Here is a 72,089-nt window from a genome sequence, read left to right on the forward strand (position 1 = left end):
ATTGCACAATAGGATTGTATCATTTAGTGCTGAGCTGGGGTTCTAGTGCTGGTGCATGGTATGTGTTGAAGTTGATGGAGTATATCTGCATTTCCCCAGAGCTACACTGAAATGCATGGCTGCCTGGCCACTGAAGTTGCCTGTTTGCCTCAGGTTATGCCCCGGGTTATGGCAGTTCATGGAGCAGTAGTCTACTCTTCTCCTGACTATGCAGAGACACAAAAAAGGTCCTCATGTTGAGATATGTCTGCTCCATCACACTAGAGCTTAAGATTTCCCACTGGTTTACTGAGGTGGCTTGCTGCTGGCTTACTGGGACACCTTCTGTCCTGGATGGCACTGCCCTTTGCCAGAGTGAGACAGACCTTTCTTGATGATCTCCCAAGTTTCTTAGGCTAAAATATTATTTCACCCATATTTTTTGCTGTTTTTGCTGTTCTAGGATTTGCTTCAGGATGCTATTTTATGGTTTGAGGTGAATATGGGAGGTAAATATGGGAGAGTGACTGTGATTTACTACTTATTCTGCCATGTTGGATCTTGGAAATCATCTTGTATTTTTAGAAAGGAATCGAGAAATGTAGAATTCTTTCCCTATCCAGGAATGGTAGAGAAGGAGGCTTTGTCTTATTATTCTAAATTCATCCACAATACTCAGGAGCCGAATTAACAATAAATTTAACTCCTTAGGAGGGATATTGAAATCATTACCTAAAAATTAGATGCATCAGCATATTCATATTCCCTCAACTGAGCACATGGAGTCAGGCAATTGACCTAACCATAACAGGAAAACACACACACACACACACACACACACACACACACACACACACACACGTGCCACAGCGATTTATGGAGCACAGTGATGGAAGGTGGAGCAGGAATTGACACGTTCCAACTGGTATCAAAACAAATCAACTCCTGAGCATCTCTGGCTCAGCTTGAAATATCCCCCAATTCTCAAGGCAAGACTGTGGGGCTGTTCCTCCCCACAACCCAAACTGAAGTTTGCACCTCTTCAAGATGACCCCTAATGCTCATTGTAACCTGATTCCAATGGAAGAGGGAAAGGAGTCCAGAGTGTGATTCATCCCAACCAGTACTCCACCCAGAAATGGTCTTTGACCCTATGCTGTCACCCTTATAAATACTCCCACATTTGACCCTCCATCTTACCCACTCACACCCCACAGGTGGCTGTTACATAAACATAACAAAAAAAGATACTGCATGTTGATTCAGCTAGTGTGGGTTCAAATACTGGTCCTGCAACTCCATGGGATTGGTTCATTCTTTCTGGATTCTAATATGCTGAAGAAGGCATTTGTGTAGATTAGAATAGACTAATCCTAGGGTTGAGTGTTTCAGGAAAATATTTTGTTCCTAACTGATCTTGAAGTTCTCAGGGAGAACCTAAAGATTGGCAGGCCCAACACCAATTACAGGCATAGGGACTGAGCCAGGAGGGACATTTGGTCTGGGATTCACATTCCAAAGAAACTTAAAATTTAATAGAAAAAGAACTAGTATTATTTAACTATAAGAGAAAAGCAACTAAGGCAACTAGGTAGTACAGAGGATAGACTACTGGCCTGGAGTCAAGAAGACTCATCTTCCTGATCCAATGTGTGACCCTAGGCAACTCACTTAATCCTGTCTACCTCAGTTTCTACATCTGTAGAACAAGCTGGAAAAGGAAAACCAGTCCAGTCTCTTTGCCAAGAAATCAAAAAATGGAGCCATTTATCTATTCATATTCCTATGGAGATTTACAAAATTCTTCCTCCACTACATTACTAAATTTTGTCCCCTGACAAAATAGCCTTCCTGAAAGAAAGGACTGTTTCTTTTCTGTAGCCAGTGCCTAACAGAGTGTCAGGAACATAGTAGGTACTCAATAAATACCTATTAATTTATTGATACTTATTGATCTTCCTGTATACCCAATTAGGGTTTATCTGATTCTTGTCTATTGTTTGAGACTTCCTCACTCTTTGCTTTTATTATTTAAGGCAGTTTCCCTAGCTACCCTTTCTAGCTCTGATCACCCTGATCACCTTCAGTGGTCAGATGGGCATTAAATTATTCTTGGCTCCTAATGCCACTTCCAGGCCTTAGGAACCTTTCTTATTATCAGTCAGTAACCTTTTCCTCCTTTACAATTAATTACAATTACATTTAATTAAAATTAATTTAATCTGTATTTATCATCCATTCAGGATTCTGGTGACTCTTGTCTACAGACTATATGACAGTCTTCTACCTTCTTCAGAGTTCCCTGGTTTCCTTCAATATTCAGTTAAAGTCTTTCTGTAAGAAGCCTTTCCCAGTCCTAGTAAATCTTAAATCTCAGGATAACCTAATTTATCCTGTATATATCATGTGTGTATATGTATATGTGCATATACATATGTGTATATGTATGTACATATATATGTATATAGATTTTTTTTTGCATTTTGTAATGTAGTCCCCATTAGACTGTGAGCTCCTTTTGAGTAGGGATTGTTTTTCTTTGTATCCCCAAAGCTTGGCCCGTAATAGGAGCCTAATAAATATTTGCTAGTGGCATAACATGACCAAACCAGGATTCCCAAGCAAGACTCTTCCCTACCTTGAGCCTATGTAGTTTGTATAATTTTACTGAGAAAAGTCCCCTGAATCACCCCAGACCTGCTTCATCCTTTGGGATTTGGCTAATTAGGTGACAGTTCTCACGTGTGTTAGAGAGCAAGCTTGAAATTGATTGTCACTGTTTTCTTTATGAAAGTATACTGGGGATGCAGGAAAGGGGAAAGGGTGGGAAGAAGATGCAGAAAGAGAATGGCAGGGCTGAGGTAGGCACCTTGCCAAGGCTTGTCACATTGCATTCACAAAGAAAACACTCAAATGCAATTGCAGAGAGATTATCTTCCAGACACCCACAGGGCCAGGAATCTTGCACTGTTTTTTGGCATCCAGATTGCAGGTTCAGGGGAACTGGGGGGAGGGACTTGAAAGCTTCCTGGCTGAATTTGTCACGAAAATTCTGGGAATCTGGTTAGTTCCTTCCACCACAAGACCTTATTGGAATTGTGGACAGGAACTATTTCTTGCACATTTGTCTACGAATCCCCAAGGTTTAACACAGTACCTGACACAGTAAGCATTTAACTTATTACGTGACTGAAAGATTAGTAAATCCTTTTTATGTACCAAATACTATGCTAATTAAACCCTGGGGAAACAAACAAACAAAAAAAAAGTGTGTGGTGAGGGAGAAGGGACAAAAAGTAGTCTATATTCTCTAGGAGTTCAGTGTAATTAGGGAGAAAATAGCAACCAACTACCAAAAAAACCTCATACAGAATAAATTGGAAATAATCCATAAAGGGAAGGCTGGGAATTAAGGAGTATTGGGAAGACTTCCTGTAGAAGGTGAGATTTTTAGCTGCAACTTGAAGGTAGCTAGAGAAGTCAGGAGGTGGAGTTGAAGAGGGAGAACATTCTAGGCATGGCAAACAGCCAATTGAAATTGCTGGGAGTCAGGAGATAAGAGTATCTTGTTCCAGGAACTAGAAGACTAGAGGCCCAGGTTATGACTGGCTTTGAATGTCAAACAGATTTTATACTTGATCCTGGAAGTGATAAGAAGCAACTGGAATTTATTGGGGGAGGGAAGGAAAACGAGAGGGGGAGGAGAGGAGGAGGGAGAAAGAGCAGAAGAAGGAGAGGGGGGAAGAGGAGGGGAGAAACGAGGAAAAGAGAAGGAAGAGAGAGAAGAAAGAGGGTGTATGGAGAGAAATGAGGAAAAGAGAAGGAAGAGAGAGAGAAAGAGTGTAGGAGAGGAATGTCAGAGGAGGAGGAGGAAGAAAGAGAGAGACAAAGACAGAGAGGTAGGAGGAGGAGGAGAAGGAGGAAGGAGAGAGAGAGAGAGAGACAGAGACAGAGACAGAGACAGAGAGAGAGAAACAGAGAGAGACAGAGAGAGAGAGAGAGAGACAGAGAGAGAGACAGAGACAGAGAGACAGAGAGAGACAGAGAGACAGAGACAGAGACAGAGACAGAGACAGAGACAGAGAGAGAGAAAGAGAGAGAGAGACAGAGACAGAGACAGAGAGACAGAGAGAGAGAGAGAGAGAAAGAGAGAGACAGAGACAGAGAGAGAGAGACAGAGACAGAGAGACAGAGAGAGAGAGAAAGAGAGAGACAGAGACAGAGACAGAGAGAGAGACAGACAGAGAGAGAGAGAAAGAGAGAGAGAGAGAGAGAGAGAGAGAGAGAGAGAGAGAGAGAGAGAGAGAGAGAGAGAGAGAGAGAGAGAGAGAGAGATCTGTTCTTTGGAAACATTGCTGTCAGTTGAATGGAGGATAGACCAGAGTGGGGAAAGACAAACTGATTCTTGGGTAAATCAAGTCATCACTCTATCTTATACTCATCATCTATACAATAAAGGGTTAAATTACTGAATTCAAAACTCCCCTCTAGTTCTAATATTCTATATTCCTAGAATCAATAAAGACTATTGAAGATTGGGATTTAGTCCTCTTATGGTGAGAATAAAATGGATTTTATATCAGATTTAATCTAATTGCTATTTTACAGATAAGGAAAATGCAGCCCAGATAGTGAGAAGTGACCTGCCTAAGGTCACTGAGGTAGGAAATGTCAGAGTTAAGTAGTATTCACACACTCAGAACTCAAGTAAAAGTCCTCCCTAAGAAGGATTATAAAGAAATTAATCACAACTATCAGAAGTGACATGTTATTATATTTTAAGTCTTGGTCAAGACTAAATCACAGGATAATAGGATGGTAGATATCAGTCTGGGAAGGATCATTTTAGAGATCTAATTTGTGTGTCATGTATCCCTTTGACAATCTGGTGAAGTTACGGACTTTCTCAGAATCATATTTTTAAATGAATAAAATAAAATAATGATATGATTACAAATAAAATAATTATGATACAATTATCATATTTTTTTAAAAACAGTTTGCAGACTCCAAGTTAAAATATCCTGTTCTAATCCAACTCCTGTCATTTTGCAGAGAAGTAAATTGAGGTCCAGAGAGATGAAGCTACTTATCTAAAATCACACAGGCTAAATAGAGAGAAGTAAGGATCTGCACTCAGCTTTCCATTTTCCACTAAATCATACTGCAGCTCCTTAGCCCATTTCACAGAAAGAGTAGTCCTTTTAATACCAAGAAAAGGCTGGGTTCTAGCCCCACAGATCTAAAAAAAAAAAAAAAAAAAGAAAAGTAGCTAGGTGTGGAAATTAACATAAATTCTCCAACCTAAGGCAGAAAGTAAGGCCAGAAAACAAAAGGGATAGAAGCCACACTTTCTTTTAAGAAAATTTGCCAGCCATTAAGACCTATAGTTTGCAGTTAATGGTAAGAAAGCACTTCAAAAGTTAGGCCTCTGATTTAGGTCTTTTTAGGTATACCAGATGAAAAACTCTCCTGGGATTCTGCTAAATAAGCAAGAAAGGAACTTAAGTTCTTAATAATGACAATAATAATAATACCCATAGCTCTTGGCTCAATGGAAAATTTCTTTTGCTTCTTCCTGGTTGGAGTCTACAATAGTTTTATGAGTAAGAAGTAGCAAGTGGTAAATTTTTGAATGATTGATTCAAGAGAAAAATCTCTTTTTCTCAAATTCTCCTCCTTACATGCTCTCCCCCACCAAACTAATTGAATTTTATTATTAGCAGCTGGCACTGGAAAGAGCCCTAGATTTCTGCTTTTGTCACTTACCACCTTTGAGACCTTGGGCCAGTCAGTTAAATGCTGTAACTACTATTGTCTCACCTGTAAAATAGAGTTCCTTCTGACTTTAAGTATATGATCTTAAGATCTCTAATTAACTCTTGAGTGAGGTAACTTGACTTTGACTACCCAAAAAACCCACTAGAAAGTGTCAGTCTTCTTTTGGTGATGGAGGAATCAATTCCATCTACATACAATACAAGATTTAATCAAAAGTCCTTATTAATTAAGGTATGTTGAATGAGCACCTGTGAACTTATTATTTTAGGGAGATATCTGCAGCAGGCCACTGCAAAATAGTCAAAACATGCTCTGGTGCATACTAGGAATTCAGAGTTTGGATGAAAGATAAGATAAATTTCAAGCAAGATTGACAGGGAAGAATTATATCCAAAATATATTGGGGGAGGGGAGAAGAAGTCCACATTGGAGAAGACCATACACATTTCATGGAAGAAAAAAGCCAAGATTTAGAGTCTGCTTATTTGTAGGAAGTCTCCAAAAGGCAATATCTCACAGATAAAGCTGAGGCCCCCATGTTTCCTTAGCCTTTGTGATTTTTCAGGGCAGAGTTGAGGAGTAGTACTTGCCACTGGATGAGTTTCCATTCTTTCATTCACATAGTATCGATCAATATACAGTTATGATCCATATATAATATGCTGGGCTTTGTACTAGGTACCTGGAATTTTAAAAAAGGCAAAAGACAGACCTTGCTTTTTAAGGAGCTTACAACCAAATGGAAGAGATAGCATGAAATCAAATGTATACAAAGCGAGTTTTATATAAGATAAATAGCATATAATTGAGGAAAGCACTGGAATTAAAAATTATTAGGAAGGGCTTCCTATAGAAGGTGGGGTTTTAGTTGGGACTTAAAGGAAGCCTGGGAAATAGATAGTCAGAATAGAGGAGAGAAAGTGTTCTAGTGTGGGGGACAGCCAGAGAAAATGTCCAGATTGAGAGACAGTGTCTTGTCATGAAATACCCTGGAGGAGGCTAGTGTTACTACATCAAATAGTCATAAGAAGACTAGAAAGATAGGAGGGGGTCAGGTTATGAATGGCTTTGAACACCAAATAGAGAATTTTGTGTTTGCTCCTGGAAGCAATAGGAAGCCACTGGAGTTTACTGAAGTGTGTGAGTGTGTGTATGTGTGTGTGTGATGATGATGATGATCAGATCTTTGTTTTAGAAGAATTGATCTAGTGGCTGAATAGACAACATATTAGAGTGAGGAGAAATTTCAGGCAAAAATGAAGTTGGAAGGGCTTGATAATATCTTGGCTATTGAAGGTGAGAGAGGGTGATAGTGAGGAATTCTGAATAACTAAGTTTTGAATCTTAGCAACTGGGAGGTTGGTGATTGATCTATTGATTAGTGGTGGGTATGAGAAGCCTATCACCATTAACTTCCTTTATATGATTAAAAAATCATAGAAACTACAAATCATGGAGGACTTTTCTCAGAAGAGAGTGTGTCAATAATATTGGAAGAATGAGAAACAACAATGGTCAACTCACTCAATAAACGGGTCATGTTCCCAATTTATAAGATCTTGCTTCCCCTTCATCCCCTTTTAGAGTGTGTTGTTCCAAGCCTCCTGTCCTTTTTAGTCTACAAATTCCCACTGTTACACAATCATATATAATAACATAGTGTATATCTTTGAGTAAGGACTTCAAAAAGTCATCTGGTCTAATCTCTTGCCTTCTATTTTGGGTAAGAGAAAAAAGATAGGGACATGGTTTTCAGGCCACTGCTAAAATGTGAACATATAGGCTCATAGAATTCCAATTAAAGACAGCATATAATGTATAATTTATGATAGAAGAAATAGTTCCAGGAAGAAAATTGTAAGTTGCCTAAAGTCACACAGCTAGTAAATTGCAGAGTCAAAACTTGAACCCAAGACTTTATGCTTTTCACTTTCAAGAAAGTGTTCTGAATGCTTCTTCAGACCTTAATCCATCAACAGAGATCAATTCAATAGATTAGATAGTTATCATAGAAAGTGAGTTTCAGATCCTGAGGAGATGAGATATAAGAAAGGTAAATTTTAATGGCAGATAACAGTTAGAGGAGAACCTTACACAGACTAAACTACTTGAGTAGTTGGGACTAGGAGGGAATGCTCACCTATTAGATATGTTAGGTTTAGGTGAGTTGCTTCATGTTACCTTGAGTCTCAAGGTCTTTGTACAGGATCAGTGTACCCATGTACAGAGGGATATATGTGCTAATTTTAAGAATTTTTGTAACATAAGTATATATATTGAATTTAAGACATGTTGTCAGAAATCTCATCAGTCACTAAGTTCAGTGACTACCCAAATCATGAATTCTATCCAAATACTCCAATAAAAGGTTATCCAGCCTCTACTTGAAGACCTTCAGTAACTTGTTCCCAAGTTGGGTTATTCCACTTTGGGACAACTAATTGTTAACAGGATTTCCCTTTTGATGAGTTAAAAATCTAGCTCCTTGTAATTTCAGCTCATGGCTTCCCATGTGCCCTTTGGAACCCAAGAAGAACATGTATAATTCCCCTTCTATAGGGGATTCCTATATTTCAAAACTGCTAACATGATGTCCCTGAGTTTTCTTACAGAAGAATCCAGAATCACTCTGAAGTCCCTTCTAAATACTACAATGTTCTGTTACTTCTTGGAATAAAAAGATCTTCTCAACTTTACAATTGTATGTGTGAGAGTCTGTATGCAGGCAAAACCTTTTTATTTTCCAGGGAGAGGATAAGTGAGGGATCCTTGCAGGGGAGATAAGTTAAAGAATAACAAGGCATAGTAGAGGGTAGAAGCAAAGCAGTTAGCCGGGAGAGGAAATAACAGATACACACACATAATATCGATCAGGTATAGAATTTGTTAGAAAAAAAGCAAGAAAGGGGGATTGATCTCAGACAAAGCTAAGCTAAAATAGATTTAATTAAAAGAGAAAAATAGGAAAACTACTATATGCCAGCCATATTAATCAATATTGTTTTAGACTATTTAAAATAGCCAGATACCATAAAGTTGGAATGCTGCTGTGGTATGGGAAAAGATGAATTAGTGGATCTAGAAAAATATGGAAAGAATTAGACTTATAAAGGATGATGTTATCCATCTTTGGAGAAACAAAGGAAAAACAAGCATAGATGTTTATTAATGTATATATGTATTTGATTATAAATATCTATGTATAGGTATGTATATGTAGGTGCATATATGTATGTGCATGTATATGTATATCTAAATATAGCAACACTTCATTGTAGTTTTCTGGGAGAACACAGGGATGGATGGTAAGGGGGGAAATGGAAAAAGAATAAATAAAGAGTGCACAGAAGGTTTTCTTTAGTTTTCCTCTGTGCACTCTTTATGTCTAAACTGGACTCCCAGGCTCAGTATATATGTTTATAAGAGTGGGAGCTGCCAAGACAGTTTCCAATTTGTGCTAATTGTGAATCTTTGAGCAGGTCATTTATTCTCTCTGTTGACTTACCTATAAATGGGGATAATGATACTTATACTACCTACCTCTTAGGAGTGTAGAGAAATATTTCACAAGCCTTAAAGGGCTATCTAAATTTGTTATTCTGATTATTACATATCATTAGTACATTTATGTCTTTAATTTTCTAACTAACATAGATTATGATTTATGCCTCAAAGACCTGATATTTTCATGTAATTCTGTCCCCAGTGGAAAATGTATTGTTGCCTTAATGCTAATATTGACCCTGTTAGAATACAGCAGGTATTTAGAGAAATTTTCTTTTTGTTCTGGTTACAGAACATACAAAACTCAAAAGGTCAGAGTCTAGTCCCTTTCATTCAGGTAACCTAAAAGATGTGGATGGCTTCAATTCTCTCTTCTTACTGGTTAATTGCTTTGACCCCTTGATTTTCCCTTTGTCCAGGAAATTTGTAACCCTGGAACAGCTAGAAGATTGCCTCATTGAGCAAACATTGACATAACCTTTCCTGTCCCTTGACCCTATTGGGGTGTTCACTTTATAAGATAAAAGCTTGTTTGAAAGCAACACATTTTGATTAGTGTGCTGTGGTTGAAAGACTTTGTAAAAGGAATCCCTACTATTACTGTTAACAGGACTTATCGGATCTTTCAATATGCCATTTGACTTTTCACAGCATAGATGTAGAAAATGTGTGTGTTTTTTATTATTTCTATACCTCTTCCAGCGCTTTTATAGTGCCTGGTACATAGATGTTGCTGATAAGTCATTTCAATCATATCCAACTCTTTTGATCAACCCTCCTTTAGGGTTTTCTTGCCTTGGGACAGCTTGCCATTTCCTTCTTCAGCTCATCTTACAGATAAGAAACTGAGGCAAACCAGGTTAAATGACTGGTCCAGTATCACACATCTTGGGAAGATGAAGCTTCTTGGTTCCATGGCCAATATTATATCCACTGTACATTGTCCCTGGTTTTTAATAAATGTTTGTTGATTTACTGACTCATTTATAGCAAGCTCAGTAAATGGCTACTTTGGGACAATGTTAATAATAGTCTTGATGGCATGGAAGATAGATCTTTCAGCCTGTTCCCATTTGGTTCAGATTTTTCTTTTAGATCCCTTGATATTTTGAAAGCTTTTTATTCCACATGATTGAGAAATTATGAATGTTGAAATATTTTTGTTCGGTTTATATGATGACAAAACAACATTGTACAGAAAAACAACTTTGAAAGATTTGAAAACTGATGAATGACATAACAAGCAATAATCTCAGAGGACCAAAATGAACCACTCAGTCTACCTTATGCCAGAGAGGTGATAATCTTAAAATGAAGACATACTTAGGAGCCTAGCCAATTTGGGGACATGTTTTTCTGGACTATGCATGTTTATTATTAGGGTTTTGTGATGAGGACTTGCTTGGAGTTTTGTTGTTATTATTCAGTTGAAGGCATATGTTATAAATCCATGTAGAATGATTATTTTTAATTTGCTCTTAAATTTTTATGGGTTGATGGTGTGTCCAGATAATTGGTTTGATGATAAACTACTCTTAGGATATTTTATTTACTGAATTCTCAGGATATTTGGGGTTTATTTTTATACTATGGGGAGTTGCCTTTTTTTTTTTTTTAATGAATCCTACTTGGGCAAGTCTAGCCACCTAATCATGTCTTTCTTTCTTTTTTTTTTCTTTTTTAAAATTAATTTTATAATTATAAAATTTTTTTGACAGTACATATGCATGAGTAATTTTTTAATAACATTATCCCTTGTATTCATTTTTCCAAATTTTCCCCTCTCTCCCTCTACTCCCTCCCCTAGATGACAGGCAATCCCATACATATTAAATGTGTTACAGTATAACCTAGATACAATATATGTGTGTAAATCCACTTTTCTTGTTGCACATTAAGTATTAGATTCCGAAGGTATAAGTAACCTGGGTAGAAAGACAGTAGTGCTAACAATTTACATTCACTTCCCAGTGTTCCTTCTCTGCGTGTAGTTGTTTCTGTCCATCATTGATCAACTGGAAATGAGTTGGATCTTCTTTATGTTGAAGATTTCCACTTCCATCAGAATATATCCTCATACAGTATTGTTGTTGAAGTGTATAGTGATCTTCTGGTTCTGCTCATTTCACTCAGCATCAGTTGATGTAAGTCTCTCCAAGCCTCTCTGTATTCATCCTGCTGGTCATTTCTTACAGAGCAATAATATTCCATAACATTCATATACCGTAGTTTACCCAACCATTCTCCAATTGAGGGACATCTATCTTCCAGTTTCTAGTCACTATGAAAAGAGCTGCCACAAACATTTTGGCACATACAGGTCCCTTTCTCAACTTTAGTATTTCTTTGGGATATAAGCTCAGTAGTAGCACTGCTGGATCAAAGGGTATGCACAGTTTGATAACTTTTTGGGTATAGTTCCAAATTGCTCTCCAGAATGGTTCGATTCTTGCACAACTCCACCAACAATGTATTAGTGTCCCAGTTTTCCCACATCCCCTCCAACATTCATCATTATTTGTTTCTGTCATCTTAGCCAATTTGATAGGTGTGTAGTGGTATCTCAGAGTTGTCTTAATTTGCATTTCTCTGATCAATAGTGATTTGGAACACTCTTTCATATGAGTGGATATAGTTTCAATTTCATCATCTGAAAATTGTCTGTTCATATCCTTTGACCATTTATCAATTGGAGAATGGTTTGATTTCTTATAAATTTCTCTATATATTTTGGAAATGAGGCCTTTATCAGAACCTTTAACTGTAAAAATATTTTACCAATTTGTTACTTCCCTTCTAATCTTGTTTGCTTTAATTTTGTTTGTACAAAAGCCTTTTAATTTGATGAAATTAAAATCTTCTATTTTCTGATTGATAATGATCTCTAGTTCTCCTTTGGTCACAAATTCCTTCCTCCTCCACAGGTCTGAGAGGTAAACTATCCTATGTTCCTCTAATCTATTTGTGATCTCATTCTTTATGCCTAAATCATAGACCCATTTTGCTCTTATTTTGGTATATGGTGTTAAGTGTAGGAACATATCTAATTTCTGCCATAGTAATTTCCAGTTTTCCCAACAGGTTTTTTCAAATAATAAATTCTTATCCCAAATGTTGGTATCTTTGGGTTTGTCAGACATTAGATTACTATAGTTGTACCCTATTTTGTCCTGTGAACCTAATCTGTTCCACTGATTGACTTGCCTATTTCTTAGCCAATACCAAATGGTTTTGGTGACTGCTGCTTTATAATATAGCTTTAGATCAGGTACAGCTAGACCACCTTCATCTGACTTCTTTTTCATTAATTCCTTTGAAATTCTCGACTTTTTATTCTTCCATGTGAATTTTGTTGTCATTTTTTCTAGGTCATTAAAGTAGTTTCTTGGGAGTCTGATTGGTATAGCACTAAATAAATAGATTAGTTTGGGGAGTAATGTCATCTTTATTATATTCGCTCGGCCTATCCACGAGCACTGAATGTTTTTCCAATTATTTAAATCTGACTTTATTTTTGTGGCAAGTGTTTTGTAATTTTGCTCATATAATTCCTGGCTTTTCTTTGGTAGATGGATTCCAAATATTTTATACTCTCTACATTTGTTTTGAATGGAATTTCTCTTTGTATCTCTTGCTGTTGCATTTTGTTGGTGATGTATAAAAATGCTGAGGATTTATGTGGATTTATTTTGTATCCAGAAACTTTGCTAAAGTTATGAATTATTTCTAATAACTTTTTATTAGAATCTCTGGGGTTCTCTAAGTATACCATCATGTCATCTGCAAAGAGTGACAGTTTGATTTCCTCATTACCTACTCTTATTCCTTTAATCTCTTTCTCGACTCTTACTGCTGAGGCTAGCATTTCTAATACAATATTGAATAGTAATGGTGTTAGTGGGCAACCATATCTTTCTAAGTATCTTATAAATGTTAAATTATTATTATTGTACTATAGCTGTAAGAGATGGTTGATTAAAAATCGTCTTTCATAATCCTCTAATTTTATAGGTGAAGAGATTCAGTCCAGGGAATGGCTCTCAAGAAAAGAGAAGTCTGGTTTATAGATTCCCTCCCCCCCCCATATATCACATTTGTCTTTACCAAATTTATTTGTATAAGGCATCTACAATGATGCTGGCAAACTCCAAATGGAAGAGGAAAATTCCCTACTGGTATAGAAGTTCTGGATAATTTCTCCTATTTGTAGATTATTTCACTTATTTGTAGATGATATTATGTTGGCTGAAAGCTTCATGACATTACAGGGCCTCTTCAGTGAGATCCATAATAATTCAAAATCAATTAGCTCACCATCCATATGGGAAAACCAAAGGAAATGAAGAGTGGGTATTATCCAGATTATGAAATACAATCAAATCAACAGCCCATTGAATTCATGCATTAACATACATCACAATTAGGCATTGCAAACAGATGATAAACTGGATCTAGATTGAAAAGGAGGAAGAGATCAAGCTAAGTCATATTTGAAAAATCACAACACATTTTTAATTGTCCCAAAATTCTCACTGATAGAAAAAGTATGCTACTAGATGAGTATGAATAAGACCAATAATAATAAATATTATTTACATAGGGCTTTAATATTCTAAAGTATTTTATGTAAATTATCTCATTTGAACATCATAATGACTTGTGAAATAGGTGTTTATTATTTTTTACAGGTTTATCATTATTATAGCTGAAGAACCAGAGGCTAAGAGGGATTAAGACATTATCTTGCAAATGTCTTAGACAGAATTTCAGGTAAAATCATCTTGACTCCAAGTGTGATGTTGAGACCTTTTTGCTACCTTAGGGCAAAGGCAACAAGATGGGAAATGGTTCTATGTATGAAGAATAGTGAGAAAGACAGATTGACTGGACCATGGCAGGCATTGAAAGGAAAAGTAAGTAATCAATTTGGACCTAGAAAAAAATTAAAACTAGCACTTTTTTAATACACATGTGCACATGCATATGCATGCACACATGCACACACACAGACACACACATGCAAGGTTGAAATCTGCTGTAAAGAATCACCCTTCAGAAGAAGACCTGGCAGGTAATAGAAGCAACAAAGACAGAAGAGATGTTACTTACAACAATCTTTAGTATGGACTTCTCAGGAGTAAGGAAAGTTATCTGTGGGTTAGCTAAGAATTCTATCCTGTCTCCTTGGGCACAGGGGAAAAATTAACCTGTCTTTTATACTTCAGTGCCTCCCATTCAGAATATAGACTTGATTGTAAAGGGGAATTGAATTAGAGAAAATCTTGGTGGTTTGCTTTTTATTTTAACATAACATTTTAAACTTTTTTTTTTTTTTTAACAATGTAGTAATTTTTATTCTCACTGGTTGAGAGATGTCTGAAATGGGTTTGATCAGCTGTTGAGATTTTTAAATGAAATTTGTTTTCACCTAAAACAAAGATCGGTGAATAGTATTCTTAGTAACCAGAAGCACTAAGAATGTTTATAAGTCTAGTTATGAATAATAAGCTGTAGCTTCTAAAGGACTAATCTATAGCCAATTCTACAGTTACCTGCTAATAGAGATCTAAGAGTGAAAGTCAACTGGAAGGGTATCGGCTATGAAGGAGAAGGCTCCTCAACTCTACAAAGGATTCCATTTTCTATCTTTGTTGGTTATTCATAGGTATGTCTTTGGAGTCCCTTATAAGGCTCAAGGACATAGAAAAAATATTGTTTCCCAGGACTCATGGTAAAGTAATATCAGGAAGTAGAAGAAAATCATTTAAACATTGTACTTTCCCCAGTCAGCATGGAATCACAAAATATTAGAATTAGAAGGGATATTGGAGATCATCTGGTCCTGCCATTAAATTTTACAGATGAGAAAACTGAAGCCCAGGGACATTAAATAAATTGTCCAAAGCTGAAAAATGAACTAATGAACAGTTGGGATCAGGACCCAGTGCCCTACTAAATTCTTTCTGCTTAAACTTCTCACAGACTTTTTTTTTTTCCTTTTCCACTTTATAATGATTTCCTTTTTCTCCTTGGAATCATACTGAAACAATGCAGGGCAAGGCTTTTAGATTCCTTTGTATTCTTTTGACCTTTGACTCAGATACATGTTTCTAGGGTTCCCACGAGCAAAGAATGTACTTGCTGATTTGTTTACAGTAGACTTTAGAAACTAGTGCAGAGAAAGGAAATGTTGTGCTGGGCCATAGGACCTGTACTTATAGATGCACAGAGAACAATTGTGAGATGGAGAATAGACCCAATTATCTTCATAACATCACAGAATTGTAGAATGTTAGAGCTAAAAGAGATCTTACAGTTCATTTAGTCAATAAAAGATCAGGATCACCAAGGGTGACGTGTGTTTGGTAAGTCCTGGATGGGGGAATGAATATTGGATATGTGTAACTGCAAAAAAAGGCATAAAAATCAAAGCTCAGTCCTGGGTAGCTTTGTGATATCAAAAAAACACCAAATAGCTGATATGATAGACTTGGTTGTCATTTCTGAGCTTGACAGCACCAAAGTAACAATGATGTTAACAATTACAAAAACAACAGCACAGAACTATGAAAGTGGTGTGTGCTTCAATTTTTTTAGGGTGAAAACAGAGAAAGAAAATTATAGTCCAATTTCCATAATGAATATTAATTCAAAAAATCTTAAATAAAATATTATCAAAAAGATTACAGAAAGCCATCCCCAGGATACTACACTATGGCTAAGTAGGGTTTAGACCAGGAATGCAGGGCTGGTTCAATATTAGGAAAACTATTACCATAAGTGTCTCACTAAACAAACTAACAAAAATCATATGATTATATCAATAGATGCAGAAAAAGCATTCAATAAAATGCAACATCCAGTCCTATTAAAACCATTAGAGAGTATAGGAATAAATGGAGTTTTCCTTAAAATGATCAATAGTATCTATTTAAAACCATCATATCTAATGGGGACAAACTAGAACCATTTCCAATAAGATCAGGGGTGAAACAAGATTGCCCACTATGACCATTACTATTCAATATTGTATTAGAAATGTTAGCTTTCACAATAAGAGAAGAAAAAGAGATTAAAGGATTTAGAGTAGGAAATTAGGAAACCAAATTATCACTCTTTGCCAATGATATGATATACTTAGAGAGTCCTGGAGAATGAACTAAAAAACTACTAGAAACAATTCACAATTTTAGCAAAGTTACAGGATACAAAATAAATCCACATAAATCATCAGCATTTTTATAAATTACCAACAAAGTCTAGAAATGAGGCCTTAACAGAACCCTTGATTGTAAAAAAATTTTTTCTAGTTTATTGCTTCCTTTCTAATCTTGTATTAGTTTTATTTGTATAAAAACTTTTTAACTTAATATAATCAAACTTATCTATCTATATTGTTTTCAATTACAGACTCCAATTCTTCTTTGGTCACAAAGATACAGGGAGAAATTCTACTTAAAATAACTGTCAATAATTTATTTGGGAGTCTATCTGCCAAGACAAAGTCAGGAAGTATATGAACACAGCTATATAATACTTTCCATACAAATAAAGTCAGATCTAATCAATTGGAAAAATATCAAGTGCTCATGGGTAGCCTGAGCTAATATAATAACAATGGCAATCCTACCTAAATTAATCTACTTATTTAGTGCCATACCAATCAGAATTCCAAGAAATTATTTTACAGAACAAGAAAAAAATAATAAAAAAATTTCATCAGGAAAAACAAAAGGTCAAGAATTCCAATGGAATTAGTGAAAAAAAAAACCTGTAAATAAAGATGGCCTAGCTGTTCCAGACCTAAAATTATATTATAAAGCAGCAGTCATCAAAACCATGTGGTATTGCTTAAGAAATAGAGTAATCAATCAGTGGAATAGGTTAGGCTCACAGGACAAAATAGTCAATGATTATAGCAATCTAGTATTTGACAAACCCAAAGACCCCAGATTTTGGCATAAGAACTCACTATTTGACAAAACTGCTGGGAAAATTGGAAATTAGTATGGCAGAAACTAGGCATTGACTCACAGCTAACATACCCCATACCAGGATAAGATCAAAATGGGTTCATGATTTAGACATAAAAAGTGATATTATAAGCAAATTAGAATAACAAAGGATAATTTACCTCTCAGATCTGTGGAGAAGGAATTTGTGACCAAAGAAGAATTGGAGTCTGTAATTGAACACAATATAGATAAGTTTGATTATATTAAGTTAAAAAGTTTTTATACAAATAAAACTAATACAAGATTAGAAAGGAAGCAATAAACTAGAAAATTTTTTTTTACAATCAAGGGTTCTGTTAAGGCCTCATTTCTAAAATATATAGAAAATTTCTTCATCTGAAAATTGTTCATATCCTTTGATCACTTATCAGTTGCAGAACGGCTTGAATTCTTATAAATTTGAATCAATTTTCTATATATTTTAGAAGTGAGGGTGAATTACAACATAGTATTTTCACTCTTTTTATTGTGGTTTGCTTAAATTTTTATTTTTTTTCTATTTTTTCCCCTTTTTGATCTGATTTTTCTTGTGCAGCAAGACAATGAATAAATATATATGCCTATATAAGATTTAACATATATTTTTATCTTGTTTAACATATATTGGATTATTTGCCATCTTGGGAAGAGGGTAGGAGAAGGGGGAGAACTGGAACACAAGGTTTTTTAAGGGTCAGTGTTGAAAAATTATCTTTACATATGTTTTGAAAATTAAAAAAAACTTCAATAAAAATTAAAAAAAAGAATAAATGTCACATTACTTTTAGTTTATATATATATATATATATATATATATATATATATATATATATATATATATATATATATATATATATATATATGTATTAGGGATTTTTAGTTGCCCACCCAATGAGAACAAAGGTAACAAAGAAAAACTAAGCAAAACCAAAACATGATATTTGCTACATTCTGCACTCCTAGTCTACCAGGTCTTTATCCCTAGGAGATTTTTGCATCTCTTTTACATGATCAATTACATAATTACTCAGTATTCAGTGTCATATGGATGATCTTTCTCTTTACATTGCTGAAAACACAGGAAAATCAGTTTTTTTGGCTATGGCTTATTCTTGCTATATCAGTTCAAACTAGTCTTCCCAGCTTTTTCCGAATTTCTTATGTTCTTCCTTTCACGTGGCACAATAATATTCCTTTACATTCTTACACCATAAATAGTTTGACTTTTTCTAAAGTAAGGAGAATATATTCTAATCTTGAAAAGATCCCTTAATGATCATTGCCTTCACTGTGAGTAAATAGAAGTCCAGCCTTGCTGGAGTCAGACTGCTTCATTCAAGGAAGCATACCATGATTAAAATAGCAGAAGAATCTAAAATGGGCCAAAGTATACTCTTTTAGAGGAAAAAGTATCTTTAAAAGCTATTTCATCTCCTCCATTTTACAGATGAGGCTGAGCCCTAGAAAGATGAATTTACTTATTCAAATTCAAAGGGATAGCTAGTAGTATAGGGCTAAGTACAGCTTTCTTGAATCATCTATTCATCCATTCAATTGACATTGTGTATTGCCTGTGTAAGAGACATTGCACTGGCTTTTAAGATCTCTAGAAAGAACTAGGTCAGTGTTCTTTCCCCTATATAATTCTGAATCAGAGCCCAGTTTTTAATGCATATGGGGCTTAGGGTCTTCCAGCTTGTAGAAGGGGATGGGATGAAGAAATATCTGTTTATTTGGCATATAGGATAGAATGATTTAATGCTTTGATTTTCAGCATTTAAGCCTTAGGGGAAAAAAAGGGAGGCTTTTAAGGACAGGTTTTGGGTGGGTGGGGAAAATATGCTTAATTAATTTCTCTGATTCCATCACAAAATATGAGCTGCCTGGGATTTCATCCACATAGGAACCCAAAGAAATTGAAAGTGATTTGCCACTTTAATATAAATCTGAGTCAACCTGCCATCTTATAAATTCTACTGCTGCCTCTTCAAAATATGTCTTTTTGAACAAAAACCTAGCTGTTGTTGTCACTGAACTTGGACTCTCTTGGTCTCTATAGCAACAATGGAAAAATTCCCATAAGTCACAGGAAAAGGATACTTGACTTTTTAGAACACAATTGACAGAACCTTCACAACCTATCCCTTACTCTCCCTTCAATAACAACAATGAGGAGAGAGCTCTTTATCAAATGTGTGCCCCAGCCACAGAAAGAATGAACCTTTCCAATTCAGCTTGCTTCTCCAGCTTAGAGCTGAAAAAAAAGATTACTTAAGAGTGCCACTCCATAGTGACAAACTCAAACTACTCAGGGAAGGAGAGGTAGACATAAATTGTGAACCTGCTTGCCATGTAAATGATCTTTACTAATAAATATTTGTTAGGAACAAAACCCATGAAACTTAATGCTGTATAATCATAATGGTCAAATGTATCCCATGAGAAGAGATAAAAAAATGTGCATTCTCTCCTTTCTTTGTAAAGGAAAGGGACTATGTCTGTGAATTTTTTCTTCATAATTTTTAAAAATGTTTGCTAAAAGGGCAGGTAGTCTCCAAAATCCTAGGAATAGCAACATCCACCAGATCACCATCCCTGCCTCCCAGCCTGGTGAGTGCAGCTGTCATAGGCAACAACTCTTGTAGACAAGAGACTGACCATCCCCACCAATTACCCACCAAGAGCCATCTATGGGGCAGGCAGGCCAGCCTTGAAGCAGCAAAGCACTCTGAGAGAGAGCCAGAAAGCTGCATAGTTCAGATAAAAGGCAACATTATTTTAAAGTAGAAATAGGTTTACAAAACATGAGAAAAATGATCACCACAACCTCCTTTCAGACCCTGATTCAGACAAACCAAGATTCTAAGTCTCAGAGCTCTAGGATTGCTATATACCCCAGACCACCATCTTTATTTCCAGCCTGACCACTGCAGTTATTGTTGAAAGTAGCAATGTCTATGGAAAAGAAGCCTACCATCCTTACCACTCTCATCAATTGCTGACCCACTGATTCAAAAAGTCAGGAGCTTTAGCAATAGCATTCATCAAGACCCTTGTCCCTGCTTCTAGCCTAGACCTGGTAGCCATCATTCAGAAATACTATCCTGACTCTTGCTCCTGCAGGCCCCACTTTCTAGCAGCCTTAGCTATTGAACTGGGAAAAGAAGTTATCTTGCTCCCAAAGTCTTTGGCACTATCAAATCCTTCAACATCAAAACAGATATAGTTGTATCAGTGGAAATAACATTAAAGGAAATATATTACCCTCTGCTTTTCTTCTAAACCCTATGGATCATCTGACTTGTTTTTGAAATGTGAGCTTTCTGTCAAATCAGAAACTGTCCATATTCCTAATGCTCAGCAAAGTGCTTTGCATCCAGAAAATGATGAATAAATCATTTTTTCAGCCATTCATTAAATTGATTCAAGAGATGGCCACTAAACAAGTGAGCGAGAACTGACCATATTCACAAATAAAGGTAACATGAAAGCTGAAGGTGCCAACAAGTAAATAAAAACAAATAATGCTCTGAAATGAAAATGATGGCAATAATCATCACTAAAAGACTGATCACTAGGTGATGAATTGTTTGTCCCTAGAAATTCATAAAGCAAATAGAAATATAAAATGTCTCTTAGTTCTAAATCTGCTTCTCTAATATGATGGCAGAGTTATAGAAAGGAACAAAGTATACGAGGATTTATTGTTCCTACTCTTTGTACAATCATTCATTTAAATTTCAGCATTCAAATTTCAGGGATATGTTTAACTGCCACCTATGGGGCAGGCAAACCAGCCTTGGAACAGCAAAGCATTCTGAGAGAGATACAGGTGATCAGTTACCAGAGGAACAAAATAACATCCATAGTCAGATGTTCAACGTGAATAGAACCAGAGCTATGATAAATTACAGGTAAATGGAAAAGGAGCTCTCAGGTTCTTTAATAGGAGCAAAATGGAATTGAGAGAGTCAATTTCATGGTGCAGCCCAAAGGCAGAAACATGATCCAGGTGATACTTATACATGTCATCTTGTAGTGTTTATGGAGATTCCATGAAGAAGAGAACAAGATGCTCAGAACTACATCAGTATATAGCCTAGGCTATATACTGATAAGCACAAGAGAAGATGCACAGACTATGCTGGGAAATATGGTTAGGGAACAAAGGCTTATAAACCAAGTGCTGTTACAAGATGGATATTTCCTTCAAGAATACAGATGCCTCTTACTTGGGGAATGGCTAAACAAGTTATGAAATATGATTGTGAGGGAATACTGTTGTGCTATAAGAAATGGTGATCTCAATGACTTTTAGGAAAAAATGGAAAGACTTGCATGAAATAATGAGAATGAAATGAGCAGAAACAAGAATATTGTTTATGGTAACAGGAATATTGTTTTAAGAATGACTAAGACTTTCAGTGCCACATGTAAAAAATTACCTCCAAATTGATCTAGGAGTAGGGAAGCAGCTTACTAGCACAGTAGGAAAGGTCTGTTTCACTTGGATGGGAGGAAATCAAGGCCCAAGAGCAGCAGCCAACCTCAAAGCAAGGGCCCTGCAGCAAGGCCCAAGCCTGGGGAAATCCTGCAAACTAGTATTCCCCAAGGCAAGGGAGCAGTCAGTAAAGCACTGCGAGACTCCCACCAGTGACCTCACTCATAGCATGAGCCACCAGCAAGACCTTGACTTTACTGCTGGCTACTAGTACAACTCCACCCTGGGATTGGCTAGCAGCAAGACCACACCCCAGTTGCAGGGCAGCCCCTATACTTATGGGAGGTCAACAGGGAGGCCCCACCTCTCAGTACAAGCCAGAAGGGAAGCCCATCCTCCAGTGAAAGCAATTCTTACCAAATCATTAAAAAGTCAGTAAAAATGAGGAAAAAAAAAAACAAACCCAAATCAAAAAAGCAACAAAAAAAGAAGTTGACTATAGAAAGCTGCTATGGTAGATAGGGAGGGTCAAGGAATAAATTAAGCTCAAGGGAAATTATTAAAAGTATACAAAATAAAGTGATTCAGCCACTCAAACTGTATTATAAAGTGGTAATTATCAAAACAATCTGCTACTAGCTAAGAAATAGAGTAGTGGATCAATGTAATAGATTAGGTACAATTACATTATAGTAAATGTCCATAGTAATCTAGTACCCAAAGATCCAATTTTTGGAACAAAAACTCATTTTGACAAAACTGCTGGAACATCTGGAAAAGATTATGACAGAGAGGCAGCTAAATAAAGCAGTGACTCTCAGAGCACCAGCCCTGAAGTCAGGAGGACCTGAATTTAAATCTGGCCTCAGACACTTAACTAACTGAAACAAACTTCTAAAATTAAAAGTCATTGCTGAATTGATAAATCATCAAAGGACATGAACAGGCAGTTTTCAAACAAACAAACAAACAAAAAAACCATCTATAGTCATATCACTACTAATCAGAGACATGCAATTAAAACAACTCTGTTTTACCCCTTCACACCTATCAGAGTGGCTAATATAACGTATAAGGAAAATATTAGATTTTGGAAGTGATACGGGAAAACTAGAATGCTATTGTATTATTGGTGATTGTGAACTGAACCAACCATTCTGGAGAAGAATTTGGAACTTATAGAATTATAAAACTGTTCATAGCTTTTGATCCAGCAATATCATTGCTAGAGCTATATCCCAAAGACCCACAAACAACAACAACAAACAAACAGAAAAAGGAATTAAACATTTTTGTCATGGTTAAGAATTGGAAATCAAAGGAATGTCCATTAATTGTGGAAATGGTTAAACAAGCAGTAGTATATGTAATTATAATAGGATATTACTGGGTTGTAAGAAATGGCAAGGAGGATGATTTCAAAAAAACCTGTAAAGATTTACATGGACTGACCACTCAATGAAATGACCAGAACCAGGAGAACATCATATATACTAATAGCAATATTGTATGATGAACTGTGAATGACTTAGCCATTCTCAGCAATAGAATGATACAAGACAATCCCAAAGGACTAATGATGATGTAATACCTGCCTCCAGTTTGAAAACAGACTGAATCATGCTATTTTAATTTTTTTCCATTTTAAAAAATTCATCTTCTTATATAAAATTACTAATATGTAAACCTTTTGTATGATTATACAAGTATAAACTATATATGATTGTTTATCATCTCAGGGAGGGGAAAGGGGATTGAAGGAGGGACAGATTTGGAACTCAAAACTAAATAAAAATGTCTGAAAAAAATTTAAAAGAACAACTCTGAGTAAATGAATAAATTACTTTTTCTATGATAAATACCCCAATTGACTATGAAAGACATATGAAGAAAAATGTTATTTGTATCCAGAGAAAGAAGTATGCATAAAACAACTTTACATATTTTTTTTTGGTCTAATAATAGGTATGTCTAGTATTGGGTAGAGAGGGAGAAAAAAATTGCGTGATAATTTTGTTGTATATTTGAAAGGAATAGCAGATTTGCCATTTCATGTGCAAAATTATCTTTTTTATAGTACTATATTATAAAAATTCTTGTTTTATTCTATAAATTAAAAAAATTAAAAGAAGAAAATTATAAGGTGCTGCTCATGGAGATTACTGAAAATAATACAAAATCATAGACATGTTTTCATATGAAATGTTTTCATAGAATCATAAAAGCCCCATATTTTTAAATTTGGAATTCATCTCAATGGTCAACCCTACTCCAAAATTTACTTGAACAAGAATTTCCTTTACAAAATACAATTCTCATCTAGCCCATGTTTGCAGATCTTCCTTGGTGAGGAAGGCCCATTCCATCTTATATAGTCTCTTTACAACTTTACAACTTCCACCTGTGACTCCCCTTTCTTTCCTCCAACAACAAGATTCAGGTTCCAGGACATCAAATTAATCTACCCCCTCCCCACTGTACCATATCATCTCCAAAATAACCCATTGAATAAACCATTTTTCTGGGTATTTTTCACATAAACATTTCCAAAAAAAGTTCTTTCGATGGTAAAAGAGTCTGATGATTATGGCCAAAGAAACAATATATTAATGTGTCTCTGGAATATTGCTTTGAACTATTCTTTCTGTCTCACATAGTTTCTAGATTGTTGCTAAATAGTATTTCCATCACACTTCTGACATATTTTCTAGGATTTTGTCTTGGATAATACTGGGTGCCATTATGTTGTATTTGTTTTTTTATATATTTGGAATGTGGGATGGGATCTAAAAAATCAATGGCATGTATAGAAATATCACTACAATGGCTCTACCTGTGTATATCACCAATGAAGGGATAGGATATTATAGAGATTTGTCAACCTTAGTCTTTCCATCATTCTATAGATAGAGAAAGAAGGGGAATAGATCAATAATCCAAGACAACTGTGAATGATAGTTCACAAGACAGAGTCAAGTGCACCAGAGATATCATGTCAACTAAATATGCCTTTCTTATGATTTACTGATAATTGACATGTTGATATAAATAAGATAGCTTCCATACTTCAAACTGGTGCCTCCAAAAAGTAAGTCAGTTTTTCTTTGGCTAATTCTAAGCATGAAATATTGCAATATCTTAACTATGCCCAGTTACAGTGGTTCATATTGATATTTCCTAATCAATCTGGGTAGTCAGACTGGACTTGGTATCAGGAAGATTTTTCTTCCTAGATTCAAATCAAGCCTCAGACATTTACTAGCTGTATGACACTAGACAAGTCATTTAATCCCATTTCTCTCGGTTCCTCATCTATAAAATGAGCAAGAGAAGGAAATAGCAAACAATTCCAGGATCTTTGCCAAGAAAATGGGGTCACAAAGAGTTGTACACAAGTAGAAAATGATGGAACAATAACAACAATCAACTTGTAGTTCTTGGAAGAGCTGGTCTTTCCTGGTTCATTTCTTTCAAGACCAGAACAGGACAACGAAGACCCCGAATGACAGAAGCCAGTTGGGGCCCATTTCTTATATCCTTTTCATCCATTTAGGATGATCTGCTTATTTTCAATGAATGTAATGGATCAAAAGTGTAAGAAAGGGCTCTGTTTCCATTTCTTGAAATTCTTGTATAGACTAGATCTTATGGGATCTCTGAATTTTTGATATTACTTGAATAAGATTTCTGAGAAGTTTCTGAAGGAAGAAGAAACTTGAAACTAGTGACTGCAGATAAATCACAGGAAGCCTAATTGGCCCAAAAGTTGCTATTGTTTTATAATCATTCCTAGTATAAAAATTGTTAAATTGTGGGACACATCATTAACTTCATGTCAAACAACAGATTAGGATTAATATTCTTAATGAACTTTTATTATACTTTTTAAAAAGGCATAATATCAAAAAGAATTACTTTCAGGAAATTACAAAGTTCTTTTATTGACCTTAAACTTTCCATGAAAGCAAAGGCCCATTTTTTCAATACTAACATTTCCTATCATTGCTCTTTCATAGTGAGACATGCAATGCCACTTTTAGTTCCAAAGAACTAAAAATGAATTATCTTCTATAGAGCATTGGAAAGACATACAGCTGAGAGTCAACATAGGATGATGGGCAGGTGTGGATGGCTGGTGATTTGTTTGTCTCACTGGAGACAACTTTCAAATCAATGAGATTATAGGTCCATTTAAGTCTCATGTTTAGAACCAGCCTATGGAAAAAATAAATGCTTCATAATTTTAAAAAATTAAAATAATGAGATTGCCATAATTCCAGAGAGATAAAAACATAGACCCATAAAGATAGCAAAAAAAAATAATAATAAAATACAGAAAATAAAATAGGAACAGACCAAAAAAAGAAAGAAAGAAAGAAACCGGAAGAATGAGGATTCAACAGAGAAACACACATGAGGGGAACAGACTAGCACAAACATACCTGCCTATAACAGTAGATACATACATAGGAATATAGTTGTATGTCAAGAAATAAACTTTACTATATTACTTTTTCTGTTTTGTTACCTCTGGTGATAACATTATGTTATGTTGTATTTTCACAACCATAGGCACAAATGTAATTAAATTCCCATATTGACCCAAATAAAAAAATTTAATATATAAAAACAATTTTTTAAAAAATAAAAAAGTTAGTGGCATCAATGGAGTGTAAGTGCCTTGTGCTCCTATATTCATAGTCTTTCATTCATTCAGAGCATAGTTCTATATCAGTTTTTCCCTTTTGGCTCTGCCTTTCTCTTTGTCTCTCTGGCTATCTCTTATCCACTATCCTCTATCTTTCCCACCTCTCTCTTTCTCCCTTACCAAATAAAATTAACCAAATTTAACCAAATAAAAATTTTTAAATGAAGCTCCTCCTATATTGACAGTTATGGATTACAGTGCCAGGATTCCAGTGTGCGGGAAAATTTCCTTTGTAGTTACCATTTGTTTTTTTAGCATCTAGGATTCTTTTTACATAGCAATTGTTACAAAGACCTCACTAATCACAAATAGTCAACAAACATTTATTATTATTATTATTATTATTATTATTATTAACTAACTAGGAAAGAAAGGGAGAGATATTCATATGCCCTATAAGATAAGAGTAAGGAAACATAGAATGTAATGCCAATTATTCAAACTGTTTAAAAACATAGTTGTTTTTATGTATTTTAATGCCTTTTCTGGCCACTAAAAACAAACACAAAAGCAAGGGCTGAGGACAGAGATCTGTAACAGGAAACTAGATATAAAAAGAGGTAGTAGACTCCTGATATTATCAGGATGGGCACTCCCAACAATAGTGACTATTTTAGCCTTTTCATACCTCTTCATGCTGGGAAATCTTTGTGCATGGGTTTCCATAAGCCGTCCCTTCATAGAGGTTCTACTCAAAGTTATTTGAATTGGTCTTTTAAAAAAAAAAAAAAAATTCCTTTAAGGGTTACCTATTCAACACTAATCTCTCTTGTTACTCCTCACTTTCACTGAATGAATTGTTAATTTGATATCTCTATTTCAACACAATTGGTTTTCTTTGAAATCCTATGTATTTTATTTTATTTTTTAAAACTAAATAAAAATTTTAATAAAGAGAAAAAGAAATCCAGAAAAAGGGAAAAAAAATACCAAACATTGTTATATGCCTACCAGAACATCAGAAAGATTTTTAAAAATGTAACAAATTTCCCTTTCAAGAAAGTCTATATAACAATAGAAAACATATTCATGACTGTCTGTCTTTTTTTTTGCTTCCTTTAAGTTCTTCTTTTGTTCTCTGCTATGCACTTTTTACTTTATTCTTTTTTCCCTTTTTTATTCCCTTCTTATATATGTACATGTGCATATATATATATGTCTATGTATACATACCAACCCAGATACATACTTATACATATACATATATACCTACATGCATACATGCACACATATATACACACACCATACACATTTAAATACATGTATACACATATACATTTACACATACAAAGATATGCATATAAAACAATATTAATATGGCTGACATATAATGTATATTTACTTCTTGATTAAATCTTTAATTTTGACTTTGAGATCAATGATTACTAGCCCTACTGTTTTTTCCTAATAAATTCTACTCCTGGTCCTTATTGTATTTGTGTATAGTTCTTATTTCCTATTTCTGTTTAACTGTTCTACTTTAATCCTACTCCTTAATGTTCCCACCACCCATGGATCTCTTTCTAATCTTCTCCTCTCACCTTTTCCCTCCTTCTTTATCCCATTCCCACAAATCTACACACCTTATTCCACTCCCATTAATCTAAACACCCTTTTGTACTCCACCTTATCTTATACTACCCTTTCTCTTTCTCTTCATCCCTTCACAATTAATCTAAATAGTTTGCTTAGTATTACACACCCTTCTATACCCCACCTTATCCTATTCCCTTCCCCCATATTTCTTTATTGAATTTGGAAGGAGATATACCCTTCTTGGTACACACACACACACACACACACACACACACACACACACAGGCAAAAACACATGTCTCTCTATATATGTATATAGATGTGTGTGTGTGTGTGTGTGTGTGTGTGTGTGTGTGTGTGTGTGTGTGTAATATATTTAAACCATTCTTGATTTGAGTAGGTTTTCAAAACTACCAATCCTTCTCCCTTAATAGCTCTATGTCATTTTTTTCCTCTGTACCTCATTAGGACAATATAATTGCTATTTTTACCTTAGATAATTATGCTTTTTACATTCAAATCATACTCAGTTATGCCCTAATATTTCTTTTGAACTACCTAATTACTGATGTTAATCTTTGATTTATATTTTTTTTGCTTAAAACAAAGTTTGTCCTTGTTAAGTCCCTTGAAATTAGTCTTGACATGGGCTCTAATATATTAAATTTTCTATTGAATTCAAATTTTGGTTGAAACAAAATTTTGAAAATCTATGAGTTCATTAAATATCCATTTTTTTCATTCAATATTATGCTTACTTTTGCTGGACATGATATTTTTGGCTGCTGGCTATTTTTATCATTAATGTATAATATTCCAAAACCTGAGATCTTTTATTGTAACTGCTGATAAATCCTGTACAATTCTACTTGTAGCTCCCACATATTTAAACTGTTGGGGGGGGGGGGTTGGTACAATTTTGTAAAAATTTCTCTTTGATCTGGGGGTTTTGAAATTCAGCAAAAAGGTTCCCATGTGTTTTTCTTATAGGATCTATTTAAAGTAGTAATTGATGGATTTTGTCTATTTCTACTTTCCCCTGGTGTTCTGTCATTTTAGGACAACTTTCTTTGATTATTTCTTGTAATATTATGTCAAGATTCTTTTTTGGTTATAGCTTCGGTCCAATTACTCTTATGTTTTCCCTTCTTGATTTGTTCTCCAGATCTTCTGTTTTTCTTATGTTTCACATTCTCTTCTATTTTTTCATTCTTTATATTTTGTTTTGTTATTTCTTGATCTCATAACTTCACTGGCTTTCCCTTGCCCAATTCTAATTTTCTTAAAAAATTTTTTTTGTTTGCCAATTATAATTTTCAAAGAATTATTTTCTTCCTTAAGACTCTGGAATCTCCCTTTTCCTTTGATTGACTTTCTTTTCATAATCTTTTTGTTTTCTTATATAGGTTTTTTAAGTTTTTCCTCAATCTCTCTAATTTGTTTTTTAAAATCTTTTTTGAGTTCTTCTATAAATTCTTCCTGGGCAGGTAATCATTTAACATTTTTCTTTGGGGTAGAAGAGTCTTTTTTTACTTCACTGTCCTTCTCTGAACATGAACTCAATTCTTCTGTAATTTTCTATTGTTAGCTTCTTTTTCCTTTGCCTGGTCATTTAAAAAAGAAGATTTCTTATTAGTGTAAACACCTCTATTCCTGGAGTGGGTGGAATGATGCACCTAGCTTCATTTCAGCTCTCCTCTCTGAAATGGAACAAAAACTTCATCCTGCTGAAAGTGCCAGGAGCATCCCTACCTCACTGCTTCTGCACTTACCAGGTATGCTGATTCCTTCTGGCCCAGGGTAGAATCTCTGCAACACAGATGGGCCCCACTTTCCTAATCAGCTGAAGTTCCTTCTGTCCTCTCAGACTCAGACTCCCATTCCCCTCACTGTCCAGGAAGTAAAAGTTCTGATTTGGGGCTGAGGCTCCCTCCAAATCCAGGTAGCTCCAAGACTCCTTTGCTGTTTCAAGGGATCTAGCCTGGAGATATTTACACTTCACACAGGATAAAGGGCGGTTCTGGGGTCTTTATTTAGGTCTTCTCAGGTTGTTCCAGGAGGACCACTTTTCTGCCTCAAATCTTCTTTGTTTTTTTACCAGTCTATATGTGCTCCGAGACACAATTTTGTTTTGTTTGTGGGGTAAATCTGGAGAGCTTAGAATTTTCTGAACTATTCTGACATCTTCCCAGAATCTTTTCCAGTATTTTATTTTATGCTTTTAAAAGCATTACTCTGAGAAGAGTTGGACCATCCCACACACAAAAAAAGATGAAAAAACCTAGACTAGATGCAAGAGGGAGCCTCTGAAGAGTTCTATATGGACACTTTATTATTATTGGACTTAGAGAACAGGCATTTTAGTCACTTTGTGGAGGATGGATTAGAGAGGGACTGATCAGAAACTAAAGGTACAACTAGGAAGTTATTGAAATAGCCTGGGTGAAATATAAGATTGTTTGAATGAAAAGAAGAAAATAAGTGCAAGACATTTAATAAAGATAAAAGTCAAGAACTGGCAACTGATTGAATGGGTGTGGGGGAGACTCGAGAAAGAAGAGAGAATCAAAGATAAATTAATAAATATTTTAAATATTAAGCACTTCCGATGTGCTATGTGGATTCAAAAAGAAAAGGCAAAAGACATTCCCTGTCCCCAAGAAGCTTACAATCCAATAGAGAAGAGTAAGAACAGAGTAAGGCACTGGAATTAACAAATATTGGGAAAATCTTCCAATAAGAAAAAGATTTTTTTAGCTAGGACTTGAAGAAAGCTAGGAAAGTCAGAAGATAGAACAGAGAAGACAGAGCACTCTAGGTATAGGAGCCAACAAGAAAAAAATAGCTGGAACCAAGAAATGGAGTTTCTTGTTCATTCAAAAGCCTGGAGGTCAGTGTCACTGAATCAAAAAACTAGATTATGAAGGATGATACAAGTTTCCTTGATTTTTAATACAATTTTTCATGTACAGGTCATCACTGGTAACACAGTAACCTGATCATACTCATTGGCTATATTATATAGTTGTCATATATATAATACTTTAAGATTTACAAAGTGTTTTACATATATAACCCATTTGATCTTCCATCTGGGGTAGAGGATATCATTATCCCTATTTTACAGATGAATGAATTGAGACACAGAGTATACCCAGCTAGGGAGTGTCTGTGGCAAGATTCAAATTCAGATCTTCCTAACTTCAAGTCCTGAACTCTTATCTACTGTGCCATCTAGCTACCTATTTCCATTGTCTCTTTCATTGCTCACCATTTTTATTCTTCTAATCCCATCAAATGTTTTGATTTCTGGGTATATAACATTAATAGAAGAATAGTGGTTTTAAAAAATTTAGCTACTCATATCAAACAGGTTGATATCATTGAAAAGGATAAACCTACACTGCTTTGCAAGTACACTATAGCAAAATCAATCAATCAATCAATCATTTATTAAGTGCTTATTCTTCCTCTGTTTAATTCTGGACCTAACTCATAGCCCTAAATTCTGCCAGCATCAGCCCAGTACACATATATTAGTAGATTGACTCAATGAGGCACCTGTCAAAAGGATAGACAGGTTACTATATAGCAATTTGCAGTTGCTTTTCAAGTGAAGATAATTCTGTTTTGAAAAACTATGAATTTAATTGAAGAGGATTTTTATTATCCTGTGGCTCAATGCAATTAGGACAATGCTAAGAAATTGCTAGAGAATCACTGTACTCAAATTATAGTATCATTAGTATAATCTTCAGACTGGAAGGCAGAAAGTAAAGGAAAGAAGGGGATCTATTTGCTCTTCTAAAGGGAAAAAGAATGGAGTTTTTTCATCAAATCGAGTAAATAATTTTTTGTAATTTAAACTGTCTTTCTTCTTGGTCTGACATTTTCTGTTATATTATATTCTGTTATATACAATAAGCTTAGATAGTTGGATCAAGCTTATAAACTAGAGGTTTTTCACATTTATTTTGACATACAGAACCCAAACTAGCAATTCTTATACCTAGGATTAGTCTCAGGAAGAATGCCTTCAAATCAACTTTTGAGATAAATTTAATTGTGAGTTAATAGAGAAAGGGAAATAGAGAAAGGCCCCAAGTCTCAGGATACAAGACCCAATTTTGGGAGAGACTCTGAGACACTGTCCCATGGGTAGAAGACAGAAATCCCCATGATACAGCAAGGACACTGTTGCAGAGGATTCTACAAGTGAGCAAACATGAGGTACAGTCAGGAGGCAACCTAATGAATGGCTAAGGGAATGGGGAAATGTGACTGGGTTCTGAGGAGGATCCTTCTTATCTGGTAGCTTCCTAATTTATACACTAACTAATATCTAGGTAACGAGGTACTAGCATTTAATCATTTCTATCAGCTGACGAAGTATAAGAACTGATAACATCCTCTAAATTTTGATGCCCTGGGAGAAATGCTTGCTTGTATCACAGTAGTTATGACACCATTGGTACCTGTGCTGTCAAATTCATTCTTAACGATTTCAAGTCAATGATTAGGATAATAAGATCATGGATTTGGAGCCAAAGTGGATCTTAGAGAACAATGGATCCAATATGGGATGTGTTGAAGCCAGTTCTAACCAGGTTCTAAGAAGGCACTGTTTAATTTTTAGTGTTGAGCATTTACATCTCAGAAATAGGTCAATGGTTACAAATCAGGGCTTTATTTATTGTTTTATTCATTGTCTAGAGTTTTAAAAGGGCAGTGCAATAGATAGAATGACAAGCCTAGAGTTAAAAAACTCTTCTTCATGAATTCAGACCTAAACTCAGACACTTCCCTATTGTGTAACCCTTGGCAAGTCATTAACCCTATTTACCTCCATTTCCTCATCTGGAAAATAAGCCGGAGAAGGAAATGACAAACCACTCTAAGATCTTTGCCAAGAAAACCTCAAATGGGGTCACAGATCAGATACAACTGAAAAAACAATTGAACTACAAAACAAAGAAAATGTCAATAAAATATAATAGATTTAATAATATTCATAATCTAGTTTTATTTATCTGGAGAATCTTGTTGTTAATTTACCAATTCTCTTTTGCCCTGTAAATACAAAGCTCAGCAAAGAGTATGTACAAGGCTCAGAAAATGAATTCATCACCAGACTGGAGGCTAATAATAATAATATATTATTATTTCCATAAATATCATTGTTATCATCCTATATATACTATATGTAATAATGATAATAGCTAGCATTTATATAGCTCCTATATGCCAAGCATGTATCTCATTTGAGACTCACAACTATGAGAGATAGAGTATTATTATTCCTATTTTACAGATGAGGAAATAGACAAACAGCAACTAAATGATATTCCTAGAGTTTCAAGTCAGTAAGTATCAGACTTGAACTCATGTCTTTCTGATTGCAAGTAAAGAGTTCTATTCATTGGGCCATCATATACTGTAATATTAATAATAATTATTATTTTTGAAATAATTATTATTGTATTGAAATAACTATTATATTGCAAATAATTACTATTATTATTAATTCAATAATAATTATTATAACTGGCATATAGAACTTTGAGATTTGCAAAGTACTTTTCCCCTTTATTTCATTTAAGTCTCACAACACCTCTGGGCTCAAGCTCCTCATTTTATAAATAAAAAAGTAGATTCAGTGAAGTTGGTCAGGATCACACAGCCTAGCAGTCTCTCTATTGTATTTATATAAAAGTCCTCAAAATGATTTTTTTGAACTCCAATTTCTTCCATATTTCTTTGCAAGTTTCCTAGCAGTTTTTGTCAAGTAGAATATCATTGTTCCAGCAGATGGATGTTGTTTACAAAATAGACTAATAATCCATTGATAGATCCCTTTATTTTTTAACCAGTACCAAATTATCTTAATTATTATGACTTTGTTGTATGGTTTGATATTTGGCACTATTTGGCCTCCTCTGTTACTATCCCTTTTCATTATTTCTTCTGAGATTCTTGAGCTTTTTTTATTTCACATGAATTTGGTTTTTTATAGTTCTAGACAGTAATTCTTTAGTCCTTTGGTTGGTATGACATTGAATAAAAAGAATTAATTTCATTGTACATTTTAAGCTCTACTTTGAAAGACTTTTGGGTAACTTTTAACTTTTCTGTCAATTAACTAGACTTCACCAAATAAGATCAAGAAAAGGATATCAAAAGGATCAAATAACTTATCCCTTCATCTCCCAAAATAAATATAAAGACAAAATAGGAGGGTAAAATCTGTAGACCAACTAAATGTTTCTTTCCATAATGTCTTGAGAATGTTTCTAAACCCTAGAAGGGAAAATGCATTTTTGGTGCCAAAGTAGGATCAATAAGAAAGAAGTTAATTTACATATCAAGATATTTACAGCAGTATTTTGGGGTCTCAAAACTAGGAAGCATTAACTAGACAAAGATTGAATGAATTATGGTATGTAAGTTGAATAAATGGCCCTGTTTAAAGAAAAATGGGTATGAGGAATTTGGAGAAATAATGGAGGAAAAAACCTCTCTGAACTGATAAAGAGTTAAAGGAGCAGAACCAGGTAAATAATGTAAGTGAAAAGAATACTTAAAAGAAATGAAGTACTCTTGAGTAATTATAATGACTTATCTTGGTCCAAAAAAATAGATGATGACATGAGCCTCTCTTCTTTCAGTAGAATGCTACACACACTGAATGGATGTGGCGTTAGTCAAACTGAAATTTGTTAACAATTTTAGCTTAAAAAGGCCAAAGTTTGACCACTGCATCCAGGGCCTGATCTATATCTGGCTACTAGGCCCAGATAGATAGCTCCAGAGGAAAAAGTGAGGCTGGTGACTTTGCACAGCCCTCTCTCACTTAAATTCAATTCACTTGCATATCATAGAATCTGATGTCATGGTCCTCTTAAAGAACAAAGGACAAATAATAGTAGCAACAACAACAGAGATGCCAATGCTTAACAAGGGAGAGTCCTAGGATGGAGAGGCCTAAGTTAGAAATATCCAAACTGATTATGATATTAAAACAAAAGGCAATGATAAAACTTATTTTGCTGAGTTTTTTTTTTAAAGAACACTATCAAGAAAAGCTGAAGACCCAGAATCGTACAAATCATTATCTCTTTCTAGGCCTCTATTTCCTTTTCTTAAAAATTAGGGCATTTCTAAAGCTCTTCCCAACTTCTAAGAGTTCATAATGACATATCATGGCTTCCCATAGCAAAACTTATTTGCCCAAATTCACTGCAACAGTTAAAAAAATTAGGGTATTGTACTTTTAAAAATATTTTCTCCCTGTCTATTGTACTCATATGGCTTAAGGGCAAAGGTGTATAAAGTTTTCCAACCTTTTCTAAATCCCCATAGTATAGGGAACAATGCAGAGTGATTTCTAGTCATATAGAATCTGGACCCAAGTAGTAGAAACAATTACCTATAGAAATCTCCTTTAGGATGTCTCCAGGTAAATGGAGACTCAATGGTAAGATCACTCTGTTACTTTCAGTAACAAGTGGTTTTATCATTAACCCCATCTTCAGCTTAATATGGGAGCCCTCCTCTTCCAAATTAAATTATAATAGTCATTTGGAAATTAGCCCAATAGATTTTTGTTTGTTTGAGGAGATTTCTATTATGGTATTGAACTTTGCCCTGAACTAGTGGAAGGAAACCATCTAACTAAACAAAGCCCTAGCTAGTGATAGCATTTTCAGTGGATTGTTTTGAAATCTGAGGGAAATTTTGAGCCAAAAAAAGGAAGTGTATTTATGTACAATCAAATGTTGGCTGTTTCCTTTCTAAACAAAGAAAGGTAGTTTTGTTTGGAATAGATTTTGAATGTTTTGTTCTCTGAACACATTATTTGTGAAAGCTTGATTTTTAGCACTTATAACTTGTGTCATGTTGGCATATATCCATACTAGAGGGTTGTTAGGATTCTTAAAAATGTTGTGAGCCAGAATTTGAGACAAGGTAATCTTCTTGGTTCAAACCTTTAAAGGAGTTTACACCTTTAAAGGAGTTCAAACCGTTGAGGGAGTTTATACCTTTAAAGGAGTTTGCTATTGGTTCTATAAGGAGTTCCCACAAGCCCATGGAGTGCCCACAAGCCCATTATCTGGGAGGATATAAGGAGCCAATATTGAGTGGAGAAGTCATTCCGGAGTGAGTCAAGAAGAGGACTTCCCAGGTACAGCTGGACAATGAGCTAGGTCTAGAATTGAAAAGGAGACTAGACAGGACTGTTTTGTAGAAACTGCAAGGTTTTTTTATTGACGCCAAGATTTCCATGAAAGCAAAACCCATCTCTATCAGAGAAAAAGTGAAACATGGGACACTACTGACACTGAAGCAGTAAAGATCACATAAAGAAAAAATGGAAAAGCATATGGTGGCTTTGAGCAGGCTGCAATATGCAACCAATGAGGTATTTAAAAGGAGATATAGGACATGATGAATTATATGATAGAAAGAAAACATGAGACAAAAAATATGGCAAGAAAAAATGATGATAGACAGTATGCTCTTCTAGGTCAGAAGAAAATAAGTAAACCCCACCCTTTGAGCATGCACAGTTTGTCTAACATGGAGTGAGCTGCATCCTCTATCACATGGGTACTAGTAGCCACCTTGATTGGTTGCTTGAGTCTTTAAAAATAATGAGACCAAGTTTTTTTTTTTTCATTGTTCTTGATCAAATTTCCTTATTTCTGTTGAAAATACAATTCCTCTTCTAAACAGATAGGTTTATAACTTAGAAGTCATCTTGGACTCCTTACTCTCCCTCATACCACTATAGAAAATCAGTTACTAAGTCTTTTTATTTCTACATCCAAATCTCCTGAATCTATTCTCTTCCCTCTACTTATGTGGCTTTAGTTCAGGGCTTCCTCACCTCTTCCTGCTCTTTCTGCTTCTAGACTCTAGACTTTAGACTGTTACAATCAATCTAAAAGTCTGGTCTAACTGGGACTCTGATTTAGTAAAATATACTAAATTGCCTCCTACCAAAAATACAAAGTCTTTAATTTGGCATTTAAAACCCTTCATGGTCTGGCTCCAGCCTTTCTCCTCTTCACTTATGTCTCCCACATACAAACTGGAATTCTTGCTATTCTCCAAACTCATCATGTTTGGAATTCATTCTTTTTTTTTTTACCTCTATCTCTCAGTTGAGATGATAGATTTAATTCAGGGCTCTTAACTGGGACTTGTGGATCACATGGAATACATTTCAGGGAATCTCATGAACATAAAAGTGGGGGACAAATTACATATTTATTTTTACTTACTTCTAACTGAAAATTATCATTTCCCTTCATTATATTTAAAATAATTATTCAGAGAAAGGAGTCATAGGCCTTATCAGTCTGTCAAAGGAATCTATAATGAAAAAACTCCTTTGGAGGAATACCATGGGAGGTATTTTGGAAGTCACCTGGTCCTACCTACCTTCTCATTTTCTAACTTAGGTCTTCTGATGTGAGATCAGCTCTCCTTCCATTATATAATACAGCCTCTTATTATATGTATAAATCTCATATCTCTTAAGTTGAAACTGTACTCTAAGGGCAGGAACTGTCTTTGATTTTGTCCTCAGCATCTATCACAATATTTGCTGTGACATATTAATTGTGCTCAGTGATTCCTTAACAATAGAAATAGGGTACTCCAAACATTCCCTACCTCCAGATAGCTTCCCCATGGGCAAAGAATGAGCTTATGTAGAACAGGTAAATAAATTCAATCTTTTCTACCCAGATAGGTGAATGTGCCATTCTTATTTGGGGCCATAAGAGATTTGGACATTGTGATATAGGGCTCAACCTAGAAAGAATTGTGAGTCGATATTCTTGGAGAATTCTAGCTAAGGTAATGATTTTCATACTTTATTCAGTGATGTGTTCCTTTTTTTTTACCAAAAAAGTTGTCCCATATAACCCATATTTGTCATAAAAATATGAAAATCATTTCAATAACTATAGAGAGCACCAATGTGAGACTTTTTACACTTAGCAATTCTGTAAGTCAATATAAGTCAAGTAATTTTCTTGATATCATAGACAGTTTCTGGAAAAAAGTTTGTTTTTACTTGTTAAAAAGCATCTAATTTTCTCTAGAAAATTTCTTATCTTGCCAATGCATTCTGTACATATATTTTCAGAGTGTCATTTCAATTTCCTAAGTTTTATGCTTTCTGCAGTTAAAGCATTTGTACAAAGCAAAAAAAAAAGTCTTTCCTCTTTCCTTTTCCTGTGAATTCTAATGCTATATACAGCCCAGAAGTAGAAGCAGCAGCAAAGGAAAATAACTATCTTCAAGGTGATCTTATGGATGACCCATGACCTATGAATAGGGGGCTATACCTTGATGTGAGTAAGGATGATTTCCTCAACTTTGAAGAGTGAGACACACTCCTAGACTACCATGTTTCTATTTTAAGGATTAGACTAACACAATTTATTCAAGCTTTATTATGGCTTAAAATATTTATGTGGGCTGACCTGGACACAAAACCACTATGTACAACATTGTTCTCTCTGAGATTGCATTCTTCAATCTCCAGCAGTCAGTTTACAAATGAACTTTTGCAATACAACCCATTCATAAATTGATAAATCCAGTAATGAAAAATTCTGCATAGAAACAATGTTAAGAAACTCAGAAATATGAAGATAGAACATTTGCTGAGGAAGGATGAAATGCAAATAATGTGTTTGCTTTAAGCAACTTGCAAACCTGAAAAGATTTCATTCAGGTATTCACTCAGGCATTTTTTCCCATCTTTGCTCAGATTTTTTTGCTTGTCATGTGTCTTTCTTCCATGCTTATACAACTTAATCTGAGAAAGTGGAATTTTATTACTAGTTAATCCATAAATACCTGCAAAATTTGGGACAGGGGATAGCTAGGGTGAAGTTAAAAAAATTAATTTCCTTTAAAACTTGTTGCCTGAATTAATTATATATAACTAGTCTATGGACTGATTTCCATAAAGCCCATGAACCTCTGTGAATAGACATGGCTAATAGTTATTGTTGTCCTTTGTTCTCGAAGGGTATCATGATATTAGGGAGGTGATGTAAGTGAATTGGAATTAAGTGAGGGAGGGCCGTGCAAAGTCGCAGTCTCAGTTTCTCTTCTAGAGTCATCTGGGTCCAGTGGCAAGATATAGATTAGAACAACTGGAGCTGGCCATGGGTACTTAATGTAAGAAAGGGAAGTATTCAAATGTTGTGCTAATTTTAACAGTGGTAAGAAGGTAGTTGGTGACTATCCTAGAGGTGTTTGGAATCTTAGGAGAGTGCCAAACATGTCAACCCTCATTCCACAGAGTGATACCATGTGGGAAGTTTAAAAGAGAACATTTAACAGTTTTCTCAGCCTTTCAATTAGCTTCTTGAAGGCAGGGACAATTCTCTTTTTGTCTTTATATTCTTAGAGACTGGCTCATAAGAAGTGCTTAATAACATCATTGAGTCATGGGCTCATAGTTGAAAGAGACCTTAGGAATCATGTAGTCCAATTCCTTTATTTTGCAGATGAGGGAACTGATTTTTTTTGGAAGTTTAAGTGATTTAAGCTCACATAGGCACTTAGTGGCAGATCCAAACTTTGAAAAGAGGCATGCTGATTACATCCAAATGAAATGATTATTTTTGTCCCTGTAGGCAGATCATAGTATTAAGACCAGCTGTCCCTAAATCACTTAATCTCTCTGAGCCTTTGTTTGCTCATCTGTCCAGTGGGAATAATTTCTATACTACCTCTCTATATCAGATGAGTGCTAAAAAGCAGCAAAAGAGATGATATCAAGTGGTTTTATAAATTTTGAAGTGCTACATAAATGTCAGCCCTCATTAAGATAAAGAAAGGACTCAGAAGCTTCTAAACCAAGATCATATATAGGATTTATGTAATAATGAGATCATAGAAATAGTTAGGGAACGCATCAAAATATAGGAGAAGAGGATAGCTCCCTGTCCTTCTTTGTACCAATATCATTGGCTGGCTGAGCTGTCACTTAGAATCAGTGGCTATTTTATTTCTTTATTATATTGTTCTGCCTCTCCTGGTTGGCAGTGTTGCCAGCCTATGCCAGGGGATGCAGGAATGCTGGAGGATGTAGGAGCCATGCATCCAACCTCTCCCCTCCCATTCCCTGTCTGCAAATTCAGTACAAGAAACCCTTCATGTTAAGGATTCAGAGTTGTTGTTTTTTACTTCTCAGAAAATGTTGAAGCAGCTTGGGGGATCCTGTCTTATCTGTGCCTGAACTGCTGTTACTCTATCTCTTGGCACCTTATAAGTATTTGATTAGGGGAGGAAATTTCAGCTGGGGGTCTCTTGCATGCCCAAATGAGACAATGTGTTGTACCCAAGTCTAAATTCTAAGGCCTCCCTAAAGCTTAAGAGTGACCTGGTGGTCTTTTGTATAAGGTTTAGAGCACTAGGTTTTTGAGTTTTTTTGGTTTTTTGGGTTTTTTAGACAGCAAGATACTGATTCTAATAGATCTTTGCAGCAACAGCAGGAGACCAGTTGCCTGCCAGCTCTCAGCCTTGGCTGCCCTAATCCCAGGCTTCAGGGAGCATTGCTTTGTGACTAGAGTTTCAGTGACCCAATAATCTCCTATACCTTTCATGAATGTGTAATGCTGAAGGCAGCATAGTCTGGTCAGTCTCCTTAAGAGCAAAAACAACTATTCCCCTATAGAAAGTGAGGAGAATAACATAAGAATAATTTATTAGTAGGACAATTGATCAAAGCTACACAAGGGTAAATGTTTCAATAGAAAAAGCTTTTTTTGGGACTTTTTTTGAACCTGATTCCTCAGGTCTCTTCCAACTCCTCTTTCCCTTCTGAATAAAACTGGTAAGAGTCCCAAATAGAATTCCTTTTTGTTTCAGTATTCTTTTGTTTCAAAAAGGCCAGATTGCTATGTATCATATGTTGGAGATTGATGGGTGATTAAAGGGGCAAAAGTCAACAAAGCAAAGCCATGAAAAGGTGGGTAAGTATTCTCTATGTACAATACCCTGATTCAGGAATAATCATAGTCATAGCAATGGGAATTACCAGAAGAGGATGGAAATTTAGAGATCAGTCCAATCCCTTTGTTTTATAGATAAGGAAGCTAAGATAAAGAGGTTAATTTGTCCTAGATTATATAGCTAGTAGTATCAGCAAAATTTGAATTCAAGTCTTTCTGATTCCAAGTGCAATTCTATCCACTGTGCCACACTAAGTCAAGAAGAGTAGATAGCAACTAATCCAAAAATAAGTGCTAGAAATCCATAAGATATATACCCAAGGAGCCACACCAGAGGCTGTGGACTAAGTGTAAAGGGTTTTGAGTCTGAACCTGGGAGACACAAGAAAGGTGAATAAGAGGAAATAATAAATTGATTTAACTCATGACAATTTGCTTTTACAAAGAATCAGGCCACATTGGTATGACTTTATGGTTGCTGAAGAGAAGCTCCAAGGAAGTTATGTCATGCCTTTGTTGGGATATCATTGAGGGAAAGTCTCCCATCGATTTCACATAGAAGCCCACAGGTTTACCTTACGTTTACAGCCCTGGTTGTCAACCAAATACCAGAGGCAATCCCAAGAGGCTCTTTCTGTGAGACCAAGATCAGTTGGATTCTATATTCTTATCTGTGCCTTAATTAGTTATCAGTGGCCAAGGATTGCATGAGTGCTATACAGGTTTGAGATGGCTCTATCCAAATAAAGATTGATAGAAAATGGGATGGATATGTGGGACAATAAAACAAATAATTCTAATCAATACCCCATAGAACTCTACTACCACATCTCTCTTAGTCTGCCATTTTCCCAGAGGATAGCTCCCAAGTTAGTTTTCAAACAATCACCCAGGATTAATCTCTAACATATAACTCATCAGGAGATTTTGGTGAGATTTCTGTTGATACACAATTGAAGCTACCTGGTGGATGTGTTTTACATTGGTTATCTCTGCTAAGTAAACATTGAGGATGTAATCACAAGGAAATAAGTGAATGTGGGAAAGAAATAGGGGTGGATACTATCATTTGTATTGATGGGCATGTCATAGGTAGATAGGAAAATAAGTAATTTGAGTTGCCTAGGAACATATGATCAATAAGTACCTAAAGATATTTTTGAACTCAGGTCTTCCTGACTCTAGATCTAGTGTTCTATTCTCTTTGTCATTTAGTTTACCCTGGCATATAATAATTTTAATTTTAGTCAGATAGGTCTGGGAAAAGGTGAATTCTTTCTTTTTCTAGATTATTAAATGCAGTGATATTGATATAGATAGGTATCTTTGAGCAAGATTGAATGATCAGAATCCCATCCCTAGACTTTCATTAGAATATGCCATCTCTCATAATAGTCATTTTCTCATTAGCAGAATTCACTTGAATCAAAGTGAATCAACTAACCATGCACCATGAATCAAAGTGAATCAACTAACTTATCTTGATATGAACAGTAGCATTTGACCTAATGTTTGAATCAGGTTTTTAGGCTGTTTCTGTTGTACAAGAAAAAAATAAAATATGTAGAAGTGACTTTTTACCTGCAAGAAAATGAATAGTGTATATAGTCCAAAAATATGAGATTGGGAGTGGGGAGGAGCACAGTTGTTCAGAGATAAAGTGAGAAGGGAGATCAGAAAGCTGTAAAATTTCTTTATGAAAAAGAAGCTATGAAAAAGCTTGGTCCCTTTTCCACATATAACCTACATATATGATGTATAAACATAGTTTTGGGGGTAATTGTGCTAACATATACATAATAATAAACATTTCTAGTACTCTTAAATGTCAAAGATCCCTCATTGGAACTTGTTCAATGTTTATTTGTCCTTGGAAGAGTAGGTGTTCCTTAGAGTGGAAATCAACTGATTGGTTAACAAGTAATGAGAAAATGACTATTATGAGAGATGGCATATTCTAATGAAAGTCTAGGGATGGGATTCTGATCATTCAATCTTGCTCAAAGATACCTATCTATATCAATATCACCGCATTTAATAATCTAGAAAAAGAAAGAATTCACCTGTTCCCAGACCTATCTGACTAAAATTAAAATTACTATATGCCAGGGTAAACTAAATGACAAAAAGGATAGAACACTAGATCTGGAGTCAGGAAGACCTGAGTTCAAAAATACCGTTAGGTACTTATTGATCATATGTTCCTAGGCAAGTCATTTAACATCTTTTTGCCTCAGTTTCCTTATTAGTAAAATGAGATAGAGAAGGAAAAGCAAACCACTCTAGTATCTTTTTTAAAAAGTTTTTTGCTTTCAAAACATATAAATAGTTTTTAACATTCATCCTTGTAAAACCTTTTGTTCCAAATTATTTTCTCCCTTTCTTCCCCCCCCTCCTCTAGACAGTAAGTAAACCAATATATGTTAAACATGTGCGATTCTTTTTTTTAAATAGCTTTTTATTGACAGAACATATGCATGAGTAATTTTTCAACATTGTCCCTTGCATTCACTTCTGTTCCAACTTTTCCCTTCCCTCCCTCCACCCCCTCCCCTAGATGGCAGACAGTCTCATACATATTAAACATGATAAAATATATCTTAAATACATGATATGTGTACAGATCCATCTACAAAAAGGGCTGCCACAAACATTTTGGAACATACAGATCCCTTTCCCTTCTTTAATATCTCTTTGGGATATAAGCCCAGTAGTAACACTGCGGGATCAAAGGGGTATGCACAGTTTTATAACTTTTTGAGCATAGTTCCAAATTGTTCTCCAGAATGGTTGGATCTGTTCACAACTCCACCAACAATGCATCAATGTCCCAGTTTTCCCTCATCCCCTCCAACATTCATCATTATCTTTTCCTGTCATCTTAGCCAATCTGACAGATGTGTAGTGGTATCTCAGAGTTGTCTTGATTTGCATTTCTTTGATCAATAGTGATTTGGAACACCCTTTCATATGAGTGGAAATAGTTTCAATTTCATCACCTGAAAATTGTCTATTCATATCCTTTGACCATTTATCAATTGGAGAATGGTTTGATTTCTTATAAATTAGAGTCATTTCTCTAGATATTTTGGAAATGAGGCATTTATTAGAACCTTTAACTGTAAAAATGTTTTCCCAATTTATTGCTTCCCTTCTAATATTGTTTTCATTAGTTTTGTTTGTACAAAAACTTTTTAACTTGATATAATCAAAATTTTATATTTTGTGATTAATAATGATCTCTAATTCTTCTTTGGTACAAATTCCTTACACTTCCACAAGTCTGAGAGGTAAACTCCCCCATGTTCTTCTAATTTATTTATAATCTCGTTCTTTATGCCTAAATCATGAACCCATTTTGATCTTTTCTTGGTGTACTATGTTAAGTGTGGGTCCATGCCTACTTTCTGTTATACTAATTTCCAGTTTTCCCAACAGTTTTTGTCAAATAGTGAATTCTTATCCCAAAAGTTGGTATCTTTGGGTTTGTCAAACACTAGATTGCTATAGTTATTGATTATTTTGTCCTGTGAACCTAACCTATTCCACTGATCAACTAGTCTATTTTTTAGCCAGTACTAAATGGTTTTGATGACTGCTGCTTTGTATTATAGTTTTAGATCAGGTACAGCTAGGCTCCCTTCATTTGAATTTTTTTTTCATTAGTTCCCTTGAAATTCTTGATCTTTTGTTATTCCAGATGAATTTTGTTGTCATTTTTTCTAGGTCATTAAAATAGTTTCTTGGGAGTCTGATTGGTATAGCACTAAATAAATAGATTAGGTAGTGTGATGTTCTCTGGTTCAGTTTCTTGAAGGTCTCTGGGAGCAGCCAGATGTTAAAGTCCAAATCCTTTATTATGTCCTTTAAAGTCTTGTCTCCTTTCCTGGGGCCTTTCTTAAAGGCCTTCTGGAGTCTTGGTTTCAGTGGAGAAACTAAGGAAGTCAGTCTTGCCACCAAGGTGGTATGAGATGGGATGAATGAATCTGAGTCCAAAAGCTTGTGCTTCAGCCTCCAGTCTGCTTTTCTTCTCTAGCTCTCAATGAATCCTAGCTGAGGCTCCTAGCTTATATGCTCTACACTGAGTATAAACCAATCATTATATCACTAGGAAACCATTATTTGTTGTAAGATTAAATCAATCATACTGAACTTAGAGAACTATTAAGCACCATGCTAAACTAGATAACCATTGTTTCATCAATTCCACTGAATTACCACTTTGTAAGAATACTTGTTTCAAGTTCAGAGTTCTGGCCCATAACAAGGTAGTATTGTCATCTTTATTATATTTGCTTAGCCTATTCAAGAGCACTTAATATTTTTCCAATTGTTTAGATCTGACTTTATTTGTATTGAAAGTGTTTTGTAGTTACACTCATATAGCAAACTGGCTTTTCTTTGGCAAATAGATTCCCAAATATTTTATACTATCGACAATTATTTTAAATGGAATTTCTCTTTGTATCTCTTGCTGTTGGACTTTGTTGGTGATGTACAAAAATGCTGAGGATTTTTATGGATTTATTTTGTATCCTGCAACTTTGCTAAAGTTGTGGATTATTTCTAATAGCTTTTAGTAGACTTTCTGGGGTTCTCTAACTATACCATCCTATCATCTGCAAAGAGTGATAATTTGGTTTCCTCATTACCTACTCTAATTCCTTTAATCTCCTTCCCAACTCTTATTGCCGAAGCTAGCATTCCTAATACAATATTGAATGGTAACGGTGATAGTGGGCAACCTTGTTTCACTTCTGATCTTACTGGGAAAGGTTCCAGTTTATCCCCATTACATATGATGCTTACTGATGGTTTTAAATAGATGCTCCTGACTATTTTAAGGAAAAGTCCATTTATTCCTATGCTCTCAAGTGTTTTTATTAGGAATGGCTTTGGATTTTATGAAATGCTTTTTCTGCATCTATTGAGATGATCATATGGTTTTTGTTAATTTGGTTATTGATACAGTAAATAATGCTAATAGTTTTCCTAATATTGAACCAGCCCTGCCTTCCTGGTATAAATCCTACTTGATCATGGTGTATTATACTGGGGTGATTTTCTTTAATCTTTTTCTAATATTTTATTTAATATTTTTGCATCAATATTCATTAGAGACATTGATTTATAATTTTCTTTCTCTGTTTTAATCTACCTGGTTTAGATATTAGTACCATGTCTGTGGTCATAAAAGGAATTTGGTAAGACTCCTTCAATCCCTATTTTTTCAAATAGTTTATATAGCATTGGAGTTAATGGTTCTTTAAATATTTGGTAGAATTCACATGTAAATCCATCTGGTCCTGGGGATTTTTTTCTTAGGGAGTTGATTAATAGCTTCGTCTATTTCTTTTTCTAAAATGGGACTGTTTAACCAATTTATTTCTTCCTCTGTTAATCTAGGCAAGCTATATTTTTGAAGGTATTCTTCCATTTCATTTAAGTTTTCAAATTTATTGGCATAAAGTTAGGCAAAGTAATTTCTAATTATTGCTCTAATTTCCTCTTCATTAGTGGCAAGTTCTCCCTTTTCATTTTTAAGACTAACAATTTGATTTTCTTCTTTCCTTTTTCTAATCAAATTTACTAAGGGTTTATCTATTTTGTTGGTTTTTTTGTAGAACCAACTCTTAGTTTTATTTATTTTATTCAATAATTTTTTTTACTTTCAATTTTATTAATCTCTCCTTTTATTTTTAGAATTTCAAGTTTAGTGTTTGACTGGGGTTTTTTAATTTGCTCCTTTTCTAGCTTTTTTAATTGCAAGCCCAGTTCATTGACCTTCTCTTTCTCTATTTTATATAAGTAGGCCTCTAGAGATATAAAATTTCCCCTTATTACTACTTTGGCTGTATCCACATTTGGTATGATGTCATTTTCTTGGGTGAAATTATTAAGTGTGTCTATAATTTGCTGTTTCATCCAATCATTCTTTAGGATGAGATTATTTAGTTTCAAATTATTTTTGTTCTATTTTCTCCTGGCTTTTTATTGAATGTAATTTCCATTGCATCATGATCTGAAAAGGATGCATTTACTATTTCTGTTTATTATTTGTTTTTCCAAGTAGGTATTTAATTTTTTTTCCATTGTTTCATTTTTTTTTCTTTTTTTCTTTTTTTTTTTTTTTTGGTTTTCCCTGACTGATTCTTGGTGTCTCCTCAAGTCTATTTGTTAAATTCTGATTTTTAATGAATTATTTTCTTCACTCACTTTTTAATTTCTTTTTCTAATTGTCCAATTGAGTTTGTAAGTGAATTCTTTTGTTCTATGGAATTTTTTTTCCATTTCTCCAATTTTATTTTTTAGAGAGCTATTTTCTTTTTACAATTCACCAATTCTGTTTTCCTTGGAATTGTTTACCTTTTCATCTCCCCCTTTGGGGATTCATCTGAAGATAATCTGTTTTTAGTCTCCTCAGTGTTTGAAATCTGCTCTCTATCCTATAAAAGCTCTCTATTGTCAGATCCCACTTTAACTTTTTATTCATTTTGACAAAAAAGAAACAAAGAAAACAAAACAAACAAACAAACAAACAAAAACAAGTGCGGTCTGCTTTTTGGGCAGTATGATATTTCCCAGACAACAGGAAGTAGCAGTGAAGCAGCAGTGGGACAGCAATGGCTGCACTGCATCTGCATAGTGGTTGCACTCGGAGAGTGTGCTGCATCACTCTTGGTGCTGGGTGAAAGGGGGCAAGTCCCCAGAGACTCTCAAATTTTGGGGTTATCATCTTTATCCCCTGTGTTTTATAACTTCTCTGCTGATCTACTGCCTTGCTACCAGAGCAAAGTAGCCACATTATGGTAAAGTACTCCCTGCAAATTTTCCACTGCTGAGGCCACACCCTGTCCCTCCTGCAGTCTGTTCAAGGTGAGCTGCCTTCCATGCTCTCACTGGCTGCCTTCAGTTTGCACCTAGTCTAACCGTCCCACCCTTGAGCAAAAAACAGACCTTTTCTGCCAAATTTCAAGGATATCTTCTGTTGGTGATGTGTTGTACTCCCATATTGGTGGGATTTTTCAGTAAAGCACTAATTCTGGGGCCATTTCATGAAAGAAGTAGTCTGAGGGCAAGGAAGAGCTTAGATAGAAGCGTGTGTCCTCTCTGCCATCTTGGCTCTATCCCTTTGTGATTCTTCTAAATGTATTTCAATAATTATCTTGCTGCACAAGAAAAATCAGATCAAAAAGGGGAAAAAATGAGAAAGAAAGCAAATGCAAGTAAGCAACAACAAAAAGTAAAAATACTATGTTGTGATCCACACTCAGTCTCCACAGTCCTCTCTCTGTTTGCAGCTGGCTTTCTCCATCACAAGACTACTGGAACTGGCTTGAATCATCTTTCTGTTGAAAAGAGCCACATCCATTAGAATTTATCATTATATAATCTTGTTGTTGTTGTGCACAATGTTCACTTGGTTCTACTTACTTCACTTAGGATCAGTTCATTCAAGTCTCTTCAGGCCTTTCTGAAATCATCCTGCTGATCGATTTTTATAGAACAATAATATGCCATAACATTCATATACTCACTCTAGTAGTATCTTTACCAAGAAAACCCCAAATGGTGTCAGGAAGAGTAAGATAATACACATATAAAAGTGAAAAAAGAGATAATAATAGTATACATTTCCCAGGAATATTGGAATTTTCAAATGAGATAATTATAAGGTGCTAGACATAGTACCTGCAATCAAGCTTCCAATCTTGTGATAACTTCATTCTCTGAGGCTTCTAATGTACTACTGCTGAACTTAAGCAATGTTTATAGAGCAAAACAGAAATATATTGTTTAACAGCAGGGATTTCCAGGGGGGAAATATATACACACATACTTTTAACTTTAATAGGCATTATTAACACTTTCTTAAGTCTAAACAATTAAGAAAACAATAAATCAAACCCTGACTTGTAGCAATTGTCTAGTATCTGAGGTGTAGACATTCACAATGAAAATTTAAAAATAGCCCCTCAGAAATGAAGTAGAACTGGCTCCAGCATACCCTTGAAGCCAGATAGTGATGAGTCTTAAAAAATAAGCATAATTCACAGATTTTTAGCTGTCACCAGAAGTGATCACCTATGCCTATGGATAGTCTGAGGGGTGAGATAGTGACAGGGAAGCACTGAATAGTGATGGGTTTGGAGTCAAGAAGGCTCATCTTCCTGAGTTCAAATCTAGCCTCAGATATTTACTTTGACTTTGGGCATGTCTCCTTCCTCCTGCAGTTCCCAGTCTAATGGGGGGGGGGGGAAACCATATAAATAATTACATAGAAACAAACTATTGCAGGATAAACTGGCAGAAATTATGGGAAAATTATGGAAAATTGGGAAAGGCTTCCTGCAGAAGGTTGGATTTTATCTGGGACTTGAAAGAAGCCAGAAATTGGGAAGAGAAGGGAGAACATTTGAGGCATAGGGGATAGGCCAGCAAAAATGCCCAGAGTTGGAAAATAGAATGTCTTGTTCATGGAAGAAAAAGGGGACCACTCTTCTGGATCAAAATGTGCTTGTGGGGAGAATGGGGAAGTCATATGAGATATAAGAAGAATCTAAAGGTAGGAGTTATGCAGTTATGTGCTTTAGGAAGATCACTTGGACAATTAAGTGGAAGATGGATGAGAGAGGGAGGAGACTTGTGAAAATTAGAAGGTTGTTGCTGTAATGCAGGTGTGGAGGTGATGGCAATATCAGAGGGGAAAGGGGGGTCATGTCTGAGATGCAAAGGTGAAATTGACAATCCTTAGTATCAGCCTAGATATGGGGGGGTGATGATACCTAGGTTGTGAGCATGAGGAACTGGAAGGATGGGGGTGCCCTGGGCAGTAACAGAGAAATTTGAAAGCAGGGAAGATTTAGGGCAAAGGTCAATGATTTTCATTTTAAACATGTGAAGTTTAAGATGTCTATAGGACACCCAGTTCAGAATGTCTAGTAGACAGGTGGAAATGTGAAACTGAAGATCAGCATAAAGATTAGGACTGGACAAATAGATTTGATCAGCATGAAGAAAAAAATTTAATCCATAGGAGTTAATGAGATCATCAAGTGAAAGATGTATAAAAAGAGAAGAGCAACAGATCCAAGACAGACCTCTGTGGGACATCTAGGTTTACTGATAAATAGAATAAATAGATAAATAGAAATAGATATATTTCTATCTGATAAATAGATAGATAAATAGACTTTTCTTTTTTAATATAGAGAAGAATGCATGTATATAGGGAGTATATAAACATGCACATATATTACAGTGCATACATGTAATAAGTATGATATACTACATATATACTTATATACATATATCACATGTGGCATATGCATATATATATATACATATATATATATACAGGATATATATACTCCACATTTATATACATATATCATATCTAGTATATACACATGTATATATACTATATATATACCACAAGTTATATTTATATATATGTATATACATGTATCACATATAGTATATATGTATTATGTACTATATACTGTATATATATGGGGATATATACTTAAATATATATATATAATATACCATATATGCTACATACACTATATACATACACAATATTATATAGAATAATTATATTAAAATCATATACAACCATGTACAATATCGTATACAATTATATATATATAATATACATATATATATTTATATATATATATACATGCAGCATACATATGGGATATATACACTTACATATACATATCACCTATAGCATATACATGTGTGTACATACTACATATACTTCGTATATATATGAGGTGTATGCATTTCCATAATGCAATCTGCATATATGCTATATATAGTATATACATGTATATGTACATATCTTTATCAGATGGCCTTGTCTAGAGTGGATGGAGGGAGGGAGACAGTTGAGAACTTAAGATAACAAAACTTTTAAATTAATTTAAAAATAAAAAGAATGTTAAAATTGTTTTTAGATGTAATTGAGAAAAATAAAAATATTAATCAAAAAATAATATAGGCAATGAATAGAGCAAGAGAATCTCAAATATTTGAAATGAGAAAGTCCCAACCAAAAAGGCAAAAGCATAAAGGGGACAACACCAGGGATTATTTACAGTTTTGCTCAGAATTTAGTGGCAGGAAGGGAAGGAAATAAACATTTATGTGGTGCCTACTGTGTATAAATAATGTCTCACTTGGTCTTCTCAACTTTGTGAAGTAGGCATAGTTTTCATCCTTATTTTATAGTTGAGGAAATTGAACAAGACAAAGACTAAGTGATTTGCCAAGAGTCACATAGCTAGGAAGTATGTGAAACCACATTTGAACTCAGGTTTTCCTGACTCCAGGCCAGAGCTCTATTCTCAGCAGTGGGGAAGCAGGGAAATTTCATGGAGAAATTCTCATGGCTGCATATGTTGGCAGCACTGCTTCATACCATTTAAGAAGGTTGTATTTTTATTGCATTGGAATATTAAAATAAACTGCAGAACATAGCTTGGAGCAAAATCAATTTATTAATAGTGACAAATTTAACTTAAGAAAGAAAGACTGGCAATCTCAATAAAGTCAGTGGCCTTGAGTAAGAGCTAACTGGGTCTTTTAAATCTACATGTGTCTTCATTCTGATTGGTCTGATGGTCCATTATTTGACTCTTCCCCGACAAATATAAAACTAATTGGTAGATATTTTAATGAAGAGGTAGGATAGGAAATACTAACCATCTCTCAGTTCAGAAAATAGAATAGCCCTCAGATAATAGGATTGGGCTGCAGATTTTGTAGGGTAAGAAGGAAGGAAGGAAGGAAGGAAGGAAGGAAGGAAGGAAGGAAGGAAGGAAGGAAGGAAGGAAGGAAGGAAGGAAGGAAGGAAGGAAGGAAGGAAGGAAGGAAGGAAGGAAGGAAGGAAGGAAGGAAGGAGGAAGGAAGGAAGGAAGGAAGGAAGGAAGGAAGGAAGGAAGGAAGGAAGGAAGGAAGGAAGGAAGGAAGGAAGGAAGGAAGGAAGGAAGGAAGGAAGGAAGGAAGGAAGGAAGGAAGGAAGGAAGGAAGGAAGGAAGAAGGAAGGAAGGAAGGAAGGAAGAAGGAAGGAAGGAAGGAAGGAAGGAAGGAAGGAAGGAACTAGGAAGGAAGGAAGAGAAGGAGGGAGGGAGGGAGGGAAGGGAGGAGGGAGAGAGGGAAGAAACTGAATTTGAGGTAAGGATACAAAGTTAGACAATACAAGTGTGGAGATTCAATTCACAATGCAATTAAATCCTGTGTGGAGGTAATTACAAGACAAAAATTTGACCTTTAGTTTCTGGATATGTAGGTGAAGAGTAGAGGTAAAAAGAAATTTGGACTTATGCAGTATGGGAGAATATTAAACCAATTCCACCTTGATTTAAGTCTTAAACATAGAATTAAAATCAGTTTTGCCTTTTTAAACATAGCTTATCTTATTTCAGGAAAATTCATTAATTGATACCTCATTATACCTTCTCACTAGAATTAACCCATGCACTTTTCTGAAATTGGAATGGCCTTCTAGCTAGGTCACTACTTCTATTTAGTAGTAAAAATAGAGGGAAGACTAATAATGGTCGGCTCTTGGGGATTTTTACTATATACTGAGTGGGCCCCTTTGATTTATGCTTGGTGTATTCTCAGCTCCTACAGGGGCTGATTACATCCTTGTGCATTGGTGCTGTGCTTCCTGGCCCACTCTAGCTCACTTAGGACATACACTTAGCCATAGTTCAGGACTGTGCAGTTAGGACTATTTCTGTTGGATGCCAGAAGGAACTTTAAGCTTTAATCTAATGTGAGGAGTAAACATTTCTTCTTACCCTCAAAATATTTTCCACACCAGCCTCTCCTGCACATCTGAATTTTTACCATTAGAGTCTTAGCCTTTTGGCCTAATCTTTAATGCTTGCTGTTTCTATTAAGAATAACTCATCAAAAAAGTTTGTTTGTCAGCTGCATCTCAGTATGAATTTGTTGATTAATCTCTTTTTAGGAATGAGTAATTGAGCATAGATATTTGACAGGGAAGAGGAGTTAATCTTCAGAACATGAGGCATTGACTAGATCATGCACAACATAAGAGAGGCATCATAAAGGGGAGAAATGCCCCAAGAGCAGAGGTGAAAGGAGTCCAAAGACAAGCTTTATATATTTCAGAATTTTGTCCAGAGCTAGTTAGGTATAGGGATAGGAATAGGAATAGCGCAGGAGATGTTGGCTATGAAGTCAAGCAGTTCAGTCATTTTTCACTTATGTCCAACTCTTCATGATCCTGCTTGTTTTTTGTTTGTGGTTTTGTTTTGTTTTGTTTTGTTTTTTGGCAAAAATATCAGAGTGGTTTGCCATTTCCTTCTCCAGCCCATTTTACAGATGAAGAAAGTGAGGCAGATTTAAGTTAGTCACATAGCTTAGTAAGTGTCTGAGGCCAGATTTAAATTTGGGAAAATGTGGGATTAAGCACTTTTCCAAACTCAAGGATTTCAACTGTTACCCAATGATTAACATGAGTTCTGCCCTTGGACTGGGTTCATTTGGCAAGCCCAGAATCTGTCAGGAGGCCCTGTCTTAGAGAGAATGTGACACACTACTGATTAAAAAACACAAACATTTATTCAATCCTTTCTCTGTTCAAGGCACTGTTGGATCCTGAAGATAACAAAGACAAAATAATAATAACCCCTAAATTTTACTCCAGGAATTAAAAAAAAATACAACTGAGTTTAGTATCAAATTAACAAGAATAATTTCTTAAACGAAAAGGTTTCAAGGTAGTAGCTATTGTATATTCCCATCATTGAGCTACAAAGTAACTAATTCCCTGTCCCATTCAACTAAATTTGTTTTAATTAGTTACTTTTACATCATGAATTACAAAGTGATTTGAGGTTATACTTCAAGCTTCTTGACAAGGTACATTTTGTGCTAATTTTCCAAGGCACCAAAATTGCTAGTTACACTTCCAGATTCATGTGACTCACTTCTCACCAGAGATTGTCCCAATTTATTCCTCTGAACTCAGCCATAACGTGCTCTATGTACCAAATCAACATACCTCAGGACCAATGTCTAGCATTACATCCTTTCTAAAACCAGAGAAAGAAATAAGTCTTGCCACTTACAAAATATGGTATTGTTAGAGATTGTGAGCAACTGTGTGCTTCTTCTACCTTCTAGAAAAAAAAGCAACTGTTTACCTTTCACTGGCGTTCAAAGCCCCTACTTAGCCACCTGCTACCTTTCCAGTCTTCTTACACTTTACTCCTTGACAGATCATCTTCAATCCAGTGATACTGGCCTCCTGGTTGTTCCACAAACAAAACTTAACCTCTCAGCTCCAGCCATTTTCTCTGTCTGCTTCACATGCCTGGAAATGATGATTCTTCTCTGCTCTACCTTCTGATCTCCTTGGCCTTTGTCAAGGGCCAAGTAAAATCCCATCTTTACTGGAAGCCTTTCCCAACTCTTTTTAATTCCAATGCCTTCCCACTATTAATTATTTCGTATTAATGCTATATTTAGCTTGCTAAATATTTGTTTGCATGTTGTCTCCCCCATTAGACTCCAAGCTACTTGAAGGCAGGGACTATCCTTTGTTTTTGTAACCCCAGCACTTAGCACAACACCTGGTATGTAGTAGATGTTTAATAAAAGTTATTGAAAGAAAGGTAAATATAGTAGCTTGGCAGAGTAGTGGGAAACATAGGAAACAGCAAAACTTTAGTTGCATTAAAATTTTCCTCTTAGAACATTTATGAGTTGCAGTATTTTCAGTGATTCTATTGTGGTTAAGTCAGTCCATGTCTGACTCTATGAATTTTTGCCATGGGGTTTTCTTGGCAAAAATATGAGAGCAGTTTGCCATTTTCTTCCACAGTGTGTCCCCATTTTATAATTGAAGAACCGGGGTAAATAGGAGCTCAATTAGTTGCTCAGGGTCACACAGCTATTAAATATTTCAGGTCATATTTGAATTCAGATCTTCCTAACTCCAGGCTTGGTTTTCCAATCACTGCACCACTTAGTTGCCTATATATACTTTACACACACACACACACACACACACACACACACACACACACACACACATCTATATATCTTCTGTGATTCTAGTTGTCAGTCCCCCAAACCAAATATATTTCTTAGATTAACATAGGTAGTCAATTTTCTTTACCTTTCATTATTACTAATCAAAAAGTCAGTATCCATATGGATTTCTACTATCTATTAGAAAGGAATAAATCAATAATCATGAAATTAATAAAGATAAATATAAATTTCTTCTTGGGTTCAAAAATCAATTCTACAAATGCAAGATGAAAAATCTACAATTATATGACAGTTCATGTGAAAAAAACAAACCAAACTCTGGGGGTTTTAGAGGAATTAAACTAAATATTCCTCCATAAAGTTTTCCTCCAATCTCTCAATGTGACATAAAAATAATCTTGATACTTAGAAGCCATAATGGTGTAGTGCAAAATCAAGTGGCTTCTGAATGCTGGGAAGGCTTCAAGAATGTTCCAGATGGCAATTCGTAGTGTCTACTTCTGGGAACCAGTCTATGTTGATGTGAAGTCTCATCCCAGTAGTCTGGTCACTTGATAATGAATTTTTTGTTCATAGAAACCGGTGTTAAAGAGAAAATTATAAAATAACCTTCAGTTGGATAGAGTGTCCTTTCACTTGTGCAGTAACAGCAAGTCAATAGAGGAAAAGTGGCTATTGAATGCTAAGAATTGTGCACTTTTTTAGGCCCTCCATAAACATTAACTCACCTCTTGTTAATTTAAATGGGAAATATTTGACCACTGACCAACAAGTGGACATACTACTAAAAGGGGAGTGAAATATATCAATCTTGACATTCAAAGAGAGAAGACAAAAAGAAGTCACTGATAAATGGGAGGGTGACTTATAGGTCCTTCTAGGAGAAGCAAATAAAAGAGTAATGGAATTCATTTTATAGCTTGTCCAACGGCAATAAGAAATGTCATTTCATGGGACATTTAGTTATCTTGTGTTTCAGTGCTTTTGAAAAAGCGTTTACAACAGCAAGATTATGTGATGATCAACTGTGATAGACTTAGCTCTTCTCAGCAATGCAGTGATCCAAGACAATTCCAATAAACTTGGGATGGAAAATGCCATCCACATATAGAAGAGAATATGGAGACTGAATATAAATTGAAACATAGTATTGTCACCTTTTATTTGTTTGTTTGCCTTTTCTTATGATTTTTCTCTATTTTGCACATGACAAGAATGGAAATATATTTTAAAGTATTATACATGTATAACCTATATCAGATTGCTTGCTGTCTTGAGGAGAGGGGAAGTGAAGGAAGAAGGGAGAAAAATTTGGACTACAAAAACTTACAAAAATGAATGTTTTTACATGTATTTAGGAAAATAAAATACTATTAAGAAAAAAGAAAGGAAAAAGTTCTTGCAAAAAAACAAACAAAAATTTTTTAAAAAAATAAATTATAATTAAGGGGCCATATCTTTTTCAGTGGATTAGTAGATAGAATTCTATGAAGAATCAATAAGATCCTTCAAATTAAATCAATATATTTGTTAAGGTTCTGTGAGCTCAATTTAAAAACTGGCCTGTGTGAGGACAGTCAAAATTAAAAAAAGAATTTGGAAAATTTGGGTCAAAAATAAGGAATGAAGGAACAGCTAGGAAGCACAGTGAGTAGAACACCAGCCCTGAGTTCAGGAGGTCCTGAGTTCAATTCTGGCCTCAGACACTTAATACTTCCTAGCAGTATGACTATTGACAAGTCTCTTAATCCCAATTACCTCACAAAAGCAGAAAACAAGGAATGAGAGAGACCAAACCTTCATAGGATACACAGAAGCCTCACTCCTATTACTATATATTATGAATACTTTTTTTTTTTTTTTTTTTTTTTTTCTCATTATTTTTTTTTTATTATATATATATATATTTTATAATATTATCCCTTGTATTCATTTTTCCAAATTACCCCCCCTCCCTTATTCCCTCCCCCCGATGACAGGCAATACCATACATTTTACATGTGTTACAATATAGTCTAAGTACAATACATGTGTGTGAATATCATTTTCTTGTTGCACAATAAACATTAGAATCCGAAGGTACATGCAACCTGGGCAGACAGATATTAGTGCTAACAATTTACATTCCCCTCCCAGTGTTTCTTCTCTGGGTGTATCTACCTCTGTCCATCATTGATCAACTGGAAGTGAGTTGGATCTTCTTTATGTTGAAGATTTATTATGAATACTTTTTTAAAAAATTAGAATTTTTCAACCTGAGTCAGCGGGGTAACATAGGAATCAGAAAAAGTTTGTGTGAATTTTGACTGCATTAAGAGTTAGTAATCAAACCACATCAAGAGCCCAACTTCTTAATCTGAGTCATGACCCACATGGAGTCTCATAACTGAATATGGGAGTGTCAAAATTTCGATTTATTATCAGTAAATGTTTGATTTGTATGCCTATTTTACATTTTAAAATTCTTGGGTGAAAGGGGTCACAAGTGGAAAAAAAGTATAAGAAGCCCTGATCTAGAGTATTATACCTAATGCTAAGCACTATTTTTCAGGAAGAACATGAAAAAACTGGAGTCCAGGAGAGCCAGCATTGAATGTCAAAACTGCAGACCATCCCATATGAGATTCAATTAAAGGAATTGGGGATTCTTAGCCTAGAGAAAGAAGGGCTCACAGGGGAATCTGATAGTTGTCTTCAAGAAATGAAAAGGATTAGACTTGTTCTGAATGAAAAGGATTAGACTTGTTCTGATTAGTCTTCAAAAAGTAGAATTAGGAGCAACGGGTGGAAGCTTTAGGGACAAATTAAGTCTTCAGACAAAGAAACTTTTCTTCTGATTAGAATTATCCAGAAGTGAAATGGGCTGCTTTGTAAGATCCTCAATCACTGAAAATTTCCAACTAGATCATGGCTTGATGAAGACTCATTGTAAGGCTGTAGGAGTGGGAATTTGTGCTTAGATATGAATGAGAAAAGATGACTTATCATATATATCCTTGTAAGTGCTAGTATTCTATAAAGGAAGGAAGGACATATCCTCTGAGTCCATAAGGTCTCAAGACTTGGGTAACTTCCTATTCAGAGGAGGTACTGAACAAAGATATCTAGACTAGCCACAAATGTCATTCATAATTCATGTAGCAACAGTAAGACAGCCAGAAGCCAGAATAAACCCTAGTCACCTCTTTTTCAACAAGCCCCAGAACAAAGGCCCCATAAGTAGGGTAACAAGATTTCCTAGGAACTTAGATTTAGAGCTGGAAGAGACCTCATAGATCATTTAGTCCTTCTAGCTGAAGTGGAGAAGCTTGAATGACTTGGGTTGAATAACTAGAAAATGGTCAAAAGAGAAACTGAAGCCATGTCTTCTTGTCATCATTTCCAGTGCTCTGTGGAAAACACCATGTTACCTCTCATAATATAGAGAATTTAAACCTTATTAAGGAATTACCAGGGGGAACATTAGAAGGAGGGAGGATCTACCTGATAGGTTTATCCATTCCAATTTTTAGAAAAGGAAGTCATTAATAAAAAAAATAGACAGTCACAGGACACCTAAAGATGTTTTCACTCTCTCTATCTCCCCCGATCTCTGAGTGTCTTCCCTTCTCTCTTTTTTTCCTTTCCTTTTTCCATCATTTCCTCTCTCCCTTTCCCTTCTCTTGATTCTCCTCTCTTCTGATTTTAATGCTATTTATAAACCAGAACATTTCCTTAATTAATGCTGATATGCATGAGAATAGTGCTAAGGAGATATTTATATACAGATATACATATACATAAATAACCTTATGTAGGAGAATAAAAAGCATGTCTTGAAATTAAATTTAACATAAGAACCATTGTAACATCAAATCTCCCTCCCCCAAAAAATGTGATAAAAGAATCTTCAATATGTCTAAATGTGTCCATCTAGTTCCTCTAATCCCATTTGCTTTCTCTGTAATTTCATCATCTGGGTGATATGTATGGTTTAAATCTTTCAATCTTTTTTTTTTTTTTTTTTTTTGCTATGTGTTCATGGTCATTGGGGTTAAGTGACTTGCCCAGAGTCATACTGCTAGGAGGAATTAAGTATCTGAGGACAGATCTGAATTCAGTTCCTCCTGATTCCAGGACCAGTGCTCTATCCACTGTGCCATGTAGCTGCCCCTATGTGTGGTTTAAAATAAGGTTGTCAAAGTGAAATAAAAATAGGAGTCACAAAATTATGAATAAAGATCCCTGTGGGCCACATATTGACTTAGAAAACCATATATTAACATTATCTATGGCCTATAGTATTTTTATTTATTTTGTTACCTATTTCTCAATTACATTTTAATTTGGTTTGGGCTGCATTCAGGAGTATTATAGACTGCATGCAAGCTGCAGAGTGTTTCATACCTCTGGTTTAGAAGATAACTTCTAGAGAAATGGCTCATATAAATAGAAGTTGTGTCTAAAATAGTACAGCTAGAGTCGTAGGCAAAATTTGAATCCAGATCTTCCTGACTACAAATTCTTTCTACTACTCCATATTGTCTCTCATTTTTTCCCTTTAAGCAACAGTATTTAAATTTTTTTCAATGTTATTTAATTTATTTTTTTCCATTTTAATTGCTAATAGTGCAATAATTTCTACTTTTTTTATGGAAATGAGCTTTTGCCTATGAGTTAACTAGATTCTCAAGGGGTTAGTCTGGGGGCATAACCTCCATGTATAATCTTGTTCCAAAAGAAATTATTTAACTAGCTTATAATTTAGGGGTTGTGAAATGGGGAAGGAAGAATAGTCATCCCATTATATCAGTATTACTAATAAATATGAATAAATTCACTAGATACAGGCAGAAATTTTCTTAAGAAAATCTTGCTTTATTCTTCCTGTATTAAATATTATCTTTACCCTAGTATCTATATCACTGGAAAGTCATAATATAACTTGAATCTGATTTGTGACTCTGTTATTTATTGCTGCCAATGTGATCTTAGATAAGTCACTATTTCTTTCTCTCTCTCTCTCTCTCTCTCTCTCTCTCTCTCTCTCTCTCTATTTCTCTCTCTCTCTCTATTTCTCTCTCTCTCTCTCTATTTCTCTCTCTCTCTATTTCTCTCTCTCTCTCTCTCTCTCTCTCTCTCTCTCTCTCTCTCTCTCTCTCTCTCTCTCTCTCTCTCTCTCAGTTTCCTCATCTATAAAAATGAATTCATGGGATTAAGATGATCTCTAAATTTCTTCCAACTCCAAAGCCCATATTCCATGAACATTTTTAAAGGTTTCACAGAACACACTAATTAATGTGATATCTAAAGGTGAAGTTATGTCCTTAGCTCATCTTAATGAACCAAAGAATTTCAAAATATCTTGTGGGAGATTAATCTTCATTTGGCAGCCCACCAAGTAATCAAACCCAGTAGGGAAAGCTAAAAGGAAGAGAGTCAGGTGTGCATTATATTGTGTTTGCTGTGTGGATTTAAAGCCAATCCCAAAATCTTCTATATGTCTAATTTTCACAACAGCTTTTCTCAGGAGAAATGTTCCACTGCCATGTGACTAGTCTTGCCATGGTTCCTTAAGAATTTGATATTGTTTAAGAGGATTCATCAAGAGCAGCTACCTTGGCTCTATTTTGCAGCCTAATAGGAATTCATTACATGGTAGTTCTTTACTCATTGCATTGTAGATTTTTCAGTATAGCTTGTGAATGTCGAATACTGAGGATACATGCTGGGCATTCTGGGACCACAGTAGGAAATTAATTGATTTGAGTAGAAATTTTCTTTATAGCACCATTTCTCCAAGGATTATAAAAGCCTGTGTTATCAGCATATGTTTATGCAAATATTTTATGGCAGTATCTACAAGGGGTCGTGATTATAGATGAATTTTGAAACATGCAAGAAATCAGTATTTCTATCAATGTTTAAAATAATTTCATGTCTCTTTTCTGCATTAATAGTGCTCATTAATTACTTTTAAGACTGAACTGAATCTTTAAAAGAGGTACTGTATGCTATGTAATAGGGTCATCTAGATGGCAAGTAAATAGAATGCCAGGCTTGGAGTCAGGAAGACTCATCAACTGGGCCCTCAGACACTTATTAGCTGTATGATCCTAATCATGTCACTAATACTTCTTGCCTTTATTTCCTCAACTGTGAAATGATCTGGAGAAGGAAATTCCTAACTACTGCAGTATCTTTGCAAAGAAAATTTAAAATAGGATAATGAACAATGGGAAATGATTGAAAATACTACAGTGATACTAGAGTAGAATGCTAGTTATATATGTGAATTAGACATATGCTATAAGAAATCATGCTTTTGTTTGGTTTTTTCTTTCTTGTGGTTTTTCCATTATGCTCTGATTTTTCTTTCTCAACATAATAATAGGGAAATATGTTTTTTTTAAATTTTTAATAGTATTTTATTTTTCCAAATACATGAAAAAATATTTTCAACATTCATTTTTATAAGACTTTGTGTTCCCATGTAAAATGTATGGGATTACCTGCCATCGGGGGGAGGGAGTGGAGGGAGGAAGGGGATAATTTGGAAAAATGAATAAAAAAAAAAAAAAAATTAATTAATTAATTAAAAAAAAAAAAAAAAGACTTTGTGTTCCATTTTTTTCTTTCCCTCCCTGGCCTTCCCCTTCCCCAAGAAAGCAAGCAATCAGATATAAATTAAATGTGTGCAATCCTTTTAAACATATTTCAATATTTGTCATTTTGTGCAAGAAAAAATCAAACCAAAAGGAGAAGAGCCAAAGAAAGAAAAAAAACAAACAAACAAACAAAGGAAAAAAATACCATACTATGATCCATGTTCAGTCTTCATAATTCTCTCTCTGGATGCAGGTGGCAATCCAAGCCTTTTGGAATTACTTTGAATAACCACATTATTGAGAAGAACCAAGTATATCACGGTTGATCATCACATAATCTTGTTACTATGTACAATATTTTTCTGGTTCTGCTCACTTCATTCAGCATCAGTTGATGTAAGCCTTTAATATGGAAATATGTTTAAAATGATTGTATAACTATAACCAAAAAAAAAATAGAGAGAGAAAGAAATCAGGTAAGCCATCCACTACCACTTACCATCCTGACAAGTAGGAATTCCAGGGTATGTAAGAAGGAAAATACTTCTATATAAGAAGGATCACAAGAACCTTAAGAGGGAGACCCTGAGGGAAAGTTATACTATATAGACTGGGAGCTACCGCAGGTTTATAAATAGAAGTCAACATAATGTTGATCTCCAGAAGGATTGAGATTTATGCTGAAAGTCACTGTATGAATGTGGACTCTACCAAAAAAAATCATCTAGCACAAGATAGAAAAGTTAAACTGGAAACAAAGGGATGAAACATCAAAGGAGAAGAAGAAAGAAAAGTGAAAGGAATAGCATTTGTTAAGCATCTACTATGGGCCAAGTACTATCCTGAGCCCTTTACAAAAAGGAGAAAGACAGGTTGATACATCAAGGAATCATAGGACCAAGTACTAAAGGAGGGACCCAAGCCAAGTAGCAAAGAGTCTTAGAGCCAACTTAGACTTTTCCACTCCTTGATACTATGACTTTCTGTTGTTTTAGGGCCAGACAATGTAGGAAGGTGCTCCTCTCTAATGCTCTAGTACCCAATATAGCATAGGGCACAAGGGAATGCTACCAGTAGAAGGGCTATAAGTTTTTTAGGAATCAAAGAGAATTTTCTTTTCTGTCTTAAACCTTAAATATCAGCTGCCCATCTCATCCTTTTTTTTTCCTTCCTCTTAGTTCTGAGTCATTTAATCATCAAATCCAGTGGATCCTTTTTAATCTTTCTGTAGCCTTTGACACTATTATCTTCTTTTTCTTGATTCTCCTTTCTTAGGTTTTCATGGCACTTTTCTCTTTTGGTTCTGCTCCTATCTCAATTTCTGATTCTCAGGTATATTTAATGAATCTTTGGCAGGGTTTTGTTTTTTCTTTTCTTTTCTTTTCTTTTCTTTTCTTTTCTTTTTTTTTAGGCAATGGGGATTAAGTGACTTGTTCAGGATAATCACACACATAGTAAGTGTTGTGTCTGAGCTCAGATTAGAAATCAGATTCTCCTGACTCCAGGGTTCCCTTCACTATCTAGCTGCCCCCACTTTTGATGAATCTTGATGCAAGGGCTAGGGGAAGTGTAAAGTACAAGAAAACTAGAAAGGTAGGAAGGGGTCAGTGCATGGAGGGTTTTAAAAGCCAAACAGAAGATTTTGTACCTGATTTTGGAGGTGATGGGAAGTTGGAGCAATTGATTGAATAGCGTGTTAATTTGGTAGGAATTGCAATTTATGAAAAAAAACAGTTTGACAGCTCAGTGGAGGATAGACTGCAATAGGGAGAAATTTTAGGTAGACTAAGTAACAGCAGGATGAGTAACAGCAGGATAGTGCAACTGTTCATATATGAAGTGATCGGGGCTTCACCAAGACAGTGGAAGAGTTAAAGGAGAAAAGGGATTATATGTGAGAAGTGCTAGGAGGTAGAAAGGGTTAGCTAAGTGGCACAGTGTATAGAATACAGAGACTAGAACCAAGTAACAACTACTAATCAAGGCTCTCTCCTAGACTCTCTTCTCAATAATCTTAATATTATTTCATTTGGATTTCCATAGACTCACCTGTCAGTTATATAAGATGATTCTCATATCTATTTGTCTGGTCCTAATATCTGACATATAGTCTCACATTTTTAAAGTGTCTTTTAGACCTCTTCAATTAGATATTCTATAGATATCTTAAACTCATCATAAATCTCAACATCAGCATGGAACTCCTTTTTTTTCTCTAAACCCTTTTCTCCTCCTAATTCCCCGTTGCTGTCAAGAATACTACCATTCATTCTTACAGTCATCCAGAATCACTGGGGATCATTTTTGACTCTTCAGGCTCTTTCTCAACTCCCCTAACCAATCAATTACCAAACCTGTCATTGCTATCTCATTTGTTATTCAGTAGTTTAAGCTATGTCCAATTTTTGTGATGCTATTTGGGGGTCTTGGCAAAGATACTGAGTGGTTTACCATTTCCTTCTCCTGCTCATTTTATAGTTGAGGAAACTGAGGCAAACAAGGTTAAATGACCTGTCTGGATCACACACAGATTTGAATTCAAGAAAATGAGTCCTTCTGGTTCTAGTCTGACTCTTCAGTTGTTTGTATGCTACCTTGCTCATTAGACTATGAACTCTATAAGAGCAGGTACTGATTAATTTATTTTTAAATTAAATTTATTTTATTCTGAATTTAAGCAATAACAAGCACTTCCATAATACAGTAGAATTAATTCGACAAAGCAAAAAAGATAAAATATTGAAATATAAAGGGAAAATTATTTTAGATAAATGTTAAAAAATGTACATCTTATGAAAGGTTTAATGTTAGATTTGTTCACCTGCATATTAAATAGGCATCAGAAACAATGAAACTGACTAAAGGATCCTTCACACCTTTGTGTCTAACCACTCTCATATGCACAACTCAACAGGACCCTGAAAAATATAAATATAAATATAGGAAGAATCCCTCAGTGAGGGTACCACCTCTGATACTGGAAAGATTGTACCAGCAGATGCTAGACTTCTGTTTCTTGCCTGGAGGTGATAAACCTCAGAGCTGAGACCCTGAAAGTGAGATTTCTGCCAATTCTAGGCTAAGGATTGCTTTCCTTGCTGAAAAAGCATAATATAAATCTAGCTGAAAGGAGACCTGTAATACCCAGCGGAGTCAAAGGCTGGAGTTAGTGAAAACTGCAGCTGCCTGTTGAAGACTGAGCCCAGGAATAGCTGTGGATCATTTTACTCACCATTTCAATTCTGTGAAAAGTCCAATGGCTGAGAAATCACAGCTGCCTAACAGTTGATCAGCCTTCTTGGTCCAGTCCAGCATCTGCCACAGCTAGTGAAGAGATTATCTAAGCATTCAATCCACCTGCTCAGCCTAGGCAAGCAGCAAATTTATCCATTTAGTAAAGATACTATACTAGAGAACCAAGCCCAGCTGAGTAGCAGAGTAACTTATATATTGCCACTGGATCATGTTACTCCACCATGAACTCTGTGTGGATTCTCACTAAAAAGGACATTAAAACCCTAAAATTGTGAGATTCCTTAGCCAGGTGTGTTTCCTAGTACAATTATACTATAAATTTGTGCTAGCTCTTGACCCTTTGATTCAATGTGTATTTGTGGGAGAATATACTTTAGGTTTTGGAGGAAATTTTTTGTAAATACTGTGCTTCCTGTTTGATTTGAATAAATGACTACTTTTTTTATGAAACAAAAACCAAAAATAACCCAATAAGTAATTGATCTATTGACTGATTGTTAAGGGGAAGCAGACTAATGGGAGTTTGTGAGCTATAGTAACAAGAAGATGGCAACCTCTGGGCCACCCCTAAATCTGAGGTAACCTTATTCCTCTAGAGACTCAACCTGCCACAGCAAATTGGAGGAGTGAATCCAGAGGGGTTGTTGTATGTGAACAAAAATTTTCTTTGTTTAATGCTTCTGTTAGCTTGACTGCTCACATTCAGAAACCAAGGGCAGTTTTTGAGAAGAGTAAAGGGTATCAAATACTAAAATTTCTAGTATTTTCCTGGGAAATCTTGTGAGAAGCACCTCCATGTCTAGGTTTTTTTCTTGAATAATGAAGAATGTTCTTGAAAGCACCAAATATGGGGACCATTTCCTTAGAAAGCTCAAGAGTTTCTGAAGGCAGACATGACTAGGGTCTGTTTTGAGACAAAGTGAAATGGAGAAAAAGAGATTGTCTTCAATGAAGGCTCCCTTTTTAGACCAGCACAAAGTACAGCTAATTTCATAATGCCATCCCAAAGGAGTTTGAACTATTCAGTTCATCTCTAATTACCAAGACTCGCCTCCAAGAATTACCAAGAGCTATACCAATTCTTCCATGGGAGGAAGTTGCTCATCTCTCCATAAATTTATCAAATTGACCACAGAACTCCTTTCTATCAACTTGCTATAAACACAGAATGAGGCATGAAGTTCAATATCCCACACTTCTGAATCCTTCTCAACATTTAGTATGTGTCTGCCATATGTTCACTTAACAAATAAATTCAGCTCACATTTATATAGCAATTTACAGTTTACAAAGTTTTAGCCTCACAACACCTTTGTGAGGTATGGAATATGTGTAATATTTTCCATACTTTAGAGACAGGCTGTTGCAGTGCAGAGCTGTGTCTTTTTTTTTTTTTTTTTCTCTGTTCTTATTTTTTTTTTTAATTTATTTTTATTTTATTTTATAATTATAACATTTTTTGACAGTACATATGCATGGGTAATTTTTTACAACATTATCCCTTGCACTTACTTCTATTCAGATTTTTTCCCTTCCTCCCCCAAACCCCTCCCCCAGATGGCAAGCAGTCTTATATATGTTAAATATATTACAGTATAATTTAGATACAATATATGTGTGTAGAACCGAATTTTTTGTTGCCCAGGAAGAATTGGATTCAGAAGGTAAAAATAACAGTTTACATTCATTTCCCATTGTTCCTTTTCTGGATGTAGCTGGTTCTTTCCATCATTAATCAATTGGAATTGGATTAGCTCTTCTCTATGTTGAAGAAATCCACTTCCATCAGCATACATCCTCGTACAGTATCATTGTTGAAGTGTATAATGATCTTCTGGTTCTGCTCGTTTCACTCAGCATCAGTTGATGTAAGTCTCTCCAAGCCTCTCTATATTTCTCCTGTTGGTCATTTCTTATAGAACAATAATATTCCATAACATTCATATACCATAGTTTACCCAACCATTCTCCAATTGATGGACATCCATTCATCTTCCAGCTTCTAGCCACTATGAAAAGGGCTGCCACAAACATTTTGGCACATACAGGACCCTTTCCCTTCTCTAGTAGTTCCTTGGGGTATAAGCCCAGTAGTAGTATGGCTGGGTCAAAGGGTATGCACATTTTGATAACTTTTTGGGCATAATTCCAGATTGCTCTCCAGAATGGTTGGATTCTTTCACAACTCCACCAACAATGCATCAGTGTCCCAGTTTTCCCACAGCCCCTCCAACATTCATCGTTATTTGTTCCTGTCATCTTAGCCAATCTGACAGGTGTGTAATGATACCTCAGAGTTGTCTTAATTTGCATTTCTCTGATCAATAGTGATTTGGAACACTCTTTCATATGAGTGGAAATAGTTTTAATTTCATCATCTGAAAATTGTCTGTTCATATCCTTTGACCATTTATCAATTGGAGAATGGCTTGATTTCTTATAGATTAAAGTCAATTCTCTGTATATTTTGGAGATGAGGCCTTTATCAGAACCTTTAACTGTAAAAATTTTTTCCCAATTTGTTACTTCCCTTCTAATCTTGTTTGCATTAGTTTTGTTTGTGCAGAAACTTTTTAATTTGGTGTAATCAAAATGTTCTATTTTGTGATCAATAATGGTCTCTAGTTCTCCCTTGGACACAAACTCCTTCCTCCTCCACAAGTCTGAGAGGTAAACCATCCCATGTTCCTCCAATTTATTTATGATTTCGTTCTTTATGCCTAAATCTTGGACCCATTTTGATCTAATCTTAGTATGTGGTGTTAAATGTGGGTCCATGCCTAGTTTCTGCCATACTAATTTCCAGTTTTCCCAGCAGTTTTTGTCAAATAATGAATTCTTATCCCAAAATTTGGGATCTTTGGGTTTGTCAAAGATTAGATTGCTATTTTTATTCACTATCTTGTCCTGTGAACCTAACCTATGCCACTGATCAACTAGTCTATTTCTTAGCCAATACCAAATGGTTTTGGTGACTGTTGCTTTATAATATAGCTTTAAATCAGGTACACTTAGACCACCTTCCTCTGACTTTTTTTTCATTAGTTCCCTTGCAATTCTCGACCTTTTATTCTTCCATATGAATTTTGTTGTTATTTTTTCTAGGTCATTAAAATATTTTCTTGGGAGTCTGATTGGTATAGCACTAAATAAATAGATTAGTTTGGGGAGTATTGTCATCTTTATTATATTCGCTCGGCCTATCCAAGAACATTGAATGTCTTTCCAATTATTTAAATCTGACTTTATTTTTGTGGCAAGTGTTTTGTAATTTTGCTCATATAATTCCTGACTCTCCTTTGGTAGATATATTCCCAAATATTTGATACTATCGACTGTTATTTTGAATGGAATTTCTCTTTGTATCTCTTGCTGTTGGATTGTGTTGGTAATGTATAAAAATCCTGAGGATTTATGTGGATTTATTTTGTATCCTGCGACTTTGCTAAAATTCTGAATTATTTCTAATAGCTTTTTAGCAGAGTCTTTGGGGTTCTCTAAGTATACCATCATGTCATCTGCGAAAAGTGACAATTTGATTTCTTCATTTCCTACTCTAATTCCTTGGATCTCTTTCTCGGCTCTTATTGCCAAGGCTAGAGTTTCTAGTACTATATTGAATAGTAATGGTGATAGTGGGCAACCTTGTTTCACTCCTGATCTAACAGGGAAAGGTTCTAGTTTATCACCATTACATATGATGTTTACTGAAGGTTTTAAATATATGCTCCTTATTATTTTAAGGAATAGTCCATTTATTCCAATACTCTCAAGCGTTTTTAGTAGGAATGGATGTTGGATTTTATCAAATGCCTTTTCTGCATCTATTGAGATGATCATATGGTTTTTATTAATTTGATTATTAATATGGTCAATTATACTAATAGTTTTCCTAATATTAAACCAGCCCTGCATTCCTGGTATAAATCCCACTTGGTCATAGTGTATTATCCTGGGGATGATTTTCTGAAGTCTATTTGCTAATATCTTATTTAAGATTTTAGCATCAATATTCATTAAGGAAATTGGTCTATAGTTTTCTTTCTCAGTTTTCGATCTACCTGGTTTAAGTATCAGTACCATGTCTGTGTCATAGAAGGAATTTGGTAGGACTCCTTCAATCCCTATTTTTTCAAATAGTTTACATAGCATTGGAGTTAGTTGTTCTTTAAATGTTTGGTAGAATTCACCTGTAAATCCATCTGGTCCTGGGGACTTTTTCTTAGGAAGTTGGTTAATAGCTTGGTCTATTTCTTTTTCTGAGATGGGACTATTTAGACTACTTACTTCTTCCTCTGTTAATCTGGGCAAGCTATATTTTTGAAGGTATTCTTCCATTTCATTTAAGTTATCAAATTTATCGGCATAAAGTTGAGCAAAGTAGCTCCTAACTATTGTTCTAATTTCCTCTTCATTAGTGGTGAGTTCACCCTTTTCATTTTCAAGACTATCAATTTGCTTTTTCTCTTTCCTTTGTTTAATCAGGTTTACTAAGGGTTTGTCTATTGTGTTGGTTTTTTCATAAAACCAACTCTTAGTTTTATTAATTAATTCAATAGTTTTTTTACTTTCAATTTTATTGATCTCACCTTTTATTTTTTGAATTTCAAGTTTTGTGTTTGTCTGGGGGTTTTTAATTTGTTCCTTTTCTAGCAATTTTAGTTGTAAGCCCAATTCGTTGGCCCTCTCTTTCTCTATTTTATGCAAGTAGGCCTGTAGAGATATAAAACTTCCCCTAATTACTGCTTTGGCTGTATCCCACACATTTTGGTATGATGTCTCATTATTGTCATTTTCTTGGGTGAAGTTATTAATTATGTCTATGATTTGCTGTTTTACCCAATCATTCTTTAGTATAAGATTATTTAGTTTCCAATTATTTTTTGGTCTATTTTCCCCTGGCTTTTTATTAAATGTTATTTTGATTGCATTATGGTCTGAAAAGGATGCATTTACTATTTCTGCCTTACTGCATTTGATTTTGAGGTTTTTATGCCCTAGTATATGATCAATTTTTGTATAGGTTCCATGAACTGCTGAGAAGAAAGTATATTCCTTTCTGTCTCCATTTAGCTTTCGCCAAAGATCTATCATATCAAACTTTTCTAGTATTCTATTTACCTCTTTGACTTCTTTCTTATTTATTTTGTGGTTTGATTTATCTAATTCTGATAGTGCAAGGTTGAGATCTCCCGCTATTATAGTTTTGCTATCTATTTCCTCTTGCAGCTCTCTTAATTTCTCTTTTAAGAATTTAGATGCTGCACCACTTGGTGCATACATGTTTAATATTGATACGGCTTCACTATTGATGCTTCCCTTTAGCAGGATATAATGCCCTTCCTTATCTCTTTTAATTAGATCAATTTTTGTTTTTGCTTGATCTGAGATGAGGATGGCTACTCCTGCTTTTTTGGTTTTGCCTGAAGCATAATAGATTCTGCTCCACCCTTTTACTTTTAGTTTGAATGTCTCATCCTGTTTCAGGTGTGTTTCCTGTAAACTGTGTCTTTTTTTTTAATACTATGAGGCAGTTAGGGCTGAATGATTTGCCCAGGATTACACAGCTGGGAAGTATTAATTGTCTGAGGCTGGATTTTAACCCAGGTCTTCCTGACTCCAGGGCCAGTGCTCTATCTACTCTGCCAGCTTGCTGCCCCTAGAGCTTTGTCTTAAACTCAGGTTTTCTGATTTCAAGCTCACTCTTTTTCCTCTGTATGTCACTTTCACCCTCTTTGAGGAACTGTCAATAATGGAATGATTTCTCATTATTTTTTTCCTATTTTGTCTGTCTTTTGATAACCGTGCTGCATAATTCATTAATGAAATAATTTTTGTTCCAAAGTTAAGATATGATGTGATCAAGAGAGAGAGAGAGAGAGAATCACTTTGGTTTTTCTTGTAATGTCTTTATTCAGCTCCCAGAAATCTGAGTGGTGTTTTTTCTCAACCTTCTCTTCCCTCTTCTTTGATTTTTTTTCTTCTTCAAAACTGACATGTATACATATATTATATTTAATTTATACTTTAACATATGTAACATGTATTGGTCAACCTGCCATCTGGGGAGGGGGGTAGGAGGAAGGAGGGGAAAAATTGGAACAAAAGGCTTGGCAGTTGTTGTAAAATTACCCATTCATATATCTTGTAAATAAAAAGCTATAATAATAATAAAAAAAACCTAACTGACATGTGATTTCTGAGGAGAAAGGAGAAAAATATTCAAGTTGGATCATAGTTTAGTTCTTTTTGTTACCTCAAGCCCTACTGTAGGAATGTTAGAATTTCTATATCAAAGGCATTTAAGTTACTAATTAAAGCTATTAGCTAGGCAATGAAGTGGTGCAATGTACGAATTTCTAGATATGGTGTAAGGAATAACTCACTTCACATATATCTGTGTAATCCTAAGCAAATCATTTGAGTCTGTCTGACTCAAGTTTTTTCACTTGTAAAATGGGAATTGCAATAGTACCTATCTCCCAGGTTGTTTTGAGGATCAAATAATATAATATTTATAAAGTGCTTTGAAGACTTTAAAGCTGCAAAAAAATAAGATGATAACTATGTAAATACTAGCTATTGTTATTATAAATTAGTACAAATGATACGTTGGTGATTCAAAAATTTTAGTACCTTCTGAATTAAGCTCCTATATTTCTTCCAATTAATAGAAAAAGATTCCAGAAATGATACATCTTAAGTGTTTTGCCACCACAAATCTCTGGTTACTTAGTGAAGTCAGATTTAGGTGGGAAAGACCTTGATTTGGGAAAGATTGAAGAAAAGGGAAAAGGGGACAGCAGAAGACAAGATGAACATAGTGTCATAGAAGCATCTTGGACAGATTTTGGGTGATAGTAGAAGTTAGAAAGGCCAGGTGTGCTATGGTCCATTGGGTAATGACTCAACAACAAGTACCCAAGGGAAGTAACATGAAAACTTCAGTCCCATAGCTTTCTGTTATTCTATTTCCTATTTGTAGAACTAATTTCCAATTTATCCTTTCAGTGTCCCATCTGCCCTGGCATTTTAAAATAAATAGAAGGCATATTGGTTTACTGATTCACAGGCATTTCACAATCCAAGTTGTGAACAACAATAACAAATTCAAAACATAAGCATTGGTAATAAGGTTCTTGATTCTAGTGTAGTGACTGCTATCCCCAACAGGCAGCACTGACAAAATTTTAATTGGCTAAATTCAAGTATTATCTTTTATGTCATTCATAAGAGCTTTGACAATTGCCAACAAACACCTCTATTAAGCCAGATAAC

This window comes from Sminthopsis crassicaudata, chromosome 1, assembly GCF_048593235.1.
Source record: "Sminthopsis crassicaudata isolate SCR6 chromosome 1, ASM4859323v1, whole genome shotgun sequence".
Classification (NCBI taxonomy): Eukaryota; Metazoa; Chordata; class Mammalia; order Dasyuromorphia; family Dasyuridae; genus Sminthopsis; species Sminthopsis crassicaudata.